The sequence below is a fragment of the Triticum urartu genome, chromosome 6, assembly GCF_003073215.2.
Source record: "Triticum urartu cultivar G1812 chromosome 6, Tu2.1, whole genome shotgun sequence".
Taxonomy (NCBI): Eukaryota; Viridiplantae; Streptophyta; class Magnoliopsida; order Poales; family Poaceae; genus Triticum; species Triticum urartu.
Genome location: NC_053027.1, coordinates 183,554,114 through 183,626,202, shown reverse-complemented (window position 1 = coordinate 183,626,202; position 72,089 = coordinate 183,554,114).

The following is a 72,089-nucleotide window of genomic DNA, read 5'->3' as shown; positions in this document are numbered from 1 at the left end:
GTTATGCCTAGCTAGGGGCGTTAAACAATAGCGCTTGTTGGGAGGCAACCCAATTTTATTTTTGTTCCTTGATTTTTGCTCCTGTTTAGTAATAAATAATTTATCTAGCCTCTGTTTTGGTTGTGTTTTTTGTGTTTAATTAGTGTTTGTGCCAAGTAGAACCGTTGGGAAGACTTGGGGAAAGTCTTGTTACACTTGCTGTAAAAAACAGAAACTTTAGCACTCAAGAGAACTGCTACCATTTTTATTTGGAAAGTGATATTTAGTTAATTCTTTTTGAAGATGATTAATAGATAAATTCCTCACGTCCAGAAATTTATTTTAGAATTTTTGGGGTTACAGATCTTGCGCTAGCTACAGATTATTACAGACTGTTCTGTTTTTGACAGATTCTGTTTTCCGTGTGTTGTTTGCTTATTTTGATGAATCTATGGCTAGTAAAATAGTTTATAAACCATAGAGAAGTTGGAATACAGTAGGTAACACCAATGTAAATAAAGAATGAGTTCGTTACAGTACCTTGAAGTGGTCTTTTGTTTTCTTTCCCTAACGGAGCTCACGAGATTTTCTACTTTAAGTTTTGTGTTGTGAAGTTTTCAAGTTTTGGGTAAAGATTTGATGGATTATGGAACAAGGAGTGCAAGAGACTAAGCTTGGGGATGCCCATGGCACCCCCAAGATAATCCAAGGACACCTAAAAGCCAAAGCTTGGGGATGCCCCGGAAGGCATCCCCTCTTTCGTCTACTTCTATCGGTAACTTTACTTGGAGCTATATTTTTATTCACCACATGATATGTGTTTTGCTTGGAGCGTCTTGTATGATTTGAGTCTTTATTTTTTTAGTTTACCACAATCATACTTGCTGTACACACCTTTTGATATAGCCATACATGATTTGGAATTTGTTAGAATACTCTATGTGCTTCGCTTATATCTTTTGAGTTATATAGTTTTGCTCTAGTACTTCACTTATATCTTTTAGAGCACGGTGGTGGATTTGTTTTATAGAAACTATTGATCTCTCATGCTTCACTTATATTATTTTGAGAGTCTTAAATAGCATGGTAATTTACTTAAATAATCCTAATATTCTTGGTATTCAAGAATAATAAAAGAACTTCCTTATGAGTGTGTTGAATGCTATGAGAAGTTTGATACTTGATAATTGTTTTGAGATATGAAGATGGTGATATTAAAGTTATGCTAGTTGAGTAGTTGTGAATTTGAGAAATACTTGTGTTAAAGTTTATGATTCCCGTAGCATGCACGTATGGTGAACCATTATGTGATGAAGTCGGAGCATGATTTATTTTTTTGATTGTCTTCCTTATGAGTGGCAGTCGGGGACGAGCGATGGTATTTTCCTACCAATCTATCCCCCTAGGAGCATGCGCGTAATACTTTGCTTTGATAACTTGTAGATTTTTGCAATAAGTATATGAGTTCTTTATGACTAATGTTGAGTCCATGGATTATACGCACTTTTCTCACCCTTCCACCTTTGCTAGCCTCTCTAATACCGCGCACCTTTCGCCGGTATCATACTCCCACCATATACCTTCCAAAACAGCCACCATAACTACCTATTATGGCATTTCCATAGCCATTTCGAGATATATTGCCATGCAACCTTCCACCGTTCCATTTATTGTGACACACTCCATCATTGTCATATTGCTTAGCATGATCATGTAGTTGACATCGTATTTGTGGCAAAGCCACCATTCATAATTCTTTCATACGTGTCACTATTGATTCATTGCATATCCCGGTACACCGCTGGAGGCATTCATATAGAGTCATATTTTGTTCTAAGTATTGAGTTGTAACTGTTGAGTTGTAAGAAAAATAAAAGTGTGATGATCATCATTATTAGAGCATTGTCCCAATGAGGAAAGGGTGATGGAGACTATCATTCCCCCACAAGTCTGGATGAGACTCCGGACGAAAAAAAGAGAAAGAAAAGAGGCCATAAATAGGAGAAAAGGCCCAACTAAAAAATGAGAGAAAAGGAGAGAAGGGACAATGTTACTATCCTTTTACTACACTTGTGCTTCAAAGTAGCACCATGATATTCATGATAGAGAGTCTCCTATGTTATCACTTTCATATATTAGTGGGAATTTTTCATTATAGAACTTGGCTTGTATATTCCAATGATGGGCTTCCTCAAAATGCCCTAGGTCTTCATGAGCAAGCAAGTTGGATGCACACCCACTTAGTTTCTTTTGTTGAGCTTTGATATACTTATAGCTCTAGTGCATCCATTGCATGGCAATCCCTACTCACTCACATTGATATCTATTGATGGGCATCTCCATAGCCCGTTGATACGCCTAGTTGATGTGAGACTATCTTCTTCCTTTTTGTCTTCCCCACAACCACCATTCTATTCCACTTATAGTGCTATATCCATGGCTCATGCTCATGTATTGAGTGAAGATTGAAAAAGTTTGAGAACACCAAAAGTATGAAACAATTGCTTGGCTTGTCATCGGGGTTGTGCATGATTTAAATATTTTGTGTGGTGAAGATGGAGCATAGCCAGACTATATGATTTTGTAGGGATAACTTTCTTTAGCCATGTTATTTTGAGAACACATGATTGCTTTGTTAGTATGCTTGAAGTATCATTATTTTTATGTCAATATTAAACTTTTGTCTTGAATCTTTCGGATCTGAATATTCATACCACAATTAAGAAGAATTACATTAAAATTATGCCAAGTAGCACTCCACATCAGAAAATTTGTTTTTATCATTTACCTACTCGAGGATGAGCATGAATTAGGCTTGGGGATGCTTGATACGTCTCCAACGTATCTATAATTTTTGATTGCTCCATTCTATAATATCTACTGTTTTGGACATTATTGGGCTTTATTATCCACTTTTATATTATTTTTGGGACTAACCTATTAACCGGAGGCCCAGCCCAGAATTCCTGTTTTTTTGCCTATTTTAGGGTTTCGAAGAAAAGGAATATCAAACGGAGTCCAAACGGAATGAAACCTTCGGGAACGTGATTTTCTTAACGAACAAGACCCGGGAGACTTGGACCCTATGTCAAGACACAAAAGAGGAGGCCACGAGGTAGGGGCGCGCCTACCCCCCCCCCTAGGCGCGCCCTCCAACCTCGTGGGCCCCCTGTTGCTCCACCGATGTACTCCTTCCTCCTATATATACCTACGTACCCCCAAACGATCAGAGACGGAGCCAAAACCCTAATTCCACCGCCGTAACTTTCTGTATCCATGAGATCCCATATTGGGGCCTATTCCGGAGCTCCGCCGGAGGGGACATCGATTACGGAGGGCTTCTACATCAACACCATAGCCCCTTCAATGAAGTGTGAGTAGTTCACCTCAGACCTACGGGTCCATAGTTAGTAGCTAGATGGGTTCTTCTCTCTTTTTGGATCTCAATACAATGTTCTCCCCCTCTCTTGTGGAGAACTATTTGATGTAATCTTCTTTTTGCGGTGTGTTTGTTGAGACTGATGAATTGTGGGTTTATGATCAAGTCTATCTATGAACAATATTTGAATCTTCTCTGAATTCTTTTATGTGTGATTGGTTATCTTTGCAAGTCTCTTTGAAGTATCAGTTTGGTTTGGCCTACTAGATTGATCTTTCTTGCAATGGGAGAAGTGCTTAGCTTTGGGTTCAATCTTGCGGTGTCCTTTCCCAGTGACAGTAGGGGCAGCAAGGCACATATTGTATTCTTGCCATCGAGGATAACAAGATGGGGTTTTCATCATATTGCATGAGTTTATCCCACTACATCATGTCATCTTGCTTCAGGCGTTACTCTGTTTTCATTAACTTAATACTCTAGATGCATGCTGGATAGCGGTCGATGAGTGGAGTAATAGTAGTAGATGCAGGCAGGAGTCGGTCTACTTGTCTCGGACGTGATGCCTACATACATGATCATACCTACATATTCTCATAACTATGCTCAATTTTGTCAATTGCTCAATAGTAATTTGTTCACCAACCGTAGAATACTTATGCTCTCGAGAGAAGCCACTAGTGAAACCTATGGCCCCCGGGTCTATCTTCATCATATTCGTCTCCTACTACTTAGTTATTTCCTTTTCTTTTTACTTTGCTTTTATTTTACTTTGCATCTTTATCACAAAAATACCAAAAATATTATCTTATCATATCTATCAGATCTCACTCTCGTAAGTGGCCGTGTAGGGATTGACAACCCCTTATCGCGTTGGTTGCGAGGATTTATTTGTTTTGTGCAGGTACGAGGGACTGGCGCGTAGCCTCCTACTGGATTGATACCTTGGTTCTCAAAAACTGAGGGAAATACTTATGCTACTTTGCTGCATCATCCCTTCCTCTTCGGGGAAAACCAACGCAGTGCTCAAGAGGTAGCAGTCAGTATAGCCAAAAATGATATCATCAACATATATTTGGCACACGAATAGTTCATCATCATAAGTTTTGGTTAAGAGAATTGGGTGAAGTGAACCGGGTTTGAAGCCTTTCTTCATGAAGAATTCCTTCAAAGTAGCATACCATGCCCGAGGGGCCTGCTTGAGGCCATAGAGGGCCTTATTGAGTCTGAAGACTTTGCCAGGATGCTTTGGATCTTCAAAACCTCGGGGTTGAGCAACATATACTTCTTCCTCAAGCTTACCATTGGGGAATGCACTTTTCACATCCATTTGATATAAGATGATATTGTGATGGTTAGCATAAGTAAGTAATATGCGAATATCCTCAAGTCTAGCAACAGGTGCAAAATTTTCATCAAAGTCAATTCCTTCAACCGGTGTGTCGCCTTAAGCTACCAGTCGTGCCTTATTCCTCACCACAAGGCCATTTTCATCTTGCTTGTTGCAGTAGATCCATTTGGTGCCGATGATATTGTGCTTGCATGGGTCTAGTCGCTTGACAAGTTCCCACACATTGTTGAGCTTGAACGGATGTAATTCCTCCTACATCGCTTGAATCCACTCAGGCTCCAGAAATGCTTCATCTACCTTAGTGGGCTCTGTGATAGAGACGAAAGCAGCAAAGTGCCCACAAAAGTTAGACAAATGTGAAGCTTTTGAGCGTGTGAGAGGACCTGGTGCGTTGATGTCGCTAATGATTTTCTCCATCTGCACTTCATGTGTGACACGAGGATGTGCTAGTTGATGACGAGGAATTTTCTCAGCATTTTCTTCAGAGCCATTTTCTTCAGGTGCACCAACATGATGTTCTTAGCGATCAGGAATGCCTTCTTCAGCAGATTCTTTAGTAGGAATGACATCCTCAGTAGCCTTGAACTTGATGGTTTCCTCAGGTGATTTTTCATCTAGCATAGGAGGTAGGTGCTCTCTTTGCGAGCCATTAGTTTCATCGAACCGCACATCTACAGTTTCAACAACCTTGTGGTGATAGGTGTTGAAGACTCTGTAGGTGTGTGAGTCCTTTCCATAACCAAGCATAAAACCTTCATGTGCTTTCGGTGCAAATTTAAAACTGTGATGAGGATCTCTAATCCAACATTTAGCACCGAAGACTTTGAAATAACTCACATTGGGCTTCTTGTCAGTGAGGAGTTCATATGAGGTCTTTCTGAAGATTTTGTGAAGATATACCCTGTTGATGATGTGGTACGCAGTATCAATTGCCTCAGGCCAGAAGCGAGGAGGCGTCTTATATTCATCAAGCATAGTGCGAGCCATCTCAACAAGAGCCCGATTCTTGCGCTCCACGATGGCATTCTGCTGAGGAGTATAAGGAGCATATAATTTGTGAGTAATACCAAGTTCATCAAGGTAGTCATCAAAATCAGTATTCTTGAACTCAGTTCCATTGTCACTTCTGATGTGCTTGATCTTCACACCAAAGTTGGTTGAAACCCTCGAGGAAAATTGTTTGAAGACTTCCTGCACTTCAGTTTTGTAAGTGATGATATGCACCCATGTGTAACAAGAATAGTCATCAACTATGACGAAGCCATATAAAGATGCACCATTAGTATATGTAGCATAGTGAGTAGGGCCAAAGAGATCAATGTGAAGCAATTCAAATGGACGAGTGGTAGTCATGATGATTTTTGAGGGATTCTTGGCCTTGGTCATCTTTCCAGCTTCACAAGCTCCACATAGATGGTCCTTGAGGAATTTGACACCCTCAATGCCAATGACATGCTTCTTCTTCACGAGCGTGTGCATATTCCTCATGCCAGCATGACCAAGTCATCGATGCCATAGCCAGCCTTCTGAAGCTTTTGCAAGTAGACATGTAGCAGGTTGTGGTCCTGTAAAGAAATCAACAATATACAAATCTCCTCTCCTAAAGCCTTTGAAGACTTTGGAATTGTCAGCTTCCATGATCACAACACAACGATACTTGCCAAAGACAACAACCATATCAAGATCACAAAACATTGAGACAGACATGAGGTTGAACCCTAAGGACTCGACAAGCATGACTTTGTCCATGTGTCGATCCTTTGAGATTGCAACCTTACCTAGACCCAATACCTTGCTTTTGCCTTTGTCAGCATAGGTGATATGCTTCAGATGTGATGGAGTTAAAGCAGTGTCTATCAATAAGTTCCTATCACCAGTCATGTGATTTGTGCATCCACTATCGAGGACCCACTCAGTGGCTTTGGGTTGATCATCCTGCAGATGAATTAGTGCAACTTACGAACTCATATACTTCATCAGTGAAGAATATGACATCAATTTCATCAGATCAATTTCATCAAGGAAGAGAATAGGTACAACAGTATGAGGACGAGAGAAATGAAGGTTCATTTCTTCATGATTAGCTTGCGTCCTTTCAAGCATATTCAGGTCTCCAGCAAATTCTTTAGATGTTTAAGTTCATCTGGAGACCTGACCCTGCATAAGAGATTAGTTCTTTTTCTTCACCACCCACATCTGGAGGGGTGGCAAAGAGTTCATCATTCTGCGAGCTCCATAAGAGAAAGGTGGTGAGGGAGTCCTGGATTAGGGGTGTCCGGATGGCCGGACTATACCTTCAGCCGGACTCCTGGACTATGAAGATACAAGATTGAAGACTTCGTCCCGTGTCCGGAAGGGACTTTCCTTGGCGTGGAAGGCAAGCTTGGCGATACGGATATGTAGATCTCCTACCATTGTAACCGACTTTGTGTAACCCTAACCCTCTCCGGTGTCTATATAAACCGGAGGGTTTTAGTCCGTAGGACAACATACAGAACAACAATCATACCATAGGCTAGCTTCTAGGGTTTAGCCTCTCCGATCTCGTGGTAGATCTACTCTTGTACTACCCATATCATCAATATTAATCAAGCAGGACGTAGGGTTTTACCTCCATCGAAGAGGGCCCGAACCTGGGTAAAACTTCGTGTCCCTTGCCTCCTGTTACCATCCGGCCTAGACGCACAGTTCGGGACCCCCTACCCGAGATCCGCCGGTTTTGACACCGACATTGGTGCTTTCATTGAGAGTTCCTCTATGTCGTCATCGTCAGGCTTGATGGCTCCCACGATCATCAATGGAGATGCAGTCCAGGGTAAGACCTTCCTCCCCGGATAGATCTTCGTCTTCGGCGGCTTCGCACTGCGGGCCAATTCACTTGGCCATCTGGAGCAGATCGAAAGCTATGCCCCTGGCCGTCAGGTCAGATTTGGAAGTTTAAACTACACGGCTGACATCCGCGGGGACTTGATCTTCGACAGATTCGAGCCACTGCCGAGCGCGCCGCACTGTCACGATGAGCATGATCTAGCTCTGCCGCCGAACAGTGCCCTGGAGGCCGCACCCGCATCGGCTTCGACCCTTAATTCGGAGCCAACTGCGCCGATCGAGGATGGGTGGTTGGATGCCGCCTCGGGGGCTGCGATCCCAACGGCGATCGAGCCGAACACCAGCCCCACACTCTGCGAGACTCGTGACTCCAAGGAGCCGGACTCCTCTCCGGACTCCAAACCCTCCGCGCCCCTGCCGATCGAATCCGATTGGGCACCGATTATGGAGTTTACTGCCGCGGACATCTTTCAGCACTCGCCTTTCGGCGATATTCTGAAGACACTGAAGTCTCTCTCTTTATCAGGAGAGCCCTGGCCGGACTACGGTCAGCAAGGTTGGGGTTCGGACGATGAAGAAATTCAAAGCCCACCCACCACCCACTTTGTAGCCACTGTCGACGACTTAACCGACATGCTCAACTTCGACTCTGAAGATATCGACGGTATGGACGCCGATAAAGGAGACGATGAAGAACCAGCGCCTATCAGGCCCTGGAAAGCCACCTCGTCATATGACATATACATGGTGGACACCCCAAAAGAAGGAGATGGCGATGGAACAGCGGAGGATGACCCCTCCAAGAAACAGCCTAAGCGCCGGCGTCAACGGCGCCGCTCAAAATCCCGCCAAAACAAAAACGGTGATTCCAGCACGGGAGATAATAATACGCCGGAAAGTGCTGAAGAAAACCCCCTCCAGCAAGATTTAGCACAGGAGGATGGAGAAACCAGACCTCATGAGAGAGCGGCAGACAGAGAGGTCGAGGACGATAATTATATGCCTCCCTCCGAAGATGAGGCAAGCCTCGACGACGACGAATTCGTCATGCCAGAGGATCTCGTCGAGCAAGAGCGTTTTCAACGCAGGCTTATGGCCATGGCAAGAAGCCTCAAGAAAAAACAGCAACAGCTCAGAGCTGATCAAGATTTGCTAGTCAACAGATGGACTGAAGTCCTTGCGGCCGAAGAGCATAAACTCGAACGCCCCTCCAAGAGCTACCCAAAGCGCAGGTTGCTACCCCGATTAGAGGAGGAAGCACTTGATGCGGCCGACCGGCCACCTCGTGGCCGCGATAGAGAGGCCTCTCGGCCCTCCACTCAAGCCGCACCCCGTGCCAAGGCACGGGAATATGCGCCGGACTTACGAGATATGTTGGAGGACAAGGAAAGGCAAACAAGATCGATCTACGGATCGCGGGGGCGCCCCACGACTCGAGACGGTAACCGTCATGCCGGACACAAATCCGGTAGGGCCGAACACAGTAGACAAAGCTCATTGGAGCTACGTCGTGATATAGCCCAGTACAGAGGCGCCGCACACCCACTATGCATCACAGATGAAGTAATGGATCATCAAATCCCCAAGGGTTTCAAACCACATCGAATCATATGATGGCACAACAGATCCTGCGGTATGGATCGAGGATTATCTCCTTCATATCCACATGGCCCGCGGCGATGATCTCCACGCCATCAAATACCTCCCACTCAAGCTTAAAGGACCAGCTCGGCATTGGCTTAATAGCTTGCCAGCAGTATCAATCGGTTGTTGGGAGTACCTGGAAGCCGCATTCCTCGACAACTTCCAGGGCACTTATGTGCGACCATCAAATGCCGACGACCTAAGCCACGTAAATCAGCAGCCAGAGGAATCGGCCAGGCAATTCTGGACACGGTTCCTAAGAAAGAAAAATCAAATAGTCGACTGTCCGGACGCTGAGGCCCTAGCAACCTTCAAACACAATATCCGTGACGAGTGGCTGGCCCGGCACCTTGGACAGGAAAAGCCGAAATCCATGGCAGCACTCATGACCCACTTTTGCGCGGGAGAAGACAACTGGCTTGCTCGTAGCAACAATATGACCAAGAACCCTGGTAATTCGGACACCAGGGACAGTAGTGGCAGGTCGCGTCGCAACAAGCAGAAGCGCCGCACTAACGGCGACAATGCTGAGGATACGACATTTAATGCCGGATTCAGAGGCTATAAATCCGGTCAGCGGAAAAAGCCATTCAAAAGAAATCCTAGGGGCCCGTCCAGTTTGGACCGAATACTCGACCGCTTGTGCCAGATACACGGCACCCCCGAAAAGCCAGCCAATCACACCAATAGGGATTGTTGGGTGTTCAATCAGGCAGGCAAGTTATATGCCGAAAATACAGACAAGGGGCTGCATAGCGATGACGACGAAGAGCCCCGGCCGCCGAACAACAGTGGATAGAAGGGTTTTCCCCCACAAGTGCGGACGGTGAACATGATATACGCAACCCACATCCCCAAGAGGGAGCGGAAGCGCGCGTTAAGGAACGTATACGCGATAGAGCCAGTCGCCCCAAAGTTCAACCCATGGTCCTCCTGCCCGATCACCTTTGATCGAAGGGACCATCCCACTAGCACCCGTCATGGCGGATTCGCCACATTGGTTCTAGACCCAACTATTGACGGATTTCATCTCACTAGAGTCCTTATGGACGGCGGCAGTAGCCTGAACCTGCTTTACCAGGATACAGTGCGGAAAATGGGCATAGATCCCTCGAGGATTAAGCCCACCAAAACGACCTTTAAAGGCGTAATACCAGGTGTAGAGGCCAACTGTACAGGCTCAGTCACACTTGAAGTGGTCTTCGGATCTCCGGATAATTTCCGAAGCGAGGAGTTAATCTTCGACATAGTCCCATTCCGCAGTGGCTATCACGCACTGCTCGGACGAACCGCATTCGCCAAGTTCAATGCGGTACCGCACTACGCATACCTTAAACTCAAGATGCCAGGCCCTCAAGGAGTAATTACGATCAATGAAAACACCGAACGCTCCCTCCGAACGGAGGAGCACACGGCGGCCCTTGCAGCGGAAGTACAAAGCAGCCTCTCCAGGCAGTTCTCCAGTCCGGCCACTAAGCGACCGGACACCGTCAAGCGTGCCCGGAGTAACCTACAACAAGACCGCCTGGCACGTTCTGAGCAGGCGTAGCAATGCGGCCCCAACCCCAGCCCTTGCAAAAATGCGACACCAGTACTTCGCGTACATAACTACGCTCTAGAAATACCATGGGTACAGGGGGAGGGGCACCATCACGGCACGCCCGAAACACGGCTTAAACCGCACCAGGGGCTGCCAATTTTTTAATTTTCTCTTGCTTTCAGGACTCCACTCTTCTGAAGGCCTGTTCGGCAATTCAATTGCCGCACAAACGATGCAAGAACCAGGGAAGCAGACAAGCCATGCCGCATTACGGAACTCCCAGGTGGTCTCTATCACGAGCAGTATACCTGTTTCGCTTACCATTTCGCAGCCTGCCCCTGGAACGGACATGTTAAATAGTCGAACCTTTTGCTTATCGCATTATTTGTATCGTTCTGCTTTGATCGCAGCCCTTTTTAAGAACAATTCATAGCTTCTGTCTATTTTTGCATTACTCTTTTTCTTTACAAATATATGTTCCGTAACGACATGTTGCACCCGTACACTTTGGTACAGCCAAAATACGACAGGGGATTTAGTACCCCTCAATATGGTGTGAGAAGTCCGAACACTTTAACAAGTGCGGCACCCCGAACTTATAGCATTATATGCATCGGCTCCGAATCATGTCTTGGGTCAATAGTTGGGTTTGCCCGGCTCCTATGTTTTGGTGCCTTACGTTCCGCTATATCGGCTAAGGTAGCACTAGGAGAACTACTACGATTGTGCCCCAGTTGAGCTGGGTCGAGCACCTCAGTAGAGAAAGCTAAAACTTACTGTCATGATGAAGCAAGAGCTGGTCGCTATTCGAGAGGTTTTTCGAGTCCCTAAAGACTTATGCCGCTTAGAGCGAGGAGTCGGCTCTGTCCGGCCAAGGCGTGGATAGCGCCCCGAACTCGGTCTTCCGAATACCAGGGGCTTTGCCGAAATTTAAAATTATAGAATTCTATGGCTAAGTGAGAGTGTTCAAGCATTATAGTCCGATTGCCTTGTTCACTGTGCTGAGCGCCTCCCTCGAAGGACCCAAACATGGGAAAAAGAGCGCTCAGGTTTATCCCCGAACACCCCAGCACTAGCGGCACAGGGGCAGAAGCCGACGACTTGCCATCTCTCAGAATTGATAAACAGCCGCACAGAAGGTAATATTTTAAATTCCAATAGCATTGCTTAGCGCATATGAACAAGTTTTCAGCGCACAAGACAAAACGAGCGAGTTTTACTCAAAAATTACATCCCTGGAACATTCATCCGCCATAAGGCAGGCACCCTTCAGAACATCCTTATAACAATTCTTGGGCTTGCGATGCTCCTTGCCCGGCGGTGGCCCGTCTTTCACAAGCTTCTCAGCATCCAGCTTGCCCCAGTGCACCTTAGCACGGGCAAGGGCCCTACGGGCACCTTCAATGCAGACGGAGCGCTTGATGACTTCGAGCCTTGGACAGGCCCCCATCAGCTGCCGCACCAGCCCGAAATAGCTCCCAGGCAGAGCCTCTCCAGGCCACAGCCGAACTATGAGGCCCTTCATGGCCTGTTCGGCCGCCTTGTGGAGCTCGACCAGTTGCTTCAGCTGGTCGCTCAGGGGCACGGGGTGTCTGGCCTCAGCATACTGAGACCAGAACACCTTCTCTGTCGAGCTACCTTCCTCGGCTCGATAGAATGTGGCGGCATCGGACACGCTACAGGGAAGATCTGCGAATGCTCCTGGAGAGCTTCGGATTCGGGTAAGTAACAAGTAACTTACGTTTACGTGTTTGCTTTGCATAAAGAATGCCTTACCCGCCGCTATCTTTTTCACCTCATCCAACTCCTGGAGGGTCTTTTGGGATTTGGCCTTGGCAGACTTGGCATTTTCAATAGCCACCGCGAGCTCGGACGCTCGCGTCTTTGAGTCAAGCTCCAAACTCTCATGTTTTTCCATGAGTGCCTGGAGCTCCTGCCGCACCTTGCCAACCTCGGCCTCATACTTCTCCCGCTCGGTGCGCTCCGTGGCCGCCCTCTTCTTGGCCTCGAGCAGCGCTTTCTTATGGGTCGCCACCTCAGACATGGCCCCTACAATAGCCACGATAATCCTGTCATTTTTTGCAATTGCACCTTTTTATATATATTTCAACAAGGTATTTCTTACCTTCCTTGTCCTCGAGCTGCTTCTTGGCACGCCCAAGCTCTTGCTCGGACTGCTCGAGGTTCTGCTTTAGCGTGTCCACTTCCGCAGTCAGTTCAGCGGACGCCATCAGAGAAGCCTGCATACGCATATTGACTCCTTTTTGTTAGACTCCTGCGAATTTTATTTGATCCTCTATTCGGCTTTTCTTCCCGAACGCCAAACAGAGCATCAGGGGCTACTGTCTATGCGGTAATATTATTTACACATTCTTTACTTACCTCAAAGCCTGTTAAAAGGCTAGTACAAGCTTCAGTCAGTCTGCTCTTGGCGGACTGAACCTTCTGGACCATCGCACTCATAATGGTGCGGTGCTCCTCGTCGATGGAGGCACCTTTGAGCGCCTCCAACAGACTGTCCGGCGCCTCCGGTTGGACTGGGGTCACCGGCATGGAGGGCTTGCTCCTCTTGGAAGGAGGTCGCCCGCCGGACTCTGGAACCTTCGAAGGTTCCGGAGCGGTGTCCGACCTAGAGCCGGACTTGGAGCCCTAGGGGGTTCTATCCCCTTCACTCCTGGAGTCCGGGAGGTCACCTTGCGGCGCCTCCAGGACCACCTCCTCCCAGCTTGGAACCTGTTGGGACAACACTTCGGTGTCGTCCGTAGGGCGGGGGAGGAAGCCGTCGGAAGCGAATTCACATCCGACGAGTCCAGTGAACCGCTCGACGACGCGTCGAGCCGGTCTTTGGGTGGGCTACATAAACATATTCGACATAAGCGAAAGCTATGCAATAAAGGAATACTATGAATTACTCTGGTATCCGGATACTTACGATTTCTCCAGGGGCTTGGCCCTGAGCGGCCACTCCTCTCCGCCATTGTCGGCGTCGGTGGAGTAGTCCGGAGGAAGGGTTTTCCCCTTCTTGGACCCTTCGGCCTCCTCAGTGAGGGCGGCCTTCCTTTTCTTCTCTCCCCCCGCTGGAGGGGGAGAGGTCTCTTCTTCCTCCTCCTCGTCTTCACGGGAGGACTGTGCCTTGGAGCCGTCGGATGATGAACCCGACACCTCCTGGCGCCGAGCACTTTTTCGAGTCCCCGTGGCCCTCTTCGTGGCCTTCTTCTCCGGCACCACATAGGGTGCCGGAACCAGCAGCTTCACCAAGCGGGCATCGGCTGGGACTTCGGGCAAAGGAGCCGGACAGTCGATCTGTCCGGACTTCGCCTCCCAAACCTGTCAAAGGTAAGGGAGCTTAGATCCCACATAGAGTTAAACTATGAAAAACTAATACCCCGTAAAAGGCACAAACAACTTACCGCGCTGGCGTGACGCTGCGCGCTGAATCCGCGATCCTCGGTAGCAGATGCGGGAGCCTCGGCGCCCTTGAAAAGCACCTTCCAGACGTCTTCGTATGTCGTGTCAAAGAACCTGTTCAAAGTTCGGTGCTGCGTCGTGCTGAACTCCCACAGATTGAAGGCCCGTTGTTGACACGGGAGGATCCGGCGGATGAGCATGACCTGGACTACGTTGACAAGCCTGAGCTGCTTGTCCACCAGGGTTTGGATGCATGTTTGCAGTCCAGTCACCTCTCCTTTGCTACCCCATGACAGGCCCATCTCTTTCCAGGATGTGAGCCGCGTTGGGGGTTCGGACCGGAACGCGGGGGCTGCGACCCACTCAGGGTCGCGCGGCTCGGTGATGTAAAACCACCCCGATTGCCACCCCTTCAGGGTCTCCACAAAGGAGCCCTCGAGCCATAAGACGTTGGGCATCTTGCCCACCATGGAGCCTCCGCACTCCGCCTGGTTGCCGCGCACCACCTTCGGCTTGACATTAAAAGTCTTGAGCCATAGGCCGAAATGGGGGCGGATGCAGAGGAAGGCCTCGCACATGACGATAAACGCCGAGATGTTGAGGATGAAATTCGGGGCCAGATCATGGAAATCCAGGCCGTAGTAGAACATGAGTCCCCAGACGAATGGGTTGATAGGAAAGCCTAGTCCGCGGAGGAAGTGGGGAAGGAACACTACCCTCTCATGGGGCCTTGGGGTGGGGAGGAGCTGCCCCTCTTCGGGAAGCCAGTGCACGATGTCGTTAGACAAGTATCCAGCCTTCCTCAGTTTTTTGATGTGTCCCTCCGTAACGGAGGAGACCATCCACTTGCCTCCCGCTCCGGACATGGCTGGAGAAGGTTGAGGTGGGGAGTGCGGACTTGGGCGCTGGAGCTCGGGTGTGCAAGAATGGATAGGCAAAGGAGGAAGAAGGCGTAGGTGAAAAGGGGGATCCTTATCCCCTTATATGGGTGGATGCAACTATGTGTCCCCACCAGCCTGGTAAAACTCGCTTATCCCCAAGCGCCGTAATCAATGGCGCGGTTGGGTTACCCACGCCCGTATTGATGAGAATCCCGGAATAAGGGGACACGATCTCTGCTTCGACAAGACGTGCCAAGGAAACCGCCTCACATGACGCGCTGGGGTGGGATAATAAAACGATTCGAATAAAGACTTGGCCGTGGTGCGTCACACTATGGAATACGTCAGCACATTAGATTTGTGTAAATATTATTCTCTCTATGGCAGTATGTGGAAACTTATTTTGCAGAGCCGGGCACTATCTTTGTGTTCAAAATCTTCTATGAAGTACTTGGAGGAGGAACCCACCTTGCAATGCCGAAGACAAACTGCGCGTCGGGCTCGTCGTCATTGAAGCCTGGTTCAGGGGCTACTGAGGGAGTCCTGGATTAGGGGTGTCCGGATGGCCGGACTATACCTTCAGCCGGACTCCTGGACTATGAAGATACAAGATTGAAGACTTCGTCCCGTGTCCGGAAGGGACTTTCCTTGGCGTGGAAGGCAAGCTTGGCGATACGGATATGTAGATCTCCTACCATTATAACCGACTTTGTGTAACCCTAACCCTTCCGGTGTCTATATAAACCAGAGGGTTTTAGTCCATAGGAAAACATACAGAACAACAATCATACCATAGGCTAGCTTATAGGGTTTAGCCTCTCCGATCTCGTGGTAGATCTAGTCTTGTACTACCCATATCATCAATATTAATCAAGCAGGCCGTAGGGTTTTACCTCCATTGAGAGGGCCCAAACCTAGGCAAAACTTCGTGTCCCTTGCCTCCTGTTACCATCTGGCCTAGACGCACAGTTCGGGACCCCCTACCCGAGATCCGCCGGTTTTGACACCAACAGGTGGCATTGAAGCAAATCCACTTCGTTTCACATAAGAGGGGTTAAAGTAAGCATATGAATAAGAAGAGAAACTCTTCGAGGACTTATGAACATAATGATTTGAAGAATAATGCACATATTCATAGCCCTTGGTCTTTCCCTGCGAAACTGAAGTGTTAGCATGATGATGTTCATGTGAGGAATTTGATCCATATGAGGACTTGGATCCATATGAAGAATTTGATCTAGGGTTCCTATTCTTCACACGTAGTGTCATGATGACATTCACCTGAAGATTTTCAAGGCACCTTTTGGGAACCCAGATTTTCTTCATAGGGGGGCCGGTCCTGCAGTTAGTGCCAACATATCTAGCAAATACCCATTCTGATTTTTGAACAGTTTATAATTGGAGTCAAATGACTCACCAGAAGAATATAAAGATTCACATGTAAAGCCAGATAAGGTAGATGGATCCACTGAAGGTCCCTTTGCAGCAACCCATGAGGTTTTGGGATACTGCTCAGGTTTCAAGTAGGTCCCATCAGCATTGAGTTTCCTCTCAAAGGCAATACCCTCTTTCCTAGGGTTCCTGTTGAGGATCAGCTTTTTAAGCACATCACAAAGTGCCTGATGCCCTTTGAGGCTTTTGTACATGCCTATCGCATACAATTCCTTTAGCCCTGCATGGTCAGTGTGTAAGTGCATCTAATGCCCCTTAGTGATTTTGGTGTATTGAAGACTTATAGCTCAAGGGACTAATGTTTTGTGAGTGTACACAAGTCTATAAGTCTATGAGGAGTTTGATATTTACAGAGAAAGTCGACCCCTAAAAATGAATGTCTTCAACTAAAGACTTTGGTTTTCTGAAGACTTTGAAAGTGAAGAAATTGGTGTGATCCTGAAGACTTGGTATTGATGCCAGGTGTTGGGGAACGTAGTAATTTCAAAAAAAATTCCTATGCACACGCAAGATCATGGTGATGCATAGCAACGAGAGGGGAGAGTGTTGTCTACGTACCCTCGTAGACCGGAAGCGGAAGCGTTAGCACAACGCGGTTGATGTAGTCGTACGTCTTCACGGCCCGACCGATCAAGCACTGAAACTACGACACTTCCGAGTTCTAGCACACGTTCAGCTCGATGACGATCCTCGGACTCCGATCCAGCAGAATGTCGGGGAAGAGTTCCGTCAGCATGATGGCGTGGTGATGATCTTGATGTTCTACCGTCGCAGGGCTTCGCCTAAGCACCGCTACAATATTATCGAGGATTATGGTGGAGGAGGGCACCGCACACGGCTAATAGATCTCAAGGATCAATTGTTGTCTTTGGGGTGCCCCCTGCCCCCGTATATAAAGGAGTGGAGGAGGGGGAGGGCCGGCCCTCTCTATGGCGCGCCCTAGGGGAGTCCTACTCCCACCGGGAGTAGGATTCCCCCTTTCCTAGTAGAACTAGGAGCCCTTCCAAGTAGTAGGAGTAGGAGGGAAGGAAAGGGAAGGGAAAAGGAGAAGGAAGGAAGGGGGCGCCCCCCCTCGCTAGTCCAATTCGGACCAGCCCATGGGGAGGGGTGCGGCCACCCTTTGAGGCCTTTCTCTCCTTTCCCGTATGGCCCATTAAGGCCCAATACGAATTCCCGTAACTCCCCGGTACTCCCGAAAATACCCGAATCACTCGAAACCTTTACGATGTCCGAATATAGTCGTCCAATATATCGATCTTTATGTCTCGACCATTTCGAGACTCCTCGTCATGTCCCCGATCTCATCCGGGACTCCGAACTCCTTCGGTACATCAAAACTCGTAAACTCATAATATAACTGTCATCGAAACCTTAAGCGTGTGGACCCTACGGGTTCGAGAACAATGTAGACATGACCGAGACACGTCTTCGGTCAATAACCAATAGCGGAACCTGGATGCTCATATTGGCTCCCACATATTCTACGAAGATCTTTATCGGTCAGACCGCATAACAACATACGTTGTTCCCTTTGTCATCGGTATGTTACTTGCCCGAGATTCGATCATTGGTATCTCAATACCTAGTTCAATCTCGTTACCGGCAAGTCTCTTTACTTGTTCTGTAATACGTCATCTCGCAACTAACTCATTTGTTGCAATGCTTGCAAGGCTTTAGGTGATGTGCATTACCGAGAGGGTCCAGAGATACCTCTCCGACAATCGGAGTAACAAATCCTAATCTCGAAATACGCCAACCCAACAAGTACCTTCGGAGACACCTGTAGAGCACCTTTATAATCACCCAGTTACATTGTGACGTTTGGTGGCACACAAAGTGTTCCTCCGGTAAACGGGAGTTGCATAATCTCATAGTCATAGGAACATGTATAAGTCATGAAGAAAGTAGTAGCAACAAACTAAACGATCAAGTGCTATGCTAACAGAATGGGTCAAGTCAATCACATCATTCTCCTAATGATGTGATCCCGTTAATCAAATGACAACTCATGTCTATGGTTAGGAAACATAACCATCTTTGATCAAAGAGCTAGTCAAGTAGAGGCATACTAGTGACACTCTGTTTGTCTATGTATTCACACATGTATTATGTTTCCGGTTAATACAATTCTAGCATGAATAATAAACATTTATCATGATATAAGGAAATAAATAATAACTTTATTATTGCCTCTAGGGCATATTTCCTTCAGTCTCCCACTTGCACTAGAGTCAATAATCTAGTTCACATCGCCATGTGATTTAACATCAATAGTTCACATCGACATGTGACCAACACCCAGAGGGTTTACTAGAGTCAATAATCTAGTTCACATCGCTATGTGATTAACACCCAAAGAGTACTGAGGTGTGATCATGTTTTGCTTGTGAGAGAAGTTTAGTCAACGGGTCTGCCACATTCATATCCGTAAGTATTTTGCAAATTTCTATGTCAACAATGCTCTACATGGAGCTACTCTAGCTAATTGCTCCCACTTTCAATATGTATCCAGATTGAGACTTAGAGTCATCTGGATTAGTGTCAAAACTTGCATCGACGTAACCCTTTACGACGAACCTTTTGCCACCTCCATAATCGAGAAACATATCCTTATTCCACTAAGGATAATTTTGACCAATGTCCAGTGATCTACTCCTAGATCACTATTGTACTCCCTTGCCAAACTCAGGGCAGGGTATACAATAGGTCTGGTACACAGCATGGCATACTTTATAGAACCTATGGCTGAGACATAGGGAATGACTTTCATTCTCTCTCTATCTTCTGCCGTGGTCGGGTTTTGAGTCTTACTCAACTTCACACCTTTGTAACACAGGCAAGAACTCCTTCTTTGACTGTTCCATTTTGAACAACTTCAAAATCTTGTCAAGGTATGTACTCATTGAAAAACTTATCAAGCGTCTTGATCTATCTCTATAGATCTTGATGCTCAATATGTAAGCAGCTTCACCGAGGTCTTTCTTTGAAAAAATCCTTTCAAACATTCCTTTATGCTTTGCAGAATAATTCTACATTATCTCCGATCAACAATATGTCTTTCACATATACTTATCAGAAATGTTGTAGTGCTCCCACTCACTTTCTTGTAAATACAGGCTTCACCGCAAGTCTGTATAAAACTATATGCTTTTATCAACTTATCAAAGCGTATATTCCAACTCCGAGATGCTTGCACCAGTCCATAGATGGATCGTTGGAGCTTGCATATTTTGTTAGTACCTTTAGGATTGACAAAACCTTCTGGTTGCATCATATCCAACTCTTCTTTAATAAATCCATTAAGGAATGCAGTTTTGTTTATCCATTTGCCAGATTTCATAAAATGCGGCAATTGCTAACATGATTCGGACAGACTTAAGCATAGATACGAGTGAGAAACTCTTATCATAGTCAACACCTTGAACTTGTCGAAAACCTTTTTGCGACAATTCTAGCTTTGTAGATAGTAACACTACTATCAGCGTCCGTCTTCCTCTTGAAGACCCATTTAATCTCAATGGCTTGCCGATCATTGGGCTTATCATCATCGCTTCCTCATAGTTCGTAGGCTCGTCATGGTCAAGTAACATGACTTCTAGAACAGGATTATTGTACCACTCTGGTGCGGATGTCACTCTGGTTTTACCTACGAGGTTCGGTAGTAACTTGATCTGAAGTTACATGATCATCATCATTAGCTTCCTCACTAATTGTTGTAGCAGTCACAGGAACAGATTTCTGTGATGAACTACTTTCCAATAAGGGAGCAGGTACAGTTACCTCATCAAGTTCTACTTTCCTCCCACTCACTTCTTTCGAGAGAAACTCCTTCTCTAGAAAGGATCCATTCTCAGCCATGAATATCTTGCCTTCAGATCTGTGATAGAAGGTGTACCCAACATTTTCTTTTGGGTATTCTCTGAAGATGCACTTCTCCGATTTGGGTTTGAGCTTATCAGGTTGAAACTTTTTCACATAAGCATCGCAGTCCCAAACTTTAAGAAATGACAGCTTAGGTTTCTCGCCAAACCACAGTTCATGCGGTGTCATCTCCACGGATTTAGATGGTGCCCTATTTAACGTGAATGTAGCTGTCTCTAATGCATAACCCCAAAACGATAGTGGTAGATCGGTAAGAGACATCATTGATCGCACTATATCTAATAAAGTACGGTTATGACGTTCAGACACACCATTACACTATGGTGTTCCAGGTGGCGTGAGTAGTGAAACTATTTCACATTGTTTTAACTGAAGGCCAAACTCGTAACTCAAATATTTTAGTTCTGCGATCATATCGTAGAAACTTTTATTTTTGTTACGATGATTCTCCACTTCACTCTGAAATTCTTTGAACCTTTCAAATGTTTCAGACTTATGTTTCATCAAGTATATATACTCATATCTGCTCAGATCATCTATGAAGATCAGAAAATAATGATACCTGCCGCGAGTCTCAATATTCATCGGACCACACACATCAGCATGTATGATTTCCAACAAATATGTTGCTCGCTCCATTGTTTCGGAGAACGGAGTCTTAGTCATCTTGCCCATGAGGCATGGTTCGCAAGCATCAACTGATTCATAATCAAGTGATTCCAAAAGCCCATCAGCATGGATTTTCTTCATGCGCTTTACACCAATATGACCTAACCGGCAGTGCCACAAATAAGTTGCACTATCATTATTAACTTTGCATCTTTTGGCTTCAATATTATGAGAATGTGTATCACCATGATTGAGATCCAATAAACCATTTTCATTGGGTGTATGACCATAGAAGGTTTTATTCATGTAAACAGAACAACAATTTATTCTCTTACTTAAATGAATAACCATATTGCAATAAACATGATCAAATCATATTCATGCTCAACGCAAACACCAAAAAGCACTTATTTAGGTTCAACACTAATCCCGAAAGTATAGGGAGTGTGCGATGATGATCATATCAATCTTGGAACCACTTCAACACACATCGTCACTTCACCCTTAACTAGTCTCTGTTCATTCTGCAACTCCCGTTTCAAGTTACCATTCTTAGCAACTGAACCAGTATCAAATACCGAGGGGTTACTAGGAATACTAGTAAAATACACATCAATAATCTATATATCAAATATACCTTTGTTCACTTTGCCATCCTTCTTATCCGCCAAATACTTGGGGCAATTCCGCTTCCAGTGACCAGTCCCTTTGCAGTAGAATCACTTAGTCTCAGGCTTAGGACCAGACTTGGGCTTCTTCACTTGAGCAGCAACTTGCTTGCCATTCTTCTTGAAGTTCCCTTTCTTTTCCTTTGCCCTTTTCTTGAAACTAGTGGTCTTGTTAATCATCAACACTTGATGCTCTTTCTTGATTTCTACCTTCATCGATTTCATCATCATTAAAAGCTTGGGAATCATTTTCATCATCCCTTGCATACTATAGTTCATCACGAGGTTCTACTAACTTGGTGATGGTGACTAGAGAATTCTGTCAATCACTATTTTATCTAGAAGATTAACTCCCACTTGATTCAAGGGATTGTAGTACCCAGACAATCTGAACACATGCTCACTGCTTAAGCTATTCTCCTCCATCTTTTAGCTATAGAACTTGTTGGAGACTTCATATCTCTCAACTCGGGTATTTGCTTGAAATATTAACTTCAACTCCTGGCACATCCATATGATCCATGACGTTCAAAACGTCTTTGAAGTCCCGATTCTAAGCTGTTAAGCATGGTGCACTAAACTATCAAGTAGTCATCATATTGAGCTAGCCAAACGTTCATGACGTCTGCATCTGCTCCTGCAATAGGTCTTTCACCTAGCGGTGCATTAAGGACATAATTCTTCTGTGCAGCAATGAGGATAAACCTCAGATCAGGGATCCAATCCGCATCATTGCTACTAACATCTTTCAACTTAGTTTTCTCTAGGAACATGTCAAAAATAAAATAGGGGAGCTAAACACGAGCTATTGATCTACAACATAGATATGCTAATACTACCAGGACTAAGTTCATGATAAATTTAAGTTTAGTTAATCATATTACTTAAGAACTCCCACTTAGATAGACATCCCTCTAATCCTCTAAGTGATCACGTGATACAAGTCAACTAAACCATGTCCGATCATCGCGTGAGATGGAGTAGTTTCAATGGTGAACATCACTATGTTGATCATATCTACTATATGATTCACGCTCGACCTTTCGGTCTCCATGTTCCGAGGCCATATCTGTTATATGCTAGGCTCGTCAAGTTTAACCTGAGTATTCCGTGTGTGCAACTGTTTTGCACCCGTTGTATTTGAACGTAGAGCCTATCACACCCGATCATCACGTGGTGTCTCAGCACGAAGAACTTTCGCAACGGTGCATACTCAGGGAGAACACTTGTTCCTTGATAATTAGTGAGAGATCATCTTATAAAGCTACCGTCAAACTAAGCAAAATAAGATGTATAAAAGATAAACATCACATGCAATCATAATATGTGACATGATATGGCCATCATCATCTTGTGCCTTTGATCTCCATCTCCAAAGCATCGTCATGATCTCCATCGTCACCGGCATGACACCATGATCTCCATCATCTTGATCTATATCAATGTGTCATCACATGGTTGTCTCACCAACAATTGCTCTTGCAACTATTGCTATCGCATAGCGATAAAGTAAAGCAATTATTTGGCGCTTGCATCTTATGCAATAGAGAGATAACCATAAGGCTTTTGCCGGTTACCGATAACTTCAACAAAACATGATCATCTCATACAAAAACTTATATCTCATCACGTCTTGACCATATCACATCACAACATGCCCTACAAAAACAAGTTAGACGTCCTCTACTTTGTTGTTGCAAGTTTTACGTGGCTGCTATGGGCTGAGCAAGAACCATTCTTACCTACGCATCAAAACCACAATGATAGTTTGTCAAGTTGGTGCTATTTTAACCTTCACAAGGATAGGGCGTAGCCACATTCGGTTCAACTAAAGTTGGAGAGACTGACACCCGCTAGTCACCTGTGTGCATAGCACGACGGTAAAACCAGTCTCGCGTAAGCGTACGCGTAATGTCGGTCCGGGCCGCTTCATCCAACAATACCGTCGAACAAAAGTATGACATGCTGGCAAGCAGTATGACTTATATTGCCCACAACTCACTTGTGTTCTACTCGTGCATAACATCAACGCATAAAACCTAGGCTCTGATACAACTGTTGGGGAACGTAGTAATTTCAAAAAAAAAATTTGTACGCACACGCAAGATCATGGTGATGCATAGCAACGAGAGGGGAGAGTGTTGTCTACGTACCCTCGTAGACCGGAAGCCGAAGCGTTAGCACAACGCAGTTGATGTAGTCGTACATCTTCACGGCCCGACCGATCAAGCACCGAAACTATGGCACCTTCGAGTTCTAGCACACGTTCAGCTCGATGACGATCCCCGGACTCCGATCCAGCAGAATGTCGGGGAAGAGTTCCGTCAGCACGACGGCGTGGTGATGATCTTATTGTTCTACCGTCGCAGGGCTTCGCCTAAGCACCGCTACAATATTATCGAGGATTATGGTGGAGGAGGGCACCGCACACGGCTAATAGATCTCAAGGATCAATTGTTGTCTTTGGGGTGCCCCTGCCCCCGTATATAAAGGAGTGGAGGAGGGGGAGGGCCGGCCCTCTCTATGGCGCACCCTAGGGGAGTCCTACTCCCACCGGGAGTAGGATTCCCCCTTTCCTAGTAGAACTAGGAGCCCTTCCAAGTAGTAGGAGTAGGAGGGAAGGAAAGGGAAGGGAAAAGGAGAAGGAAGGAAGGGGCGCCCCCCTCCCTAGTCCAATTTGGACCAGCCCATGGGGAGGGATGTGGCCACCCTTCGAGGCCTTTCTCTCCTTTCCTGTATGGCCCATTAAGGCCCAATACGAATTCCCGTAACTCCCCGGTACTCCCAAAAATACCCGAATCACTCGGAACCTTTCCGATGCCCGAATATAGTCGTCCAATATATCGATCTTTACGTCTTGACCATTTCGAGACTCCTCGTCATGTCCCCGATCTCATCCAGGACTCCGAACTCCTTCGGTACATCAAAACTCATAAACTCATAATATAACTGTCATCGAAACCTTAAGCATGCGGACCCTATGGGTTCGAGAACAATGTAGACATGACCGATACACGTCTCCGGTCAATAACCAATAGTGGAACCTGGATGCTCATATTGGCTCCCACATATTCTACGAAGATCTTTATCGGTCAGACCGCATAACAACATACGTTGTTCCCTTTGTCATTGGTATGTTACTTGCCCGAGATTCGATCATCGATATCTCAATACCTAGTTCAATCTCGTTACCGGCAAGTCTCTTTATTTGTTCCGTAATACATCATCTCGCAACTAACTCATTAGTTGCAATGCTTGCAAGGCTTTAGGTGATGTGCATTACCGAGAGGGCCCAGAGATACCTCTCCGACAATCGGAGTGACAAATCCTAATCTCGAAATACGCCAACCCAACAAGTACCTTCGGAGACACCTGTAGAGCACCTTTATAATCACCCAGTTACGTTGTGACGTTTGGTGGCACACAAAGTGTTCCTTCGGTAAACGGGAGTTGCATAATCTCATAGTCATAGGAACATGTATAAGTCATGAAGAAAGCAATAGCAACAAACTAAACGATCAAGTGCTATGCTAACGGAATGGTTCAAGTCAATCACATCATTCTCCTAATGATGTGACCCCGTTAATCAAATGACAACTCATGTCTATGGTTAGGAAACATAACCATCTTTGATCAATGAGCTAGTCAAGTAGAGGCATACTAGTGACACTCTGTTTGTCTATGTATTCACACATGTATTATGTTTCCGGTTAATACAATTCTAGCATGAATAATAATCATTTATCATGATATAAGGAAATAAATAATAACTTTATTATTGCCTCTAGGGCATATTTCCTTCACCAGGAACATGAAGCATGAAGACTTTTGTTTTCGTAGTTTCATTTTCTCTTTCTTGAGTCATAGGAAACGCCGTACTGTTAAAGGGGGTCGAGGTAAAACTAAGGAAAAGTTTTCAAGTGATGCTCATCTCAAAATTCTACACCTACCAATCCTTTCGAGTGAAGCCATTGGAAATCTCATACAGTTCAGTCAATTACTTCAGTGACAGAGACAAGGATCTTTTGTTCTCTAAGGAATTTGTTCTGACTGAGGAGTTAGGAATTCGCCAGTGCGGATTTCCTACAAATGAGGAACATGATATCCCTGAGGAAAGTGAACCTCAAATTTCCGATCGTTGTTGTGCTATGCACCAGCTGTCCCAAAATATCTTATCCACCTAACGGTCATGTCATTTAAGGGCATTTATGTCTTATCATGTAGTGCTGCTCCCTAGGCTATAAATAGCCGCCCCCTACAACCACTAGCTAGTTGGCTGCTCCGCAAGAAACTGACACTTGTCATTGAGAGCATCCCATCCTCCGAGGACTTTGAGCGAAAATCATCAAGTGAGGAAAAACCCAAAACCCCAAACCAAACACCTACAAACCCAAAGTGACTGAGCATCATTGAAGAGATTGTTCCTGTGTGGAACCGACGCTTGTTACCTTTGAGGACTGTGCATCCTCCAGACGGTTAGGCATCATGGTCTAGAGCATCCAAGAGGAATTTGTCGATCGCCGAGTGACCAAGTTTGTGAAGGTTTGGAAGTCACCTGAAAGACTTACCATGAGTGATTGGGCGATGTTTGTGTGACCTTAGCTCAAGGAGAATACGGTGAGGACTGTGTGTCCCGGACTGTGTGTCCGGGACTGTGTGTCCTTAGGTTTAAATACCTAGCCGTTCCAACCAGACGTACGACTGTCATAGAAGTTGGAACTGGTCTACCAAATCATTGTCTTCACCGAGCTAACTGGTTCTATTTCTTCAACCCTTTGATTTTCCTCATTACTGTGTTGTTGTTCTTGATCGTTACTATTTGAAGACTTTGATTGAAGATTTTCTTAATTTCTTCAGTTCAATTTCTTCTGTCAGTTTGTCCTCAGCCTGCTTATCCTTGGTTTACGCTTTCTGTACTCTGTGCTTGTTTTCATTTCTTCATGATGACTGTGCTACTACTCTGTTATGCTTGCATCTGAGTACTTATTCTGTTGCTAAGTAGTTTGTTGCTTAGGAATTTCTTCACCCTGAAATTCCTCAGTGACGAATTTGAAAAAATTGCCTATTCACCCCCCTCTAGTCGATATAACGCACTTTCAATTGGTATCAGAGCAAGGTACTCCCTTGTTCTATGTGATTTTGGTTTAACCGTCTGGAGTTTTAGTTATGTTGACCACAGGAATCAATACAGTGACATGCCCCATCTTTGATGGTCATGATTATCCCAAGTGGAAGGCCATGATGAAGAAGCACCTCATGGCGATGAACAGCAAACTGTGGAACGTCACTGAGATTGGTCTTACCGATCTCTGCAAGATGGCGGAGGCTGATGATATTCGCAAGTACACTCTACTTAATCTCACGGTGAAGGACATCATCTGCTCCGGCTTGTCCCAAAATCAGTTCAGGAACATTATGCATGTCAGCTATGCGAAGCTCATCTGGGACCGACTCTCTGAGGTCTATGAAGGTCATCGAACTCATCATGATCCCTGGTTTGAGGATTTCACTAAATCGCGCAAGGCTATGACTTTCGATCCAGAATCATCATCCTCTTCACCATGCCTTATGGTAAAGGGTGCCAAGGTAAATGAATGCTACCTATCTGAGTCAGGTGATGAAGAATCTGGTGATGAATTTGGACCTAGCTATACCAAACTTGCTTCCCTCGCGACTAAACAAAAAAGAGCTTTGGAAAAGGTTCAAAACATGCTAGATGAGAGCGATGATATGTTTGGTGAAGAAATGGATCGTTCTCAAGCTTTGGCTGGAAGTCTTTAGAGACTTCAGACTAAGTTCGATAATCTTCAGAGTCATCATAACACTCTCTTATCTGATCATGAGAAGCTTTCTTATGAATTTCTTCAAAGAAAGCAAGATCTTGAGAAGCTAAGGGTGAGTTATGAAGATCTTCAGAAGGAGCGTGATTCATTACTTTCTCAACAAATCAGCGCTACTCAGGAAGAATTCATGCCACCATGTTTTAAATGCATTAAACGTGAATCTGCTAATTCTTCACCTGAAAGTTCAAATGCTTCTATTGCTGCAAATTCTTCAACTCTCTCTGCTATCACTAATCTCATCTGAGGATGCTGCTACTATCACTGACCATGCAGGGCTGAAGGAATTGTATGTGACAGGCATGTACAAAAGTCTCAAAGGGCATCAGGCACTTTGTGATGTGCTTAAAAAGCAGATCCTCAACAAGAACCCAAGGAAAGAGGGTATTTCCTTTGAGAGGAAACTCAATGCTGATGGGACCTACTGGAAACCTGAGCAGTATCCCAAAACCTCATGGGTTGCTGCAAAGGGACCTTCAATGGATCCATCTACCTTATCTGGCTTTACATGTGAATCTTCATATTCTTCTGATGAGTCATTTGACTCCAATTATAAACTGTTCAAAAATTAGAATGGTGAAGTATTTGTTAGATATGTTGGCACTAATTGCAAGAACGGTCCTCCTATGAAGAAAATCTGGGTTCCCAAAAGGTGCCTTGAAAGTCTCCACGTGAATGTCATCATGACACCACCTGTGAAGAATAGGAACCCTGGATCAATTTCTTCATATGGACCAAATTCTTCATATTGATCCAAGTCCTAATATGGATCAAATTCCTCATCTGGATCAAAGTCCTCATATGAACATCATCGTGCTAACACTTCTGTTTCACAGGGAAAGACCAAGGGCTATGAATATGTGCATTATTCTTCAAATCATTATGTTCATAAGTCCTCGAAGAATTTATCTGCTTATTCATATGCTTACCCTAACCCCTCTTATGGGAAACAAAGTGGATTGGCATCTATGCCACCTTTCTCTTACGGAGCTCGCAGAATGATGAACTCTTTGCCACCCCTCCAGATGTGGGTGGTGAAGAAAAAGAACTAATCTCTTATGCAGGGTCAGGTCTCCAGACAAACTTAAACGTCTGAAGAATTTGCTGGAGACCTGAATATGCTTGAAAGGACGCAAGCTAATCATGAAGAAATGAACTTTCATTTCTCACATCCTCATATTGCTATATGTGTTCCATTCCTTGATGAAATTGATCTGATGAAATTAATGGCATATTCTTCACAGATGAAGTATATGAGTTCGTAAGTTGCACTAATTCATCTGTAGGATGATCAACCCAAAGCCACTGAGTGGGTCCTCGATAGTGGATGTACAAATCACATGACCGGTAATAGGAACTTATTGATGGACACTGCTTTAACTCCATCGCATCTGAAGCATATCACTTACGCTGACAAAGGCAAAAGCAAGGTATTGGGTCTAGGTAAGGTTGCAATCTCAAAGGATTGACACATGGACAAAGTCATGCTTGTCGAGTCCGTAGGGTTCAACCTCATGTCTGTCTCCATGCTTTGTGATCTTGATATGGTTGTTGTCTTTGGCAAGTATCGTTGTGTTGTGATCATGGAAGCTGACAATTCCAAATTCTTTGAAGGCTTTAGGAGAGGAGATTTGTATATTGTTGATTTCTCTACAGGACCACAACCTGCTACATGTCTACTTGCAAAAGCTTCAGAAGGCTGGCTATGGCATCGACGACTTAGTCATGCCGGCATGAGGAATTTGCACACACTCGCGAAGAAGAAGCATGCCATTGGCATTGAGGGTGTCAAATTCCTCGAGGACCATCTATGTGGAGCTTGTGAAGCTGGAAAGATGACCAAGGCCAAACATCCCTCAAGGACCATCATGACTACCACTCGTCCATTTGAATTGCCTCACATGGATCTCTTTGGCCCTACTCACTATGCTACATTTACTAATGCTGCATCTTTATATGGCTTCATCATAGTTGATGACTATTCTCATTACACATGGGTGCATATCATCACTTACAAAACTGAAGTGCAGGAAGTCGTCAAACGATTTTCCTCGAGGGCTTCAACCAACTTTGGTGTGAAGATCAAGCACATCAGAAGTGACAATGGAACTGAGTTCAAGAATACTGGTTTTGATGACTATCTTGATGAACTTGGTATTTCTCATGAATTATCTGCTCCTTATACTCCTCAGCAGAATGGCATCGTGGAGCGCAAGAATCGGGCACTTGTTGAGATGGCTCGCACTATGCTTGATGAATACAAGACGCGTCCTCGCTTCTGACCTGATGCAATTGATACTGCGTACCACATCATCAACAGGGTATATCTTCACAAATTCTTTAGAAAGACCTCATATGAACTCTTCACTGACAAGAAGCCCAATGTGAGTTATTTCAAAGTCTTCGGTGCTAAATGTTGGATTAGAGATCCTCATCACAGTTCTAAATTTGCACCGAAAGCACATGAAGGTTTTATGCTTGGTTATGGAAAGGACTCACACACCTATAGAGTCTTCAACACCTATCACCACAATGTTGTTGTAATTGTAGATGTGCGGTTCGATGAAACTAATGGCTCGCAAAGAGAGCACCTACCTCCTGTGCTAGATGAAAATCACCTGAGGAAACCATCAAGTTCAAGGCTACTGAGGATGTCATTCCTACTGAAGAATCCGCTGAAGAAGTCATTCCTGATCGTGAAGAACATCATGCTAGTGCACCTGAAGAAAATGGCTCTGAAGAAAATGTTGAGCAAATTCCTCGTCGTCAACCAGCACATCCTCGTGTCGCAAATGATGTGCAGATTGAGAAAATCATCAGCAACATCAACGCACCAGGTCCTCTCACACGCTCAAAAGCTTCACATTTGTCTAACTTTTGTGGGCACTTTGCTTTCGTCTCTATCACAGAGCCCACTAAGGTAGATGAAGCATTTCTGGAGCCTGAGTGGATTCAAGCGATGCAAGAGGAATTACATCAGTTCGAGCTCAACAATGTGTGTGAACTTGTCAACCGACCAGACCCACGCAAGCACAATATCATCGGCACCAAATAGATCTAACGCAACAAGCAAGATGAAAATAGCCTTGTGGTGAGAATATCTAGGTATGATCATCTATATAGGCATCACGTCCATGACAAGTAGACCGAAATGATTCTGCATCTACTACTATTACTCCACACATCGACCGCTATCCAGCATGCATCTAGAGTATTAAGTTCATAAGAACAGAGTAATGATTTAAGTAAGATGACATGATGTAGAGGGATAAACTCATGCAATATGATATAAACCCCATCTTTTTATCCTCGATGGCAACAATACAATACATGCCTTGCTGCCCCTGCTATCACTAGGAAAGGACACCGCAAGATTCAACCCAAAGCTAAGAACTTCTCCCATTGCAACAAAGATCAAGCTAGTAGGCCAAACCAAACTGATAATTCAAAGAGACTTGCAAAGATAAAGCAATCATACATAAAAGAATTCAGAAGAGAATCAAATATTGTTCATAGATAATCTGGATCATAAACCCACTGTTGAGGATATAACCACTAAGGGTAAACCGCCCAGGAGGGGCCAGTTCACCTTCACCTATACTGAAGCCCAAGGAAACCCAGAAGATGGCGCTTTACGGATGAGGCTTAGAGGCCCAGAGCCCACAGGCGATTTAGGGCCCATGGTAGTAAACCGCCATGATTGTATAAACTTGCATTGTAAGATAGGAAAGAGGAGACCGAGGCGGACACTTGTATGAGCCAGCCTCGGGACTCTGTAGACCGGCCGGGGTCCTCCTGAGTATATAAAGGGGTGACCCGGCGGCGGTTCAAGGACAGACAACAACAACTCGAGAGCCAGACAAAGTGGATTCGCTCCCTGGCCTTCAAACCCCTAGCAATACCAATCACAACTAGACGTAGGCTTTTACCTTCATCGAAGGGGCCGAACTAGTATAAACTCCCGTGTCCCCTTGTCCGGTTTAACCCCTTTAAGCTAACCCGTTGTGATGGCTCCACAACTAAGTCCTTTCACGAGGACATCTGCCGTGACAAACCCACGACAGTTGGCGCCCACCGTGGGGCTATCGCACGGTGGTTTCGAGTTCTTGAAGGGCAGCTTCGATGGACTCAAGGGATACGTTGTGGGCCGGATGACGAAGAGTCGCCGCGGAAAGCTCTACATCGACAACGCGGGATGGGGTCCCGAGGCCGATTCAATCGAATACGGGTACCGGGTCCCCTTTGGTGGGATTCACGTCTTCATTGGCAAGATTGGCGAACCGGCCCCCGAGCCGGACATCTGCACCGACATCATCAAAACGGCTCGGCGTGCAAGTTCTTCGCCGGTTCAGCCCGAGGCAAGGCATGTTTTCATAGATGTTGTCCATGGATCGGGGTACGAGGACAGACCGGTCTCCGATGGAGAAACCGTAGTATGCTCTGATGATGAGTCTTCTGGAGAAACCGAATCGCTTTACCAGTTGCAGGACGGCCGGATTGAGGGAGGATCCGAGGGCAACAATATTCCGAATTCCCCCGGTCTGCCAAACTGGGCCGCCATCTTCACGACCGGCACACGATCGGCACCTCATTCATCTACCGCCGCAACAATGCTCTCCGGTTCAACGACGGCCACACCAGCAGGGGCAGGAAGCTCGGCGCCGCCTCCGGCCCAAGTCTTATCTGATTTGTTCGACGCTCTGGCAACATTGATGTCCGCGGAGGTAGACGCAGCAGCCAGGGATCAAGACGATGTGGAGATTCTGAAAGTGAAAGATCAGATAGCCCAGGCTAAAGCGGACCTGGCAGCAGAGAACGCCAGGATGGCTATGGAGCGGGCCGAGTTGGAAGCACAGGCTTACCAGATTAGACTTGATCAGAATGCTTCAGAGGAAGTCATGAGAAGAAGGTACCGATCACGTCTCCCGTCGGTTTATGAGCCGCGGAATATTTTCAACACGCCAGGTGCAGGAGCTGGTAACCAACCCACGCTAAACCGGGCGGGGGCGCCGGGAGCAGGAGCGCCGGTTCAGCCGCGCATGACGGACCTGCCTCGCCAGAACAACGTTGTACCATCAACGCCGCCCGGGCATTATTCCAACCCATTGGACAACATTGTGGCCGCTGCTTCGCGCCTGGCGGCCCTCCCAACCGACGGCGAGTCACCAGTTGTAGTGGAAGTGCGTCGGGCCAGGGATCTCCTTCAGACAGCACTAAATCAACAACAAGCATATTCACACAGCCGTGAGAGGATTCATTCCACTCCCCGTCCAAGCCAGAGTTATAGCAGACACGTGGAAGACGAACCGGCCGTGTCCAGTAGTGCACGCCGCCGAAATTCGCCGCGAGGGGACAACCCGGCCGGGGGAGGTGCTAATGCGCAAGATGTTGTGGACCATGGTCGCGCACGTCGAGAGGCCGAGTTGACAGCTCGACACGAAGCACGACAGCATACTCCGGTTCACCCCACTGCCTCCGTGGAGCCAAGGGCGATGTTCAGTTCCTTAGGGGTACCGTGTTTAACTCCCGCGTTGCGTAATGTGCGACTACCCAACGATTTCAAGGGACCTCATAAGGTACCAAATTACACCGCCGATTTGCAGCCAGAGGCGTGGGTGGAGAGCTATGAGATGGCAATGGAGATGTTGGATGTGGATGAGGCGGTGTGTGCTAAATATTTCACCATGATGTTGGAAGGAACAGCTCGCACTTGGTTGAAGAGCTTGCCGACCAACTCTATTGGATCATGGGCCGAACTGAAGCACCGGTTTATCCAGAACTTCAAGGATACGTGTAAGCAGCCAATGTCAATTGTAGATCTTGCCGCTTGTGTCCAAGAGGAAGGAGATTCCACGACCCATTGGGTCAAACGGGTTTCGGCGATTTTGCATTCATCAGATCATATCAATGTAGACACCGTAGTGTTAACTTTAGAGGGCAATTGCCGTTTCAAACCGTTGAAACAGAAGTTGGGAAGGCTCAAACGTCACTGCAACGACATGTCAACACTCATGGCCGCTTTGGTTAAATATGTCGATTCAGATAATACCAAGGATCCGGATTCAAAGGAGGACAAACCGGAGAAGGGAAAGAAGAATGGCGGTGCAAAAGGGCAGCACCACAACCAAGGAGGCCATGGGAATAATGGTAAGCGTAAAGCGGATAGTTCAGACTATGTGGCTTCAGGCAGTTGGAAGGCTCGGGGGCTGGGGTTGTCCTCACTTCCCCTCGAGGTGATAAGATTTGTTATGTTCTCCGCTTAATGTTTCCTTGTACTAACAATGCAGCAGAGTACGAGGCCTTACTCCACGTCCTTCGTGTGGCTAAGGAAATGAACTTAAGCCGGGTTCGATGCTTTGGAGATTCTGATCTGGTGGCTCAGCAAGTTTCTAGTACTTGGGATTCTAAGGACCCACTCATGGCGGCTTATAGGCGCGAGGTGGATATTGTAGCAGGTCACTTTAAGGGTTATCAGGTGGAACACATCGACCGGCGCAAGAATGAAGCAGCAGATGCTCTAATCCGGCTGGGATCTCAGCGTAAACCGGTACCACCCAATACCTTTCTAGATATCTTGCATAACCCGTCTGTAAAGTTGCCTACAGAGGAGGATTTAGCTGTTCCTGATCCGGAGGCCCAATTTGTAGCCGCTTTACATGCCACTCCGGATTGGACGGTTCCATATTTGGCGTATCTGAACCGGGGCGAATTACCAGATGACGAGCTTTTCGCCAGACAGATAATCCGGCGGTCCAAGTCTATGGTTGTTCATAATGGCGAGTTACACCGTTCTAGCGTTTCAGGCGTATTCCAACGTTGTGTTTCTCCTGAAGAAGGACAAGAGATTCTACGTGAAATCCATGAAGGGGATTGCGGTCACCATGCCGGTTCAAAATCCTTGATGGCTAAAGCTTTTCGACATGGGTTCTACTTGTTGACAGCTCATTCTGATGCGGAAGACTTGGTAAAGCGGTGTGACGCTTGTGAGAAATTTTCACGTCGAGCTCATGTTCCGGCTGAAGAGTTACGCATGATTCCCATCACTTGGCCGTTTGCTACTTGGGGGCTTGATATGGTTGGACCCTTTAAGCGCTCGAAGGACAAGAAGACCCACCTGTTGGTCGCGGTTGACAAGTTCACCAAATGGGTTAAAGCGGAGCCCATCAGTAAATGCGATGCAACCACGGCGGTTCAATTTCTCAAAAAGATTATTTTCTGTTTTGGCTTTCCACACAGCATCATCACAGATAATGGTACGAACCTTTCTAAAGGTGAGATGGAGGAGTTTTGCCAAGGAGAGCACATCCGGCTTGATGTAGCGTCCGTGGCTCACCCCCAGTCTAATGGTCAAGCTGAGAGGGCGAATAAAGAGATCCTGAAGGGTATCAAGCCTCAGCTTATGGTCCCTTTGAAGCAGACGCCGGGTTGTTGGGTGGAAGAAATACCATCTGTGTTATGGAGTATAAATACCACCCCAAACCGATCTACGAGTTATACACCTTTTTTCATGGTTTACGGGGCTGAGGCTGTCCTCCCAAGTGATATTCGTCACGACTCGCCCCGGGTTGCGAATTATGTTGAAGCGGACAACGAGCAAGCATGCCAAGAGCCGCTGGACCTGTTAGATGAGAAACGGGACATGGCTTTGGCTCGGTTGGCGGTTTATCAACAAGACCTGCGACGTTATCACAGCCGCCGGGTTAAGAAAAGAACCTTTCAAGAAGACGATTTGGTACTTCGGCTCATTCAAGATCAGACTGATATGCACAAGTTATCCCCACCTTGGGAAGGGCCCTTTGTGGTCAGCAAAGATCTGCACAATGGATCATACTACCTCATTGACGTTCGAGAAGACTCACGTAGCTCTGAGGAGGAGACCCGGCGGCCATGGAACATAGCTCTCCTATGGCCTTATTACACTTGAAGCCACAGGCTTTTCTTATGTACATATTTCAACAATGTATATATTATGATCAATATAATAAATCGGCATCCTTGCTATTAAGCAGGGTCTCTGCCGTTTTTCTTCAAATATATGTTAACTTGGGGGCTTCAACTAATAAAGCGAAGTACTACCTGTTAACCCGGCTACCATGCCACCACCTAGCTTGGGAGCTTCACACCCAAGGGGCCAAAGAGAGTTTGATTGGTCAAAGCATGACTCAAACATAGGCACCCATTGAGCACAGCTCACAAAGTTACTTGGGGGCTCTTTATGTCAAATACTAAAGAGTTTGAAAGGACCCTTGTAGCCGGGTATCGACCCACGGCTTGGAAGCCTGGTGTATTCACCTAAAACCCTGGGTTAACCTGCCTTCATCATGTAAGCCACTCCTATCCAGGTAATCCTGGCACGACCCGTCGAACATTTGACAGTTACTCTCATTGAGAACCTAAACTTGTCAAAGTTAAAACGATGATTGGTTAGTTGGAGGGCCATCTTAAAAGGCTTTGTGAAAATGGTTTAACTCAGTGGCCTGGCAGCCCATGAAAAGCCTTGATTTGGGCCTGACAGCCCTTGAAAAGCCTTGACCATGGTTTTTTTTGTTTGTTTGCTTCTTGCCATGTTTTTGTTCTTTCTTAAGGTTTATGTTAACCCGGTGTTTCTTAACCCGGTATGGCCTACGGGTCTTCTGTTAAAGCATACGATTAAAGGTAACCCGACATCCTTCAAACCGGTCTGGCTTTGACACCTTGTGTCCAGCAATCGTCCGGTGTTCATCACAACCCGGTTCTATATCATATATACCAGCATGGCATGGTGGAAGTTGGGTTTTCACCCTTCTTAAAATCACAATTGGTAAACCAACAGCAATGTTTCGTATCACAGGTATGATTTATTATTGCTGCAACCATAGTTGCTTACCAAGTTGTGTTGGGTATTTTGACCCGTCCGGTGGTAAACCGCCCGGACAGATTTTTCTTATGCAGACACAGGGATTGCATAATATTGTGAAAATACATAAGCCAGTACTGAAATTATCATGACGGATCAACGCAAAGTGTATCCCAGTGCACGATGGCAACGGATTAAAGTATTTTCACTAGCCTATCACAAGGTGCTTGAAGGCCCAAAGTATGGGGTTTCCAACAAAACAAAGTTTATGGAGCATCACTCTGATTGCCGGATCAAGCCTCATTACCATGTTGATGTGAAGTTGATGAGTCATTTGGCGTCGGATCAGCCTCCTCCTCCCCACCTAGCGGCTGGAAGTTTGTGGTGGTCCAGTCAATCCAGGTTAAGGCCTAAAATATAGCTTCTTCACTAATAAGTTCCGACGGATCAATGTCAGGGGCATAAGTGTGCTTACGGATTGGCGGAATAAGATTTTGCGCTTCCGGCATGACAGCATTAACCCGTTTGTTGTTGGCATCATAATAAGACCGGTGAACAGTCAAGTTAGTATCTTCTGCCAGCTGACTCGCCAGAGGACGCATTTCCCTTGTCACTTTTTAAGGGCTTCATCATCAAAATCAGCCCTGTTTTCTTGTGTGCTTGGAAAGCCTTTGGCGAGGTCAACCGGATCCAAGTCGGCTATCCACGCTTTGGCTCGGGTGAGTGCCAACAAAGCGCCAGCCCTGGCAGCAGATCGCTTTACCTCTTCTATCTATGCTGGTGCCATGGGTAGCCTTGCCAGAGTGTCCTTGATCAGTGTTGGGGCTGGATTGTCGTAGGATGCTGTGCAGATAACCCGTTGGGCACTGGCGTATAGTTGTTCAAGCAGAGTATATGCTGCTTTCAGCTTCATCCGTGCATCTAAGCCCAGATGAGTAATGCGGCTACCTGCAACGGTTTAAGAATTTCATATTTCAACCGGCACCTTACAAAATGGACATTTCAGATGCCTTGCTAGGAGTACTTACCAAATACTGCGGAGGTCATGGCGTTCACTTGACGCTTCAACCCAGAAAGCTCTTCTGCCACCGGTTTAAGAGCGGACTCGGCGTCTTCAGCCCGTTTCAGCAATGTATCCTTCTCAGTGTCCCAATTGGCACGTTCAGTCTTGAATTCTTCCTTAAGTTGTTCCATGGAAGTTAAAGCGGCTCGAAGCTCATCTTTGGCCTTAGAATATTCTTCTTGATAGGATTTGATACTCTCTTGAAGATCAGCAATTTGCGTGCGTTGATGGTTTATATCAGCCTGCCACAATCAGAGGAGCATATCAATATTTTATCAAAAGTCCCAAGCATACAACTGGTTCTACACTTGGCACTTGGGGGCTAATGCGGATTGCTTCTTTCCTACTGCTTGTTCAAAGTCTCGAGGATTAATACAAGTTTCAATCCTGGCACTTGGAGGATTAATCATCGGATCTCGCCAAACACACCTCAAAAGAAGATTACATCGAATAGATCTCCAAGAAGACTGAGGAGAACTTTGTATTGAGATCCAAAGAGAGAGAGAGAAGAAGCCATCTAGCTAATAACTATGGACCCAAAGGTCTGAAGTAAACTACTCACACATCACCGAAGAGGTCATGGAGTTGATGTAGAGGCCCTCCGTGATCAATGCCCCCTCCGGCGGAGCTCCGGAAAAGGCCCCAAGATGGGATCTCTCTGGTACAGAAGGTTGCGGCGGTGGAATTAGGTTTTCGTGGTGCTCCTGGATGTTTGGGGGGGGTACGTGGATATATATAGGAGGAAGAAGTACGTCGGTGGAGCAATGAGGGGCCCACGAGGGTGGAGGGCGCGCCCCCTGCCTCGTGGCCTCCTCAATTGTTTCTTGACGCCCACTCCAAGTCTCCTAGATCACGTTTGTTGAGAAAATCATGTTCCTGAAGGTTTCATTCTATTTGGACTCCGTTTATTATTCCTTTTCGGCGAAACTCTAAAATAGGCAAAAAAACAGCAATTTGGGCTGGGCCTCTAGTTAGTAGGTTAGTCCCAAAAATGATATAAAAGTGTAAAATAAATCCCATTAATATCCAAAATAGGTAATATAATAGCATGGAGCAATCAAAAATTATAGATACGTTGGAGACGTATCAAGCATCCCCAAGCTTAATTCCTGCTCGTCCTCGAGTAGGTAAATGATAAAAGAAGAATTTTTGATGTGGAATGCTTTCTAACATATTTCTCAATGTAATTTTTCTTTATTGTGGCATGGATGTTCAGATCCGAAAGATTCAAGATAAAAGTTTAATATTGACATAAAAATAGTAATATTTCAAGCATACTAACTAAGCAATTATGTCTTCTTAAAATAACATGGCCAAAGAAAGTTATCCCTACAAAATCATATAGTCTAGCTATGCTCTATCTTCACCACACAAAATATTTAAATCATGCACAACCCTGATGACAAGCCAAGTAATTGTTTCATACTTTTGATGTTCTCAAACTTTTTCAATCTTCACGCAATATATGAGCATGAGCCATGGACATAGCACTATATGTGGAATAGAATGGTGGTCGTGGAGAAGACAAAAAAGGAGAAGATAGTCTCACATCAACTAGGCGTATCAACGGGCTATGGAGATGCCCATCAATAGATATCGATGTGAGTGAGTAGGGATTGCCATGCAACGGATGCACTAGAGCTATAAGTATATGAAAGCTCAACAAAAGAAACTAAGGGGGTGTGCATCCAACTCGCTTGCTCATGAAAACCTAGGGCATTTTGAGGAAGCCCGTCATTGGAATATACAAGCCAAGTTCTATAATGAAAAATTCCCACTAGTATATGAAAGTGATATCATAGGAGACTATGTATCATGAAGATCATGATGCTACTTTGAAGCACAAGTGTGGAAAAAGGATAGTAGCATTGTCCCTTCTCTCTTTTTCTCTCATTCATTTTTTTATTTGGGCCTTTTCTCTTTTTTGGCCTCTTTTTTTTCTTTTTTTCTTTTTCGTCCGGAGTCTCATCCCGACTTGTGGGGAAATCATAGTCTCCATCATCCTTTCATCACTTGGGACAATGCTCTAATAATGATGATCATCACACTTTATTTACTTACAACTCAAGAATTACAACTCAATACTTAGAACAAAATATGACTCTATGTGAATGCCTCTGGCGGTGTACCGGGATGTGCAATGATGCATGAGTGACATGTATGAAAGAATTATGAACGGTGGCTTTGCCACAAATACGATGTCAACTACATGATCATGCAAGAAGTATGACAATGATGAAGCGTGTCATAATAACGGAATGGTGGAAAGTTGCATGGTAATATATCTTGGAATGGCTATGGAAATGCCATAATAGGTAGGTATGGTGGCTGTTTTGAGGAAGGTATATGGTGGGTTTAAGGTACCGGCGAAAGTTGCACGAAACTAGAGAGGCTAGCAATGGTGGAAGGGTGAGCGTGCGTATAATCCATGGACTCAACATTAGTCATAAAGAACTCACATACTTATTGCAAAAATCTATTAGTTATCGAAAAAAAGTATTACGCGCATGCTCCTAGGGGGATAGATTGGTAGGGAAAGACCATCGCTCGTCCCCGACCGCCACTCATAAGGAAGAAAATCAATAAATAAATCATGCTCCGACTTCATCACATAATGGTTCACCATACATGCATGCTATGGGAATCACAAACTTCAACACAAGTATTTCTCAAATTTACAACTACTCAACTAGCATGACTCTAATATCACCATCTCCATATCTCAAAACAATTATCAAGTATCAAACTTCTCATAGTATTCAATGCACTTTCTATGAAAGTTTTTATATTATTCCTAAAAGCAAATTTCCATGTTGTTCTAAAGGACTCTCAAAATAATATAACTGAAGCATGAGAGATCAATTATTTCTATAAAATAAAACCACCGCCGTGCTCTAAAAGGTATAAGTGAAGCACTAGAGCAAAAACTATATAGCTCAAAAGATATAAGTGAAGCACATAGAGTATTCTAATAAATTTCAAATCATGTGAGTCTCTCTCAAAATGTGTGTACAGCAAGGATGATTGTGGTAAACTAAAAAGAAAAGACTCAAATCATACAAGACGCTCCAAGCAAAACACATATCATGTGGTGAATAAAAATATAACTCCAAGTAAAGTTACCGATGGACGAAGACGAAAGAGGGGATGCCTTCCGGGGCATCCCCAAGCTTAGGCTTTTTTGTGTCCTTGAATTTTACCTTGGGGTACCATGGGAATCCCCAAGCTTAGGCTCTTGCCACTCCTTGTCCCATAATCCATCAAATCTTTACCCAAAACTTGAAAACTTCACAACACAAAACTTAAATAGAAAATCTCGTGAGCTCCATTAGCGAAAGAAAACAAAACACCACATCAAGGTACTGTAATGAACTCATTCTTTATTTATATTGGTGTTAAACCTACTGTATTCCAACTTCTATATGGTTTATAAACTCTTTTACTAGCCATAGATTCATCAAAATAAACAAACAACACACACAAAACAGAATCTGTCAAAAACAGAAGAGTCTGTAGTAATCTATAGCTAACGCAAACTTATGGAACCCCAAAAATTATAAAATAAATTTATGTACATGAGTAATTTATCTATTAATCATCTGCAAAAATAATTAACTAAATATCACTTTCCAAATAAAAATGGCAGCGATTCTCGTGAGCGCTCAAGTTTCTGTTTTTACAGCAAGATCAAAAAGACTTCCCCCAAGTCTTCCCAATGGTTCTACTTGGCACAAACACTAATTAAACACAAAAAACACAACAAAAACAGAGGCTAGATAAATTATTTATTACTAAACAGGGGCAAAAAGAAAGTAATAAAAATAAAATTGGGTTGCCTCCCAACAAGCGCTATCGTTTAACGCCCCTAGCTAGGCATAAAAGCGAAGATAGATCTAGGTATTACCATCTTTGGTAGGCAATCCATAAGTAGCTCTCATAATAGATTCATATGGTAATTTAATTTTATTTCTAGGGAAGTGTTTCATGCCTTTCCTTAATGGAAATTGGAATCTAATATTCCATTCCTTCATATCAATAATTGCACCAATGGTTCTAAGGAAAGGTCTACCAAGAATAATATGACATGAAGGATTGCAATCTATATCAAGAACAATGAAATCTATGGGCACATAGTTCCTATTTGCAACAATAAGAACATCATTAATTCTTCCCATAGGTTTTTTAATAGTGGAATCCGCAAGGTGCAAGTTTAAAGAACAATCATCAAATTCACGGAATCCTAGCAAATCACATAAAGTTTTCGGAATCGTGGAAACACTAGCACCCAAATCACACAAAGCATAGCATTCATGATCTTTAATTTTAATTTTAATTGTAGGTTCCCACTCTTCATAAAGTTTTCTAGGGATAGAAACTTCCAACTCAAGTTTTTCTTCATAAGATTGCATCACAGCATCAACGATTTTTTTAGTAAAAGCTTTATTTTGACTATAAGCATGAGGAGAATTTAGCAGAGATTGAAACAAGGAAATACAATCTATCAAAGAGCAATTATCATAATTAAATTCCTTTAAATCAAAAATAGTGGGTTCATTGATATTTAAAGTTTTAACCTCTTCAATCCCACTTTTAACAATTTTTGCATCAAGATCTAAAAACTCCGAATTTTTGGAACGCCTTCTAGGTAAAGGTGGCTCATCTTCAGTCCCATCATTATCAAGATTCATATTGCAAAACAAAGATTTAATAGGAGACACATCAACCACTTTTAGATATTCATCTTTATTTTCATAGAAACTAGAAGACCACGCTTTCACAAAGCAATCTTTCTTAGCACGCATCCTAGCGGTTCTTTATTTGCTCTCATCAATGGAAATTCTCATGGCTTTGAGAGACTCATTGATATCATGCTTAGGTGGAATATATCTAAGTTTCAAAGAATCAACATCAAGAGAAATTCTATCCACGTTCCTAGCCAACTCATCAATCTTAAGCAATTTTTCTTCAATCAAAGCATTGAAACTCTTTTGCAAAGTAATAAATTCTTTAATACTAGATTCAAAATCAGAGGGAATTTTATTATAATTTCCATAAGAATTGTTGTAGGAATTACCATAATTATTAGAGGAATTACTAGGAAATGGCCTAGAATTAAAATTACCTTTATACCCGTTGTTACCAAAATTGTTCCTACCAACAAAATTCACATCCATAGATTCATTATTATTCTCAATGAAAGTAGACAAAGGCATATCATTAGGATCAGTAGGAGCACTCTTATTAGCAAACAATTTCATAAGTCCATCCATATTTCCACTCAAAACATTAATCTCTTCAATTGCATGCACTTTTTTACTAGTAGATCTTTCAGTGTGCCATTGAGAATAATTAACCATAATATTATCTAGGAGTTTGGTAGCTTATCCTAAAGTGATTTCCATAAAAGTGCCTCCCACGGACGAATCTAAAAGATTTCAAGAAGCAAAATTCAATCCAGCATAAAAATTCTATATAATCATCCATAAATTTAAACCATGTGTAGGGCAATTATGTATCATCAATTTGATCCTCTCCTAAGATTGTGCAACATGTTCATGATCAAGTTGCTTAAAATTCATAATGTCGTTTCTAAGAGAGATGATCTTAGTGGGAGGAAATACTTAGAGATAAAAGCATCTTTGCACTTATTCCATGAATCAATACTATTTTTAGGCACAGAAGAAAACCAAGCTTTAGCACGATCTCTAAGCGAAAACAGAAATAGCTTAAGTTTAACAATATCATTATCCACATCTTTCTTCTTTTGCATATCACACAAATCAACAAAGTTATTTAGATAGGTAGCGGCATTTTCACTAGGAAGGCCTGCGAACTGATCTTTCATGACAAGATTCAACAAAGCAGCATTAATTTCACAAGATTCAGCATCGGTAAGAGGAGCAATCAGAGTGCTAATAAAATCATTATTGTTGGTATTGGCAAAGTCACACAATTTAGTATTATCTTGAGCCATCGTGACAAGCAAGCAATCCAACACACGAGCAAACAGGAAATGGGCAAAAGAGGCAAATTGGGAAAGAGAAGGAGAACGGAAAGAGAGGGCGAATAAAACGGCAAGGGTGAAGTGGGGGAGAGGAAAACGAGAGGAAAATGGCAAATAATCTAATGCGAGGGATAAGAGTTTGTGATGGGTACTTGGTATGTCTTGACTGGTGCATAGACTCCCCGGCAACGGTGCCAGAAATGGCTCGTTGTCGGGAGTCAAATCTTGACTTGATTTGGCGCGAATCTCCCCGGCAACGGCACCAGAAATCCTTCTTGCTACCTCTTGAGCACTGCGTTGGTTTTCCCTTGAAGAGGAAAGGGTGATGCAGTAAAGTAGCATAAGTATTTCCCTCAATTTTTGAGAACTAAGGTATCAATCCAGTAGGAGATCCTGCTCGAGTCCCACGCACCTACACAAACAAATAAGAACCTCACAACCAACGCGATAAAGGGGTTGTCAATCCCTTCACGGTCACTTACGAGAGTGAGATCTGATAGATATGATAAGATAATATTTTTTGTATTTTTATGATAAAGATAAATAAAGATGCAAAGTAAAATAAATGGCAATAGAAATAGCTAAGTGTTGGAAGATTAATATGATGGAAGATAGACCCGGGGGCCATAGGTTTCACTAGTGGCTTCTCTCAAGAGCATAAGTACTATGGTGGGTAAACGAACTATTGTCGAGCAATTGATAGAATTGAGCATAGTTATGAGAATATCTAGGTATGATCATGTATATAGGCATCACGTCTGTGACAAGTAGACCGAAACGATTCTGCATCTACTACTATTACTCCACACATCGACTGCTATCCAGCATGCATCTAGAGTATTAAGTTCATAAGAACAGATTAATGCTTTAAGTAAGATGACATGATGTAGAGGGATAAACTCATGCAATATGATATAAACCCCATCTTTTTATCCTCGATGGAAACAATACAATACGTGCCTTGTTGCCCCTGCTGTCACTAGGAAAGGACACCGCAAGATTGAACCCAAAGCTAAGCACTTCTCCCATTGCAAGAAAAATCAATCTAGTAGGCCAAACCAAACTGATAATTTGAAGAGACTTGCAAAGATAAACCAATCATACATAAAAGAATTCAGAGAAGAATCAAATATTGTTCATAGATAATCTGGATCATAAACCCACAATTCATCGGATCTCGACAAACACACCGCAAAAGAAGATTACATCGAATAGATCTCCAAGAAGACCAAGGAGAACTTTGTATTGAGATCCAAAGAGAGAGAAGAAGCCATCTAGATAATAACTATGGACCCGAAGGTCTGAAGTAAACTACTCACACATCACCGGAGAGGCCATGGAGTTGATGTAGAGGCCCTCCATGATCAATGCCCACTTCGGCGGAGCTCCGAAAAAGGCCCCAAGATGGGATCTCTCGGGTACAAAAGGTTGCGGCAGTGGAATTAGGTTTTCGTGGTGCTCCTGGATGTTTGGGAGGTATATGGATATATATATATAGGAGGAAGAAGTACGTCGGTGGAGCAACGAGGGGCCCACAAGGGTGGAGGGCGCGCCCAGGGGATTAGACGCGTCCCCCTGTATCGTGGCCTCCTCGATTGTTTCTTGACGCCCACTCCAAGTATCATGGATCACGTTTGTTGAGAAAATCACGTTCCCGAAGGTTTCATTCCATTTGGACTCCATTTGATATTTCTTTTCGGCAAAACTCTAAAATAGGCAAAAAACAGCAATTTGGGCTGGGCCTCCGGTTAGTAGGTTAGTCCCAAAAATGATATAATAGTGTAAAATAAAGCCCATTAACATCCAAAATAGATAATATAATAGCATGAAGCAATCAAAAATTATAGATACGTTGGAGACGTATCACTCTTCTTCTGGATCCCAAGTTGATCCTTGAGTACATTGATCTCTGGCACAAGGACACCAACACACCTATGCCAGACTTCAAGCTCGCTCCTGGCCAGAGTCACATGCTGACCGCCTTCATTGGTGAAGAAAAGTGGAAATATAAGAAGGCTAGACTGCTGAAGAAAGCTCAATACAAGAAGGAGCGCTTTCTGAAGAAGAACGTTGTCAAGATGACAACTGATGAACTTGTTGCTATAAAGTCTGAGATCAAACGACTCAGTGATGAATTCAGCACCTACCGTGCAGATTGTCTTGGAGCCAAAGTCGGATTTGTGAAACTGTCTGAAGGATTCACCTCAAATGTTGCTGCCCAAGCACAACATGAATCTCCTCAGGCTGAAGCATCTGCCCAACCAACTGAAGAGCATGCCAGCACCGTCGATGAAAATCAGGCTGCTGAAGATACTAAAAGTACCAGGGTTGATGAAGATATTCCAGCCACCGATGAAATTGCTAGGGTAACAACTAGTGTTGCACCTGAAGAAGAAGCCAGGCTAGCTGAAGCATCTGTCGCTGCGCCTGAAGACACTGACAATGCCTGGGCAACTGAATTAGTTGCGCCTGAGGAAAATGAACCAATTTCCTCTGCTCCTCCCACACCAACACATGCCCAGTTCTTCCTTCTACATCAGAAGCGAAGAAAACCAAAGCTGCAGAGCGAGCAGCCGTGAAGAAAAGGAAAGCATCAGCCGCCTCAGAGTCTTTACTACCAAAGAAGATGAAGACTTTGGCAAGCTCTTTTGACAATCCCATTGATGCTATTCCTGTTTCGAGCATGCCATCAAAGGAACTTGTTCCCTTTGGTGAAGATTATGAGATCCCAAGCGGATCTGATGAAGATGTTCCTTCTGCTGCTTCGTCAGAGCAGTTGGATGAAGAAATTGAAGTGGAGGATATCCCTTAAACTCCGTTGGTATCATCGCCCATGCCTCAGTTCACAGTTGAAGAGGCAGGTGTTGAGGAAATTGATGCAGAAGGAGAAGACGTCACTGGTGCGCGTCGGTCCTAAACAAACGGTTTTTAACCCCTTTCCGTGATGGCATATGGAACCATTTCCAAGTGAGTGTGGGCAATAGGGGGGTCCTTCCCACACGACCCAGAACCCGTCGGGGATAGAGAGCCTTGATGCATACAGTTGTCCCAGTAGAACTATTTCCGATATCTCGAATATCCCAAACGCTTCATCCTTGCCACTTGTTTGTGCTCGCATTGCCATCGCAGTCGGAGTTTTGTGGTTCTACCTAATACCAGGCAGATTCCAGGCACGGCAGTTTTCTAGGCAGATTCTAGGCACGAGAGATTTACAATGCCTGGCACATCACAAACAGTTCATGATTATAAACCGTGTACGATAGGTAGACAATCACACACATTTAGTTTTCCCGCACCGTATGTGATAGTGTCTGACATCACACATGCTTTGCCAACGGCAACCGTGTGCATGCTTGCACACGTTTCCTCTCTGTGAACCGTCATGGATTATGGTGTATATCGCAAACGTTTGTGTATTTACCAACCGTGTGTGCCGTAATGACCTGCACAACGTAATTTCGCCCTAATTTAATTACTTCTATTTAAAATTGTACCTAATTTAAACTTGAAAGTAGGCTATAGCTTTATTCATATCCATCAGGTTCAAACAACCAATGCATTATTCGATTCACATGTACATATGTTTAAGAATTACAGAAGCACCAAATAAAGAATGATGTGCCATGGTTCTATACTTGTACTATTACAGATGGTAAAGAAAGAGGTGACAGACATTCCAGTTGCTGAACAAGGTGAAGCGAAATGGCCCTATTGTGCTCTCCTGGATGCAGAATGCATGCAGGACTCTGGTACAACCCCTTGTGATGGTCGGCCGCCAATCATGTAGTTTGAGAGGTAATCTTGAGTAAACTACTTCAGGATCCACTGCAAAAGAAAAAAGATTCAGATATTGTCATCTAACACAACTCATTACGGGCAGTAAAAAGAAGGCTACAGGGTTCTTACTTACCATCCTGTAGTTCACTATTGTCTTGCATAAAGTGTAAACAAATAGTTCGATTGACATGTTTTGACCCATTTTAGTAACATTCTTTATCAGTTTCCTCACTTGATGCTGGTTCATGAATATCTCATTGCCCCATACGCAGAAAGGGTCGAAGCGTGGATCTTTAGCAATGACATATGTACCTAAAAGCACCAAGTTAATATTAGAAGCTAAACAACAATTGAGAAATGATGTAGTACAAAACTCCATCCGTCCCATTATATAAGATTTTATTACATGTATATCTAGGCATCATCAGAACATTAAGGTAACACTCTTCCTTGTTGCTATGTAGCCTGGGATTGCGTATTTAGTCATTTAGTACAATGCATGTTGCTAAACAACAATTTAAAAACAAAACGGCATGTTAACTGCAATATCCTTAACAGCAACCAAATATCGTAATTCATAGTGGTATTGTTGAAACTGTTATTGATGAAATTGAACTACACAGCAAATAGTTGCACATATATAGCATCACATTGTGAAGAACTAAAATAAACAAGTCATAAGGACATCTCTAGGCGATCCTTAAAAAGTTAAAGGACTAAAACCCTTAGTGGATATATATATACTCCAGCGATTTTCGGCCATTTCTAGTCGATCCCCTAAACTTAAGGTTGTAAACTTCAATTTGATCAAGTTCAGAGCAGGTTCAACCGAAAGTATCATGCATTCAAACATAAACATAGATATTTTTGCATAACTGAACATAAAACATAAATTTAAACTAAGCTAAACTACTTTCGGTCGAAGTAGAGGTCGAGCCAATCCTTCCTCGACGTGTATGGTGTGCCGCGAGCCGGGTCCAGGCCAGTACCATCGTCGGGGTCGTTGGGGAAGGCACTCCTCCACTCATCGACGTCGATATCCTTGTCCTCGGGGCCCACCTCGACACCCTCCGCTCCGACGTCACCGCCGCCTTCGACCTCGTCATCAGAGGAGAGCGCGATAACCTCGCCGCCCTCCGCGCCGTCGTCCTCGCCGCCATCGACCTCATCATTGGAGGAGAGCGCGATAACCTCGCCGCCCTCCGCGCCAGCAAAGATTGCCTGCTCCGCCTCCACGAGCTCCGGGTGCTGCCGGCGGAGCTCTTGCATGTAGGTCTCGTCGGCGGCCTCGGCCTCGAGACGCTCCCACTCCTTGCGGTCCTCCCGCGCCATAGCTGAGCTCACCACCCCTGGCTCCGGCAGAACGAGGTGGACCGGACATGTGCCGAAGGGGAAATTGAGCCTAGTTGTCGCGCCGTGGTAGCGGACCTGCCAGTGGTCATAATCCATGGCCACGAGCTCAACTATGTGGAAGCTACCGAGCCACCGGCGGGTATGGGTCTCTCGATCTGTAATCTCGGCGACCCACGTCCCCCACCGCTGCTGCCGGACCCCGAAGTAGGACTTCGTCGGTTGCCGGGTCCGGGGGAGGACGGGGAAGTCCTCGAACCGGCGTAGGGGCACGGCGGCAGGCGGATCGGGGGACCGGTGATGGCGGATTGGGCCCACAGAGGACGACGGGGACACCTCGACGGCCACCTCGCTGGTGTTGGGCGAAAAGGCCGCGATAAACCTCCTTTTGGCCATTGGCTACTCGAGCTCCCCGGCACACAAGCATAGGTTGAGGATGGAGGCGCCGGCGATGGCGGCGACCTACCAATGGTTTCGAGGGTTGTGTGTGTCTGTGTGAGCGGAGGTTGTGTTTGAGGAAATACTGCGGCAACTGAAAATTTTACTAGGCGGGAGTAACAAGGCGGGGCTACTGAAAATTTGGATCAAGGGCGAGCAGATATTTTTGATATTGCGAGGGATGCAGAGGCGGTAGTAAAATGCCGGGGCTACTGAAAATTTCAATCAAGGGACTGAAGCAGTCCAGGAGTAACAAACGTCGCACACGGTCCACACATACTGATCGTGTGCTGTCAAACATTAAAACCTTCCAGGCGGTAGATATTTTCGAGATTGCGAGGGATGCAGAGGCGAGAGTTTTGGGGGAGTGAGCTAGTGTGCTTGACATGCCGGCTGTGGACTGTAGCCGACACACCTTCTCGCATAAGCCATAGGCGTACTATACACCGACGGTGTTCCAAGATATTTTGTACTACATCTCACACGGTTGGTGAGAATAAACTGTGTGGGATCTACTTGATTTGAATTACAAAATGGGGTCACAGCGACAATGGACGGTGTTTGAATTGCTAGACCTTTTATCTGCAGTGAACATGCAACTATATGTGTGTCGTAAAAGAATTGGAATTATTCAGGGTTAGTTTGGACATTTCATACATTAAACTAGTTTTCTAGCCATTTCATGTGCACAATTGAAAATTAAACTACATGCACACAAATTGGTTGAAAAAACAAATTTGTCTCCTTCAGTGCATGCTTAGGTCCCATGGAAGAAATGGGAATGAATTTTTCGGGGTTGTTTGGCCTTTTTTATACATTAACTGGGTTTTCTAGGCATTTTATGTGCATAATTCAAATTTGAACTACAAGCACATGCTCCAATGCACCAAAGTTCGTTGACAAATCACATGTGTGTCCTTGGGTGAATTTCTAGGTCCCATGCAAGAGATGGGAATGAAATTCAAACACCATGGCACTGTTGATTGCAGGAAAAACGTTGAGATGCCTAGTTTTTAAATTCTAGTAAATCCAAAATTCGTCTGAAATTCATGAAACTTGGCATGCTATCATGAAGCGGCATCAACATGTCGTGGTGAAAATTTTGTCCCATTTGGGGCAGGTTCGGGTATAAGCTTCTCACAAACCAAAGCTTCTCAGAACAAGCATTGTGGTTTCGATAGGGAACGTGCCACCTTTGATGACGGGACGATATCCGTTGCCTCTTATTGCTTTCAAAAAAATTCTAGTGTCAACATAGAACAACAGGAGTTTTGTGTTCAATCTTGGAATTTTTTGGGGTTCGTTTGACCTTTTTTATACATTAACTGGGTTTTCTAGGCATTTTTTGTGCATAATTCAAATTTGAACTACAAGCACATGCTCCAATGCACCAAGGTTGGTTGAAAAATCACATGTGTGTCCTTGGGTGAATTTCTAGGTCCCATGCAAGAGATGGGAATGAAATTCAAACACCAGGGCACTGTTAATTGCCGACAAAACGTTGAGATGCCTGGTTTTTAAATTCTAGTAAATCCAAAACTCGTATGAAATTCATGAAACTTGGCATGCTATCATGGAGCGGCATCAACATGCCATGGTGAAAATTTTGTCCCATTTGGGGCAGGTTCGGGTATAAGCTTCTCACAAACCAGACCTTCTCACAACAAGCATGATGGTTTCGATAGGGAACGTACCGCCTTTGGGGACGGGATGATATCCGTTGCCTCTTATTGCTTTCAAAAAATTTCTAGTGACAACATAGAACAATAGGAGTGTTGTGTTCAATCCTGGAATTTTTTGGGGTTCGTTTGGCCTTTTTTATGCATTAACTGGGTTTTCTAGGCATTTTATGTGCATAATTCAAATTTGAACTACAAGCACATGCTCCAATGCACTAAGGTTGGTTGAAAAATCACATGTATGTCCTTGGGTGAATTTCTAGGTCCCATGCAAGAGATGGGAATGAAATTCAAACACCAGGGCACTGTTGATTACCAGCAAAACATTGAGATGCCTGGTTTTTAAATTCTAGTAAATCCAAAACTCGTATGAAATTCATGAAACTTGGCATGCTATCATGGAGCGGCATCAACATGCCGTGTTAAAAAATGTGTTCTGTTTGTGGCAGGTTCGGGTATATGCTTCTCACAAACCAGAGCTTCTCACAACAAGCATGACGGTTTCGGTAGGGAATGTCCCACCTTTGGGAACGGAACGATATCCATTGCCTCTTATTGCTTTCAAAAAATTCTCGTGTCAACATAGAACAACATGAGTGTTGTGTCAATTTTTGGGTTTTTTCGGGGTTCGTTTGGACATTTTTATTCATTAACTAAGTTTTCAACGCATTTATGTGCATAATTCAAATTTGAACAACATGCACATGCTCCAGTGCGTATAAATTAGTTGAAAAATCAAATATGTGTCCTTGGGTGCATGCTTAGGTCCCATGTAAGAAATGGGAATGAATTTCAAACACCAGGGCACCGTTGATTGCCGGCAAAACATTGAGATGCCTCGTTTTTTAAATTCTAGTAAATCCAAAACTCGCCTGAAATTCATGAAACTTGGCATGCTATCATGGAGCGGCATCAACATGTCGTGTTAAAAAATTTGTCCCATTTGGGGCAGGTTCGGGTATATGCTTCTCACAAACCGGAGCTTCTCACAACAAGCATGATAGTTTCGGTAGGGAATGTCCCACCTTTGGGGACGAAACGATATCCATTTCCTCTTATTGCTTTCAAAAAAATTCTCGTGTCAACATAGAACAACAAGAGTGTTGTGTCAATTTTTGGGATTTTTCAGGGTTCGTTTGGACATTTTTACGCATTAACTGAGTTTTCAATGCATTTATGTGCATAATTCAAATTTGAACTACATGCACATGCTCCAGTGCATATAAATTGGTTGAAAAATCAAATCCGTGTCCTTGGGTGCATGCTTCGGTCCCATGCAAGAAATGGGAAGGAATTTCAAACACCAGGGCACCGTTGATTGCCGGCAAAACATTGAGATGCCTCATTTTTAAATTCTAGTAAATCCAAAACTCGCCTGAAATTCATGAAACTTGGCATGCTTTCATGGAGCGGCATCAACATGTCGTGGTAAAAATTTTGTCCCGTTTGGGGCAGGTTTGGGTATATGCTTCTCACAGACCAGAGCTTCTCACAACAAGCATCATGGTTTCGGTCGGGAATGTCCCACCTTTGGGGACGAAACGATATCCACTACCTCTTATTGCTTCCAAAATTTTTCTTGTGTCAACATAGAACAACAGGAGTGTTGTGTCAATTTTTGTGATTTTTTGGGGTTCTTTTGGACATTTTTATGCATTAACTGAGTTTTCAATGCATTTATGTGCATAATTCGAATTTGAACTACATGCACATGCTCCAGTGCATATAAATTGGTTGAAAAATCAAATATGTGTCCTTGGGTGCATGCGTAGGTCCCATGCAAGAAATGGGAATGAATTTCAAACACCAGGGCACCGTTGATTGTCGACAAAACATTGAGATGCCCGGTTTTTAAATTCTACTAAATCCAAAACTCGTCTGAAATTCATGAAACTTGGCATGCTATCATGGAATGGCACCCGACATGGTGTGGTATTTTTTGTGTCCATTTTGATAGAAGGTGCACTCGAATAATGACAGCCAACAAAGGCATTTTGAAAAAATAGCTGCCACTTTAATATCTCAAACGTTTGTATAATTCAAACCGTGTGCGTTCTGTTAACCATTCACGTGACGCCACGTGTCATGGTTTTAATGGCTGTAGGAGGTGCCGTGCGGACAACTGCTTGACCTTGAGTGAATGGGAGGCGTGCAAGCACAGTCCGGTGCGCAGGCTAACCAAGAGGCATGCAAGTTGTCCTCCAATGCGCAGGCTCACCGGGAAGCGTGCAAGTTGTATGTTGCGCAGGCTCATTGGGAAGCGGGCCCTTTGACTTCCATGGCCGCCCGCCTTCCTCTCCATTAATGGCGCCCGAGCCGCTGTTTAATACAGGCGGCCTTATTGTTCGCCTCCCATCCCCCCCCCCCGTAGACCTCCACCGCCATGCCACAAAATGATCATCTGCCACTAGTCTTCAAGTTTGGTGAAGTCGACTCTGAGCTGGAGGAGATAGAAAATAAGGAGGAATGGGGCCTCATGGACATGGCCCAGAACGAGCTGGCCGCGGCGGTTGCTGCCCCCGCTCCCGTCCCAGCTCCCATCCCTACGCCCACGCCAGCGACCATCCCCGTAGCATTGACGGGCTGGTCGCCGAGCACTATCGCAGAGCTGGAAGCCGCGGGCGTCAGCGGGGTCTCCGCGGACCCGCGCGAGCTCGTGTACATGCCAGCGCCAGCGCCCGTGCCCGTGTGCGCCCCTCCACCCACCGTGGCACCGGCCCCCGTGCGTTTGGTTGCACCCGTCGCGCCCATGCGCGCCCCTCCACCCACCGCGGCACTGGTCCACGTGCGTTTGGCTGCACCCGACGCGCTCATGCCCATGCCCGTGCGCGCCCCCCTCAGCGGCATGGGACTCTGCTGTCGACCGCTACCTCTGAGCAGCGCCAGTTGCCGTCCTCCCGCGCCCCGCCCCTCGATCACACAACGACATGATGTTTGATTTACAAGTGAATAACATTTTCTGCTGCCTTTAAGACTTCAACAACGACGTCCTGGAGGACGACAACAACAACGACGGCGCGGCACGCCGCCTCCGCCGCCGCCGGAAATAGTTTTTTGGGGTTTAATATTGTATCTTGAATTCTCGATCATATGAATATAAATTTGCAGTGTGATTGAATGAAAGATATGGTTTGAACGAACTTGCGTTTTTCTCTCTTAATGTACAGACTTATCAAATGATCTTATTTTTAAAAAAATGTCAATGGTTTTCAAATATAAAACACTCATCGCAAATGTTTTAATTAGAACACCCGTATGCAAACCGACAGATTCCCCAGGAAGCCAAGGGAAAATGTGCCGAGCAGGATTTCTGCATCCCTTCAACGCAAACGGTTGTTTTGCATGACCCGTGTGCAACCACGTACAAACAATTGGGTAAGATTTGCATATCTGTCATTTTGGGTATGTTGCCATTTCTCAAACTGGAAAGATTGACATTTGTTTATCTAGTAACATTGCCATTTGTCAACCTTGTAACACTGCGATTTGTCAAAATATGCAGCTACAAATCACTAGCACTATCTAATTTTTGCAACTAAAATCACTAGCACTATTCATATGGACACCACTAGCAGGCATGAGTTCATGGACGCATATGCAAATGTACCATTGATTACATACAACAAGTCATCAACCCACAACGACAACGAGGATACACGTTGGATTATAGATCTTTTCCAACAAAACATTCTAGGAAATTTTTTTCTCACACAACAATTAACAAAGCGATGAAATGAACTTCAGCTCAACCACTCGTCGGCGTTGGAAACGCTTGCTTTGAACTAGAAGTGATTCTCTGGGAAGGGCCAACTACTGTCAATCTCGAGACCAACACAGGACTGATCATCCAGGCTGAAGCGACCTATTTCAATACCCATATTGGGACGGTACGGAAGCATAGTAATGTCCAAGGTATAGATACAGTTGCTTCTCATAAATGGTAGTAATGTTGTGTCAACAACAGCTGGATCACCTTCACCATCATTGGATAGTTTTGTCCAAGGAAGAGCGAGTTTCCTCCAAGACTTTCAATACTGAACCAGGGAGAAGCTGTTGGCGCTAGTACACTAGTATCCATCCCGAATACCCTGCAACGGATGTTGGAATAGCTCCGGAGAGTGCGACCATACGAGACAACACCTGCTTCCTTAGTAACATCAGCAGTGCCCCGTATACAGACAAGAAGAGGTCATACATCGGAATAAGTTGCCAGGCGCCACTGAGTATACCTGCTCGTCCTCATGCTCGTGAATAAAATTTTCAAGTATAGGTGGTGGAATGTTCACAGGACCTTGTGAAAGATCGTGGATGTCGCCTAGAGGAGGGGTGAATAGGCGTTTTAAAATAATTACGGTTAGGCTAGAACAAATGCGGAATAAACCTAGCGGTTAATTTGTCAAGCACAAAACCTACAACAACTAGGCTCACCTATGTGCACCAACAACTCATGCTAAGCAAGATAAAGAACTATGTGATAGCAAGATATATGACAAGAAACAATATGGCTATCACAAAGTAAAGTGCATAAGTAAAGGGCTCGGGTAAGAGATCGCCGAGGCACGCGGAGACGGTGATGTATCCCAAAGTTCACACCCTTGCGGATGCTAATCTTCGTTTGGAGCGGTGTGGAGGCACAATGCTCCTTAAGAAGCCACTAGGGCCACCGTAATCTCCTCACGCCCTCGCACAATGCAAGATGCCACGATTCCACTAAGGGACCCTTGAGGGCGGTCACCGAACCCGTACAAATGGAAACCCTTGGGGGCGGTCACCGAACCCGTACACTTTGGCAACCCTTGGGGGCAGTCACTGGTACCCGTCAAATTGCTCGGGGCAATCTCCACAACCTAATTGGAGACCCCGACGCTTACCCGGAGCTTTACACCACAATGATTGAGCTCCGAACACCACCAACCGTCTAGGGCGCCCAAGCACCCAAGAGGAACAAGCTCAAGGGAACCAAGCACCCAAGAGTAATAAGCTTCTCAACTTGTAACTTCCACGTATCACCGTGGAGAACTCAAACCGATGCACAAATGCAATGGCAAGGGTACACCGAGTGCCCAAGTCCTTCTCTCTCAAATCCCACCAAAGCAACTAATGCTAGGGAGGAAAGTGAGAGGAAGAACAAGACCAAGAACTCCAAGATCTAGATCCAAGGGGTTCCCCTCACATAGAGGAGAAAGTGATTGGTGGAAGTGTGGATCTAGATCTCCTCTCTCTTTTCCCTCAAAAACTAGCAAGAATCCATGGAGGGATTGAGAGTTAGCTAGCTCGAAGAAGGTCAACAACGGGGGGAAGAACACGAGCTCAAGAGTTAGGATCCATTAGGGAAGAAGACCCCCTTTTATAGGAAGGGAAAGAATCCAACCGTTATCCCCTCTCACAGCCTGTGCGAAGCGGTACTACCGCACACGGCCGCGGTACTACCGCTGTGGAGTGCGGTACTACCGCTTGCGCGGTAGTGACCAGATGAGGGCCTGTTGCACAGGGCAACGAGCGGTAGAACCGCCAGAGCGGTACTACCGCGCGCCCTTTACGGTACTACCGTAAGGCAGGCATCAACTAGTACTGGAAATGCATGGAAGTAATAAAGTACATCCGCGCCTACTTCCGATGAGGTTGGAACAGTGCAAAAGTCCAGCACGGAAGTATCGTACCAAAGGCACGATACTACCGCGTAAGGGCGGATGTAAAAAATTACATCTGCGCCTACCACCACATGCATCAGCGTCAGGGCTGGAGGTAGCGGTACTACCGCTTACCAGGAGCAGTACTACCGATGTCCCCTGCGGTACTACCGCTTACCAGGAGCAGTACTACCGATGTCCCCTGCGGTACTACCGCTTACCAGGAGCAGTACTACCGATGTCCCCTGCGGTACTACCGCTCCATAGAGCGGTACTACCGCACGCCACAGAGGCTTTAGCACTTGGCTGCCTTCATATCGTAGCTAAAGACAACAGAAGGATACAGTAAAACCAGAACTGCCATAACTTCTGCATATGAGCTCCGTATTGAGCAAACTCAAGCTTGTTGGAAACAAGACGACGAGTAGCATCAAAACAGATAGAGGAGAGAAACCTCCAACAGAGAAGAACTGGCATAACCTCCAACATCGAAAACATCATAGAGGCTGCATATGAACTCCGTTTCGATGAACTCGAGCTTGTCATCAAGAGGACCAAAAGCTCTAAGACTCACAAAGAAAACCAAACAAGAACCAAGAAGGATGATGCAAGGATGCAATGGTTTGAGCTCTCTACGAACGATACGATCGAGCTACTCACTTGAGAGCCCCCTTGATAGTACGGGAATCGATCCTATAACCCGGTCTCCAACCTACCACCATGAGACCGGTAAAATAGAAAACCTATCAAGGGCAAACCTTTGCCCTGCACATGGTCCACTTGAGCTAGATGATGACGATCTTGACTCCGTCAAGTTGGACCACCTTTCTTGATTGCTTTGGCTCGATGAAGACTAGTTGGTTGCTCCCCCATCTTCCCCTATGGGTGAGCCACTCTTCCGCACATCTTCACACGTCCATTGTCACCGCAATGGACGACACGCATCAAGCATTTGATCTCTTCGTGATGCTCCACTTGAACTTGCACACCGCAACCTAACCCCACAAAGAACTCTCACGAAAACCATGGGTTAGCAAACAAAGCGTAGTGGACAATGCTTACCATACCATGGGATCACTTGATCCCTCGATACATCTTGTACGCTTTGTGTGATGATCAACTTGATTCACGCTTGACTTAATCTTGATAAAGCTTGAATCTTTCCAATTCTCTTCATTTGGATGATGTCTTGAAGGTAGACATGAATGATCACACAATCTTCTTTTTCAAGACATGCTTGCAATAAGCTCAACACTCACATGACCAATCTTTGGATAATTCCTTAATAGCACCTTGGTCAACTCATAAACTCCTTGAAACCAACACATGGACTTCAAGAAAAACCTATGGTCAAATCCTTTAAATACAACTCAAGGCAATCATTAGTCCATAGAGATTGTCCTCAATTACCAAAACCAAACATGGGGGCACCGCATGTTGTTTCACCTTGGAAACACAAGAAGGTTAATTAGTAAAGGGAAACTAGCTAACCCGCATGCATGTGGATGAAACAATTATAATTACGGTGGAAGACAAATGTACCGAAATCATGAGGATTCCATGCAAAAACAGTGCCACGAGTGGTGGCAGCAAACACAAGACCCTCATATTGGATTGCATCACAGTACTCATCCGTGTATAGAAACTGATTTTTGAGCAATATCCATCGAGTCGAACCATGAAGGACGGCAACAACCTTGTCGAAGATAGCGACAACACAAGCATTCCTATAACCCCAAGAGCGGTTGGGAACTCGACAAATTGCTATCTTCCATAGACGACAGTCAGCATGATCGTATTTGAACTCACGTAGAATACCAGTGTACTCAACCTCTGGGCAGTCATCTGAGATTTTTTGAAGTGGAACCCAATGACGAGTGTACACATTCACAAGTTTCCACTCGCAGTTGTACCCAATATAAACAACTCAATCTCCATTTGCGCCTGCCCAAGCCTTGCCCTCAAGCGATGGCATCTTAACATCATATGTATCATTATAAAGTGGCATCAACTTACACAAGGTGAGGCTTCCCTCGTCCCCGCGCCAGTCAGCAGGGTGACTGCGAAGAAGATAGGGGAGATCAACCCGCTCCTGAACCCTTGGGTTCCTTGTAATGATGTTATTAGTTGAGTCGAGAATGGTCTTGAACGAACCTGCGATGCTAGCTGATGACCCACAAGTATAGGGGATCTATCATAGTCCTTTCGATAAGTAAGAGTGTCGAACCCAATGAGGAGCAGAAGGAAATGATAAGCGGTTTTCAGCAAGGTATTCTCTGCAAGTACTGAAATAAGTGGTAACCGATAGTTTTGTGATAAGGTAATTTGTAACGAGCAACAAGTAACAAAAGTAAATAAAGTGCAGCAAGGTGGCCCAATCCTTTTTGTAGCAAAGGACAAGCCTGGAAAAACTCTTATATAAGGAAAAGCGCTCCCGAAGACACATAGGAATATCGTCAAGCTAGTTTTCATCATGTTCATATGATTCGCGTTCGGTACTTTGATAATTTGACATGTGGGTGGACCGGTGCTTGGGTGCTGTTCTTACTTGAACAAGCATCCCACTTATGATTAACCTCTATTGCAAGCATCCGCAACTACAACAAAAGTATTAAGGTAGACCTAACCATAGCATGAAACATATGGATCCAAATCAGCCCCTTACGAAGCAACGCATAAACTAGGGTTTAAGCTTCTGTCACTCTAGCAACCCATCATCTACTTATTACTTCCCAATGCCTTCCTCTAGGCCCAAATAATGGTGAAGTGTTATGTAGTCGATGTTCACATAACACCACTAGAGGCTAGACAACATACGTCTCATCAAAATATCGAACGAATACCAAATTCACATGACTACTAATAGCAAGACTTCTCCCTTGTCCTCAGGAACAAACATAACTACTCACAAAGCATATTCATGTTCATAATTAGAGGGGTAATAATATGCATAAAGGATCTGAACATATGATCTTCCGCCAATTAAACCAACTAGCATCAACTACAAGGAGTAATTAACACTACTAGCAACCTACTAGCATCAATCTCGGACTTGGAGACAAGAATTGGATACAAGAGATGAACTAGGGTTTTGAGATGAGATGGTGCTGATGAAGATGTTGATGAAGATTGCCATCTCCTGATGAGAGGAGCGTTGGTGATGACAATGGCGATGATTTCCCCCTCCGGGAGGGAAGTTTCCCCGGCAGAACAGCTCTGCCGGAGCCCTAGATTGGTTCCGCCAAGGTTCCGCCTCGTGGCGGCGGAGTTTCGTCCCGAAAGGTTGCTTCTGGTTTTTTCTTGACGGAAGACTTCATATAGCAGAAGATGGTCATCGAAGAGCCACCAGGGGGGCCATGAGGTAGGGGGCGCGCCCTGGGGGGGTGCCCCCCACCCTCGTGGACAGGGTGTGGGCCCCCTGGTCTTCATCTTTGGCGAGGATTTTTCATTATTTATTATAAGGTATTCCGTGGAGTTTCAGGACTTTTGGAGTTGTGCAGAATAGGCCTCTAATATTTGCTCCTTTTCCAGCCCAGAATTCCAGCTGCCGGCATTCTCCCTCCTTATGTAAACCTTGTAAAATAAGAGAGAATAGCCATAAGTATTGTGACATAATGTGAAATAACAGCCCATAATGCAATAAATATCGAATAAAAGCATGATGCAAAATGGACGTATCAACTCCCCCAAGCTTAGACCTCACTTGTCCTCAAGCGAAAGCCGATAACAATAAATATGTCCCCATGTTTAGAGGTAGAGGCGTTGATAAAAATAAAGTACGGACATGAGGGCATCATGATTATTCTCATAACAGCAATATACATAGATATTGTCATATGATTACTTATGTTCAAGTGATGATCTATTCACAATGCAAAAGTATGAATCAGAAACCTTATTGAGAACCAACAAACTATAACCTCAGTCATTGAAGCAATTGCAATTTATCATAACATCAGAAAGAGTCTATGTCAGAGCTAAAAAGCAAGTCCACATACTCAACTATCATCTAGTCCTTCATAATTGCTAACACTCACGCAATACTTGTGGTTACGGAGTTTTAATCGGACACAGAGAAAGATAGGGGCTTATAGTTTCGCCCCACAACCTTTTACCTCGAGGGTAATGTCAACAATAATAACTCATGCCCCCCTACATCGAATTAGATATATCTATCAGGATCTTTCCAACACACTGTGCTTGCCAAAGGATAAAATGTAAAAAGGAAAGGTGAAGATCACCATGACTCTTGCATAAGGTAGAAGATAATAATAAAAGATAGGCCCTTCGCAGAGGGAAGCAGAGGTTGCCATGCGCTTTTATGGTTGGATGCACAAAATCTTAATGCGAAAGAACGTCACTTTATATTGCCCCTTGTGATATGAACCTTTATTATGCAGTCCGTCACTTTTATTACTTCCACATCACAAGATCGTATAAAGCTTATTTCTCCCACACTAATCATACATATTTAGAGCAATTTTTATTGCTTTGCACCGATGACAACTTACTTGAAGGATCTTACTCAATCCATAGGTAGATATGGTGGACTCTCATGGCAAAACTGGTTTAAGGGTATTTGGAAGCACAAGTAGTATCTCTACTTGGTGCTGAGAATTTGGCTAGCATGAGGGGGAAAGGCAAGCTCAACATGTTGGAGGATCCATGACAACATACTTTATCTCAGATATAAGAAAACATAACCCATTAGGTTGTCTTCCTTGTCCAACATCAACTCTTTAGCATGTCATATTTTGATGAGTGCTCCCAATCATAAAAGATGTCAATAATAGTATATTTACATGTGAAACCTCTCTTTACTTATTACTTCCTATTAATTGCAACGATTACCAAAGCTATGTCTGCCAACTCCCAACAACTTTTAATTGTCACACTCTTTCTATGTGAAGTCATTATTATCAATAAGAGCAATATGAACTTTTGTTTCTTCTTATTCTTTTTCTCTTTTCTTTTATTCACCCAAGATCATAGCAAGAAAATCAAGCCCCTGACTCAACACTAATCTTTATTATATAGCTCACGGACTCGATTACATAGAGAGATCATAAGGCAAAACTCAAAACTAGATCATGCCATAAACTTTATTCTACTAGATCAAAATACTACTAATAGGATCGAACTAAGGAAAATGGTAAAGATAGGAGTTGTGATTGTGATACGATACCGGGGCACCTCCCCCAAGCTTGGCAGTTTCCAAGGGGAGTGCCCATGCCCATGTTATTATGTCTCCTTCTTTGTTGTTGGTGAAATATTCTTGGCGATGATTCCTCTCAGGATGCGATTCTCCTCCTCGAGCTTGTTGACTTGCTGCTTGAGGTCCATTGTTTCCTTACGAAGCTTTCCTGTGAGGCTAAAGTTCCTTGCACCCAAGGGTGTTTCATAGCTGCGGGAGAACAAGTGACACTCCTCTTCATATTTTCATAAGAAAGAAATCTAACATTGGAAGGGATAACCGAGTTTGGAATAGCTGAGCTCTGTAGTTCCCCCATCGTGAATCTAGCTCGGAAGCGAGAGGTGACTTCTTGATCCTCCATGGCATCTACGCTCATTAAGTCAGCCTCCATATCTTCCTCCGTTGCTAGCCCAAAGTGGTCAGGTTCGCTGTTTGCCCTTGGTTCCGGTGCCGGATTAGATACCCGGCTCTCCCCGACTAACTCTTGAGAAGACATCTTTCTCTAATCTGCAGCAGCAACAGCTCGAAAAAAATAGAGCATATTTGCATGGCGCGGGAGTCAAAACCTTCGGGAGAATATATAGTGAATTTTTACCGACCAAAATACGTATCGTGCAAGAAAACGGAGTCCGGAAGGCACACGAGGAGCTCACGAGGTAGGGGGCACGCCCTCCACCCTTGTGGGGCCCTCGTGTCCTTCCCGGACTGCTACTTAATTTTCTATTTTTCTAAATATTCCAAAACGGAGAAATATTGACTTAAAAATTGTCTTGGAGTCGGTTTACTTACCGTACCACATACCTATTCCTTTTTGGAGTCTGAAACGTTCTGGAAAGTGTCCCTTATGTATTCCTCCGGGGTTACGGTTTCAATAGTATTGGTTTCAATATTTATGGGATTACCTGAGATATAATGTTTAATTCTCTGACTGTTTACCACCTTCGGATTTGTGCCTTCGAAGTTGTTGATCTTTATGGCACCGGAACGATAGACCTCCTCGATAACATAGGGGCCTTCCCATTTAGAGAGAAGTTTTCCTACAAAAAATCTTAAACGAGAGTTGTATAACAGTACATAATCACCTACATTAAACTCGCGCTTTTGTATCCTTTTCTCATGCCATCTTTTAACCTTTTCTCTAAACAACTTGGCATTTTCATAAGCTTGGGTTCTCCATTCATCAAGTGAGCTAATATCAAATAACCTCTTTTCACCGGCAAGTTTGAAATCATAGTTGAGCTCTTTAATAGCCCAATATGCCTTATGTTCTAGTTCGAGAGGTAAGTGACATGCTTTTCCATATACCATTTTATATGGAGACATACCCATAGGATTTTTATATGCAGTTCTATAGGCCCATAATGCATCATCAAGTTTCTTGGACCAATTCTTTCTAGACCTATTGACAGTCTTTTGCAAAATTAATTTGAGTTCTCTATTACTCAATTCTACTTGACCACTAGACTGTGGGTGATACGAGATGCAATTCTATGATTGACGTCATATTTAGCAAGCATTTTACGGAAAGCACCATGAATAAAATGTGAACCACCATCAGTCATTAAATATCTAGGGACTCCAAACCTCGGAAAAATAACTTCTTTGAGAATTTTAATAGAAGTGTTATGATCAGCACTACTAGTTGGAATAGCTTCTACCCACTTAGTAACGTAATTAGCAGCAACTAAAATATGTGCATATCCATTAGAGGCAGGAAAAGGTCCCATATAATCAAAGTCCCAAACATCAAAGAGTTCAATAACAAGTGAATAATTCATAGGCATTTCTTGACATCTACTAATATTACCAATTCTTTGACATTCATCACAAGATAGGACAAACTTACGGGCATCCTTGAAGAGAGTAGGCCAATAAAAACCGGATTGCAATACCTTATGTGCAGTTCTATCTCCCGCGTGGTGTCCTCCATAAGTTTCGGAGTGGCACTTGCGTAGGATCTGTTCCTGCTCATGCTCAGGTACACAACGTCTAATAACACCATCTACTCCTTCTTTATAAAGATGTGGGTCATCCCAAAAGTAATGTCTCAAATCATAGAAGAATTTTTTCTTTTGTTGGTATGTGAAGCTAGGTGGTATGAATTTAGCAACAATGTAATTAGCATAATCAGCATACCAAGGGGTACTACGAGAAGTACTTATGACATTTAATTGTTCATCAGGAAAGCTATCATCAATAGGTAGTGGGTCATCAAGAACATTCTCTAACCTAGATAAGTTGTCTGCAGCGGGGTTCTCAGCTCCTTTTCTATCAACAATATGCAAATAAAATTCTTGTAGCAAGAGAACCCATCTAATAAGTCTAGGTTTAGCATCTTTCTTCTACAGAAGATATTTAATAGCACCGTGATCAGTGTGGATAGTTACTTTAGAATCAACAATATATGGTCTGAACTTATCACAAGCAAATACAACTGCTAAAAGTTCTTTTTCAGTAGTAGCATAATTTCTTTGAGCGTTGTCTAGGGTTTTACTAGCATATTGAATAACATTTAATTTTTTATCAACTCTTTGTCCTAGAACAGCACCTACAGCATAATCACTAGCATCACATAATTTCAAAGGGTAAATTCCAATCAGGTGGCTGAACAATAGGTGCAGAAATCAATGCTTTCTTAAGTATTTCAAATGCTTCTACACAATCATCATCAAAGACAAATGGTATATCTTTTTGTAATAAATTAGTCAGAGGCTGAGAAATTTTTGAGAAGTCCTTAATGAACCTCCTATAAAATCCGGAGTGACCAAGGAAACTTCTTATACCTTTGATGTCCTTAGGACATGGCATCTTTTCAATAGCATCAACCTTGGCTTTATCAACTTCAATACCTCTTTCATAAGCTTTATGCCCCAAAGCAATACCCTCATTAACCATAAAGTGGCACTTTTCCCAATTCAAGACAAGATTAGTTTCTTCACATCTCTGCAAAACTCGATCAAGATTGCTCAAGCAATCATCAAAAGAAGATCCATAGACGGAAAAGTCGTCCATGGAAACCTCACAAATCTTTTCACAAAAGTCAGAGAATATAGCCATCATGCATCTTTGGAAGGTAGCAGGTGCATTACATAAACCAAAAGGCATACGTCTATAAGCAAAAGTACCAAAAGGGCATGTAAAAGTAGTCTTTGATTGATCTTTAGCCGACACAGGTATTTGAGAGAAACTAGAATAACCATCTAGAAAGCAGTAATGTGTATGTTTGCATAATATTTCTAGCATTTGATTGATAAAAGGTAAGGGGTAATGATCTTTCTTAGTAGCCTTATTTAATTTGCGGAAATCAATTACCATCCTATAACCTGTAATAATTCTTTGTGGAATCAATTCATCTTTATCATTAGGAACAACAGTAATACCTCCCTTCTTAGGGACACAATGAACAGGACTTACCCACTGACTATCAGCAACGGGATAAATTATACCCGCCTCCAGAAGCTTTAGTATTTCTTTTCTTACCACTTCTTTCATTTTAAGATTCAGACGTCGTTGAGGATCACGAACTGGTTTGGCATCTGCTTCCAAATTTATTTTATGTTGACATAGAGTGGGACTAATGCCCTTAATATCATCAAGAGTATATCCAGTAGCAGCACGGTGCTTCTTCAGAGTTTTCAATAATCTTTCTTCTTCATGCTCTGAAAGGTTAGCACTAATAATAACATGATATATCTTCTTTTCATCAAGATAAGAATATTTAAGATTATCAGGAAACGGTTTAAGCTCAAACACGGGATCACCCTTAGGTGGAGGGGGATCCCCTAGGATTTCAACAGGCAAATTGTGTTTCAGAATAGGTTCATGTTTAAAGAATACTTCATCTATTTCCCTTCTTTCATTCATAAACATATCATTCTCATGGTCTAGCAAATATTTTTCTAAAGGATCACTAGGAGGTACGGCAATAGAAGCAAGACCAATAATTTCGTCCTTACTAGGCAATTCTTATTCACAGTGTTGTTTACTAAATTTAGAGAAATTAAAATCATGAGTCATATCATCTAAGCCGACAGTAACAACATCCCTTGTGCAATCTATGGTAGCATTAACAGTATTCAAGAAGGTTCTACCAAATATAATGGGACAAAAGCTATCTTGTGGGGAACCAAGAACAAGAAAATCAGCAGGATATTTAGTTTTCCCACACAAGACTTCAACATCTCTAACAATTCCCATTGGTGAAATAGTATCTCTATTAGCAAGTTTAATAGTGACATCAATTTCTTCTAACTCAACAGGTGCAATGCATGCATAATTTCTTTGTATAAGTCAATAGGTATTGCACTAGCACTAGCACCCATATCACATAAGCCATGATAACAATGTTCTCCTATTTTAACAGAAATAACAGGCATGCCTACCACAGGTCTATTTTATCTTTAGCACAAGGTTTAGCAATTCTAACAGTTTCACCGCAGAACTGAATAACATGCCCATCAATATTATCAGACAAGAGATCTTTAACAATAGCGATATTAGGTTCTACTTTAACTTGCTCAGGAGGTGTATATGTTTTAATATTGCTTTTACGAACCACAGTTGAAGCTTTAGCATGATCCTTTATCCTAACAGGGAAAGGTGGTTTCTCAACATAACAAGTAGGAACAATAGGATCATTATAAGTGACAGTCTTTTCTTCAACTTTAATTGGTGCAGCTACTTTTACTTCTATGGGAGGATGATATTTAAACCACTTCTCCTTAGGGAGATCAACATAATTAGCAAAAGATTCACATAAAGAAGCTACTATCTCAGAATCAAGTCCATATTTAGTGCTAAACTTACGGAAAATATCGGTATCCATAAAAGATTTAAACAATCAAACTTAGGTGTCATACCTGACTCCTTACCTTTGTCGAGATCCAATCTTCAGAGTTGCATTTAATTATATCCAATAAATCCCATCTAAATCCAATAGTCTTCATCATAAAAGAGCCAGCACAAGAAGTATCGAGCATGGTGCGATTATTTTCAAAAAGTCGAGCATAAATTTTTTGAAGAATTGTTTCTCTTGGGAGCTCATGACTGGGGCATGAATATAACATTGATTTAAGCCTCCCCCAAGCTTGAGCGATGCTTTCTCCTTCGCGAGGCCAAAAACTATATATATAATTGCGGTCACGATGAACAAGATGCATAGGGTAATACTTTTGATGAAATTCTAATTTCAATCTTCTATAGTTCCATGATCTCGTATCATCACATAGCCTATACCATGTCAATGCGTCTCCCTTCAAAGATAAAGGGAAGATCTTATTCTTAGCAACATCATAGGGTATACCTGCAAGCTTAAATAATCCACAAACTTCATCCACATATATTAGGTGTTCATCAGGATGCTTTTCTCCATCTCCTGTAAAAGGATTAGCTAGCAGTTTTTCTATCATGCCCGAAGGATACTCACAAGGAATTTCATTTTTAATAGGTTCAGTAGGTTGAGGAGCAACTCTTTGCTCTACTGGTCGGGGTGAAGATACCCTGAACAAGCCCCTCAGAGGATTACTTTCCATAGTAACAAGTGACAGTAAATTTCAGCACACTATATAAATTTTCCTTACCAAATTCCACCTACCAAAGGCGCTTCACTCCCTGGCAACAGTGCCAGAAAAGAGTCTTGATGACCCAAAAGTATAGGGGATCTATCATAGTCCTTTCGATAAGTAAGAGTGTCGAACCCAGCGAGGAGCAGAAGGAAATGATAAGCGGTTTTCAGCAAGGTATTCTCTGCAAGTACTGAAATAAGTGGTAACAGATAGTTTTGTGATAACGTAATTTGTAACAAGCAACAAGTAACAAAAGTAAATAAAGTGCATCAAGGTGGCCCAATCCTTTTTGTAGCAAAGGACAAGCCTGGACAAACTCTTATATAAGGAAAAGCGCTCCCGAGGACACATGGGAATATCGTCAAGCTAGTTTTCATCACGTTCATATGATTCGCGTTCGGTACTTTGATAATTTGACATGTGGGTGGACCGGTGCTTGGGTGTTGTTCTTACTTGAACAAGCATCCCACTTATGATTAACCTCTATTGCAAGCATCCGCAACTACAACAAAAGTATTAAGGTAGACCTAGCCATAGCATGAAACATATGGATCCAAATCAGCCCCTTACGAAGCAACGCATAAACTAGGGTTTAAGCTTCTGTCACTCTAGCAACCCATCATCTACTTATTACTTCCCAATGCCTTCCTCTAGGCCCAAATAATGGTGAAGTGTCCTGTAGTCGACGTTCACATAACACCACTAGAGGCTAGACAACATACATCTCATCAAAATATCGAACGAATACCAAATTCAGATGACTACTAATAGCAAGACTTCTCCCTTGTCCTCAGGAACAAACGTAACTACTCACAAAGCATATTCATGTTCATAATCAGAGGGGTAATAATATGCATAAAGGATTTTAACATATGATCTTCCACCAATTAAACCAACTAGCATCAACTACAAGGAGTAATTAACACTACTAGCAACCTACTAGCATCAATCCCGGACTTGGAGACAAAAATTGGATACAAGAGATGAACTAGGGTTTTGAGATGAGATGGTGCTGATGAAGATGTTGATGGAGATTGCCCTCTCCCGATGAGAGGAGCGTTGGTGATGACGATGGCGATGATTTCCCCCTCTGGGAGGGAAGTTTCCCCGAAAGAACAGCTCTGCTGGAGCCCTAGATTGGTTCCGCCAAGGTTCCGCCTCGTGGCGGCGGAGTTTCGTCCCGAAAGGTTGCTTCTGGTTTTTTTCTCGACGAAAGACTTCATATAGCAGAAGATGGTCATTGGAGGGCCACCAGGGGGCCCACGAGGTAGGGGGCGCGCCCTAGAGTGGGGGGCGCGCCCCCCACCCTCGTGGACAGGGTGTGGGCCCCCTGGTCTTCATCTTTGGCGATGATTTTTCATTATTTATTATAAGGTATTCCGTGGAGTTTCAGGACTTTTGGAGTTGTGCAGAATAGGTCTCTAATATTTGCTCCTTTTCCAGCCCAGAATTCCAGCTGTCGGCATTCTCCCTCCTTATGTAAACCGTGTAAAAGAAGAGAGAATAGACATAAGTATTGTGACATAATGTGAAATAACAGCCCATAATGCAATAAATATTGATATAAAATCATGATGCAAAATGGACGTATCACTAGCCGAGGTGATGACATCGTACCGATCAATGAGTTCCTCCACCGTGTCATCATTCAGATCGGGGCAAAAATAACAGGGTCATTTCCGGCTTGTTCCCTCCATGGAGAAGACGATCAAACAATGGCAGAAGGAAGGGTGAAGGCAAATGGAGGAGGGAGGAAGAGCTAGCGTGTGACAGCAGTTCCAAATCGAGAGCGAAAGGCGAAGAGTTGATGGACGGTTGCCACGGTAGACGAAGAGGCGCCTGGGGAGTGAACGGTTGCCACAGAGGTCACACACTGACGACAACGGCCGAGTGAACCGCATGCAATCCCATCGCACAACACACACGTCTTGTTAAGTTGAACCGTTTCTGTTCTCTTGTGTCAACGCAAACAGTTCATCCTAGTGAACCGCATGCCGTATATCGCACACACCTTGATCTAGATGACCATTTCTTTTGTGTTGCCTAATCACAAATAGTTCATCCGAGTGAACCGTATGTTGTATATCGCACACACCTTCATCTGGCTACCCGTTTCTTTTGTGTTGCCTAGTCACAAACAGTTCATCCGAGTGAACCGTATGTTGTGTATCGCACACGCCTTCATCTGGCTGCCCATTTCTTTTGTTCCTCCTCATCGCAAACAATTAATTGAACTGAACGATATGCCCTTCATCGCACATGCAACTAAAATCTAAACCGTGTTTGATGCATCCTCCATCGCAAACATTTTCACCTTTTTTGATGGTTTTCATACACCACGGTTTGCGATTATTGCATCGCACACAGTTTCTCGAAGGGTCTCTGATCGTAGTGTCACATTAGTAGCATCCTGCAGTAGTGCGTGGGCATTGGGTGCTCCACTCCTGTTTTGAACGATGACTATTCGAAAAGTCAGCACCCCAACTCACCACTGTTCACCCCACTACAACAGATTCCTCAGTCCCCTGTCCAGACTGGAGAAATTCTTATGGGCTCTGAAAAACCTCAAGCTTTTCTTCTAACCATACCTGAAGAAATTCCAGCCACTAGTGTTGATGCTCATGCTGCTGAAGAAATGGAGACCCAGGCTGCCACTAAAGATGTTGGCATTGAAATTCCTCAGCCTGTGGCTCCTGAGACTGTGATTCCTAAGGTTGCGAAGACATTGACTGATACTCCTCAGCCCAAGCCGAAGAATCCCTTCTCAAAGAAGCAGAAAATCAAAGCAAATGACTTCTTTCATGAGCATGTATTCTCCACTGACTACACCCCATATGACTCTGCTCGTCTTCGAAGGAAGCGTTTCTGGACAACAAGTCACATGAATTTCTATTCCTCTCTGCTTTTTGACAAAGACAAGATCTTTGACCATGAGCATATTCCTCATGTTGTGTAGCGACCCGACCCGAATGGGTCAAGTCTCTGTGCTTAAGTGTCATCCCTGGATCGGTATGCTGACACACACAGTACTCGAAGGATTTATAACAGAGGTAAATCACATGTATAAAGTAACGTAAATACTATTACCTCAATCCATATAGCGGAAGCAACAAGGTTGTGGATTCCCATCAACACCAACGGCAAAGTTGAGTGTAGAAATCGTAACCCTAACGTATCACTTACTCGTCGTAAGATAATCCTGCAACATGAGACGTTGCAGCCCGAAACGGGTCAGTACATTTAATGTACTGGCAAATTCACACCATAGAGAAAATGATGAACAATGGCTATCACTATATGCATATATGGCTGGTGTAAAAGCTCTATGGTTATAAGGTTTTTGCGAAAAGCCAATTTTTCCCTACTGCAAAGGAATAAATTTTATTTAACTAACATGGTGGTTGTTGAACATTGAGAATGGTTGACAGCATTCTCAATCCCAATTAAGTAACATCATTAAACCCAACAATATTCATTTAAAGTAACGCGATGAGATTCAACAGGATATTCAAGTACTAGATACTCAAGTTGTCCATAACCGGGGACACGGCTAATCATGATTAGTTTATACACTCTGCAGAGGTTTGCGCACTTTTCCCCACAAGACTCGATCGCCTCCGTTTGGTTTCTCGCACTGCAGGGTGTTTGAGAAGACGGATGATCGAGACATAGTCTTTCAGAAGCGCTAGCACCTTACGATTGGGTAGACCGGTACACCTACATCCCCTACATCTGCTAGTCTACCACTGTAAGAGTTCGCACAACTTAGTCAACTATGCCAGAGCCCATAATGGCTTGTGGCTGCACACGGAAGTTTCTAGTATGAATAATCTCATGATCCCTTTGGGCCTGGGTGGCGGTCCAAAGAAAAACAGGCAAGTCCTGATAGAAACCAGGTGCCTCAATCCACCCAGATGTGTGTTTAAGTTGCCACCTTAGATAAAGCCCATTAATTATCAACCTCACATCTGTCATGGATATCACTCACCCAATCCACGTCTACTAGCATAGCATGGCATAATGAGCAAATGTAGAAGTAACTCCCAAAGGTTTGATAATAAACAGGTAATAGGTACTACCTCATCTACTTCCCATCCCACAGTTTAATTAGATCCTAATCATGCAATGTGTGAGGATTGATCTAATGCAATAAAACTGGGTTGTAAAAAAAGGTATGATCAAAGTGTGAACTTGCCTGCAATGTTGATGAAGATGATTCGCACTCAAAACTCTTGATAGTCTACTCGTCACACTCCGGTCAATCTATCGTAAGCAAACAATAGTAACCACACAATAAGTACTCATCTAATGCACCAAGTAAAACTCGAACGAGAGAACGAACCAGAAAGTTCAACTTAAGAACTCCGGTTGCAAAGAAAGAACGAACCGAACAAACGACGGAAAACAAACGGCGGAAGAAAACAACTCGGTTCTAGCAAGTTGAAACTAGGTCAAATTTTACTGTAGCAAAAGCTTGTTCAAGTTGATTAGACGGAACGGCGGTTTCGAGAAAACTCCAGGCGCTTGAATCACCTGATTCCGATAAACGGGCGAGAAGATAAACTAGAACGAAGATCGGATCTGAGATCGCGATCGCGGAATAAATCCGAGACAAAAAGAAAGAGACGAACGGTTAAACGAACGGGCGTCGTTAACCGAGAATAATCGGTGATCACGTTCGTTGAGACGAACGGTCCGAAAGAAAAATGAAAACCGATCTAGGGTTTTCGGAAAAGAAACCGAAAAAGAAAACGGAAAACCGATCTAGGGTTTCGGAAAAGAAACCGAAACGAAGAATCGGAGAGAAAAACCGGAAAAGAAAACCGGAACAGTTTCTTTTAAAAGAACCGAACCGCGGGGAAGAAAAAGAGAGGCGCGGGGCTACCTCCGGCGAGGCGGGGCGAACGGTGGCGACGGCGGCATGCTTGGGCGGCGGCGGCGGCGTTATAGGGGCGGCGGCGGCGGGTGAGGGGCGCGGGGTGGGGCGCGGCTTGGGGAGGAGAGGGGGTTTGGGTTTCTGGTGTGAGGAGAGGGGGGGTCTATGGGGGTATTTATATAGGAGAGGGGAGAGATTACTTGGGGTAGGGGACAAGAA